The sequence below is a fragment of the Triticum urartu genome, chromosome 4 (genome assembly GCF_003073215.2).
Source record: "Triticum urartu cultivar G1812 chromosome 4, Tu2.1, whole genome shotgun sequence".
NCBI classification, from domain to species: Eukaryota; Viridiplantae; Streptophyta; class Magnoliopsida; order Poales; family Poaceae; genus Triticum; species Triticum urartu.
Window position 1 is genome coordinate 437,817,221 of NC_053025.1, and position 71,863 is coordinate 437,889,083.

The 71,863-nt window shown below is 47.0% G+C and overlaps 2 protein-coding genes across 2 annotated transcripts; both read right to left on the minus strand.

The window, feature by feature from the left end:
* Nucleotides 1–25,292: 25,292 nt before the first annotated feature.
* On the minus strand, nt 25,293–31,756 carry LOC125551919 (acetate--CoA ligase CCL3-like). Its single transcript, XM_048715323.1, has 3 exons — nt 31,340–31,756; nt 28,246–28,836; nt 25,293–26,410 (listed from the first exon to the last, which is right to left on the minus strand). The coding sequence occupies exons 1-3, from the start codon at nt 31,553–31,555 to the stop codon at nt 25,514–25,516; spliced, it is 1,704 nt and encodes a 567-aa protein (XP_048571280.1). The 5' UTR covers nt 31,556–31,756; the 3' UTR covers nt 25,293–25,513.
* Nucleotides 31,757–39,734: 7,978 nt separating this feature from the next.
* LOC125551920 (acetate--CoA ligase CCL3-like) lies at nt 39,735–43,143 on the minus strand. Its single transcript, XM_048715324.1, has 3 exons — nt 42,804–43,143; nt 41,274–41,864; nt 39,735–40,811 (listed from the first exon to the last, which is right to left on the minus strand). The coding sequence occupies exons 1-3, from the start codon at nt 43,053–43,055 to the stop codon at nt 39,915–39,917; spliced, it is 1,740 nt and encodes a 579-aa protein (XP_048571281.1). The 5' UTR covers nt 43,056–43,143; the 3' UTR covers nt 39,735–39,914.
* Between the last annotated feature and the right edge of the window lie 28,720 nt (nt 43,144–71,863).

The following is a 71,863-nucleotide window of genomic DNA, read 5'->3' on the forward strand; positions in this document are numbered from 1 at the left end:
GCGTTCGCAGAAAACACCATGCAGTTTTCCGAAATTAACCAGCGGTCCTATTTTAAGTGAAAAAAAATGTTCGTTGTATTTCAGTGAACCCCATGTTCTTTTGCTTAATCAACCTGTGGTTATATTTTAAATGAGTTTAAAGGCCTTTTAAAAATATCAATATATTTTAAACCCTCACTTCAATTTTGACATGTTATATACACAAATTGATTAGAAAAATGTGTAGAATCCGGATATGATGTTGTTTTACCTGTTAAACATTTTTTTAAAAATCTATTTATGGTGCAATCTTAATCAATAGCGCATGATTTGTCTTTATTTTGTACCGGTGTAGATCCGGATTAGAAGTCAACATCTCAGCAAAATCTCTTTGAAGACGAAAAACTATCTATAATCACGCATGCACGTCTCGACAAAACCTTAAGGTAAAAAAAGCACATTTCTCATCTTATGCGGACCTTAGAATTGACTACATTCAAACACGTTGTGGTCGTGTGAGCATTGAGGCCACCGTTGAAGAGGGTGGGAATGAGGATTAGTGGCAATACAAATGCGATGCACATGGACCTGTTGGGTCTTCAGTCATGGTTATCATGCTAGGGACGTGTTGTATCCTGTCACAAGTTCTTTTGCTAGTGTTACATTAAAGTTTTGAAAGTCATCTTCTCTAGTTTCACCTTCTCCGAGCAATCATGTATACCTTCGGTGCAGAAATCGTTAATGACCACACCTACACAAGCTAGACTAACCTCAAAACTTTTGAAAAGTCGCATGAGCCGTCCACTCCAGCATGTGAGAACCTTAATTCACTGGGTGCACTGTGGTTGGGAACACAACCCTTGTAAGGTAAACAATTGTGTTGCTGCTTCGTCATCGTATTGTCATGGAAGAAGATTGAGAACATGAAAGAGAAAAACTAGAGAATCACCAACCAAACAGAATTGACACCATCATCCTCGTCGTTACCGCCACCACCGAGATAGGCCTAAGCATGGACGAAAAACCAAAAGATCAATTGGGTGATGGTGCACGAGACCAAAACACCACATGCTCTCCAATATTTGTGTCTCCACAGTTCGAGACATTGACGACATGGACACATAAATCTAACACAAAAGAAGCTTAATCTATACTTGAATACGATGATTCGTGGTTCTTTCACCTTCCAATTTTGAATTGGGCACAAGGGCATTTGGGAATACGATGACATCATTAAAGTTCCATGAAATCACTAGAAATGTTAAATGCCCTAAATAAATCATACCCCCAAATTTGACCATGGAACTTTTAATGGTGTATGTTTAATATAGAAAAAGTTTGAAGGAGAAATTATGAAAAAAGTATAGTTTCGTTCAAAGCCAGCAGTTTCCCTTCAAAACACTAATACTTCCCAGGAGACTCTTCAAGTTTTGCATGAAGTGCATCAGAAAATTTCCTTAACTCTCACAATTTTTTACCACACCCTTTATGGGTCATGCCAAGTTTCACCGCTTTGAAAACTTCATTTACATCTACTTTTAATCAAGAAGGATTTTTTTAATAGGTAGAAATTTATTTAATGCCCTAAAAATAGAAAATCAACCCAAAAAGTGACAAAAGCCTCCCTTGACTCTTTTTATGAAGTAACTTCAACTCCCAAAAAAATCGGAACAAAAATCTCCCTGAAACACTAAAACCATAAGATTACAAGAAAAAGTGGCGGGTGCGAGGAAACACTTGCCGCTAGTGACATAATTTTTCAATGTACTCGTAGGAAACACTTGCCGCTAGTTACAGGAAACCTTTGCAACCCCAAAGCAACCATCCGACATGAAGCTCTAGAATATTCTCATAGTCTAAGGTTGTGAGTAAACGTTAACTTATTATATGGATAATACTCACAGCTAAGTGACAATATGATCTCGTAGCATATGTTAAGTGTTGGGTCTATCCAACGCTATTGTTCTGCCAATAATGTGTTCTCATTACTATCGGCATTCTTGTTACTTTAACAATGCACATGACCATCAATAATACATGAGCTAGTCTTAGAGGGAAGACCAGGGATCTATTTGGGATTTATGTTTTCACACATGTAAATGAGTTTTCCTCTGAATCTCTCATTCAAGAACCATTCAATTATATGACAGGAATATAAACTTAATTATAAACATGAAAAAAAATAATAAAATTGTATTCTTGCCTCTAGGTCATATTCCAAACAAAAATGTCGGCACTCCTTGAGCCACTGATACTGATATGAGAAATACCTCCTTGCCTTTCGATGATAGGAGTTTCTCTGTCCATCCTTGTATCTTGTGCCATAACCAACCCTTCAAATATTTAAAGATGCCATTTCTCATCCTACATTAGCAGGCCTTCCATGATACCTATCATTCAAAACTTTTACTCGATCTCCAAAACAGTTTTTATCTCCCCTCTTTCCACCTCAAGACATCCCTTCATAAAATGGGCAGTGGATTTGCTCAAGTTCATTCGTTCCCCTAAGGCATTATGATAGGCTTCCAGAGATCGTTTAACACCTAAAGACCTCCCAATTAGCCTAGTAAGAACAAACCGGAGTATCGTCAGCAAAAAATAAATGTCTCGCATCCCCCGCTGATGGGGTTGTTTAAGTCCTTCCAAATTAGCATCGGGTCCACTTGCTTTAAGCACACACGACAATCATATCACCACAACAAGAAATAAATATGGCGACGGTAGTTGAATATGCCGACAATTCCCGTATTCTTGGCTGATTCTCATGGTGGCTTTAAACTCTTCCAGAGGTTCTCCATTGAAGAGAACAATAAACTTGTAAACTTAACAGAAAAGGCACGCAAAACACAGGTTGACTTGTTGGTTAGCCTAGGAATGAGGTGCTTTGTTGTGACCAGAGTGGGTCATAAATCCTAGCCCAAACAAAAATTCTTCAGTAACTCTCAATAGATAGCCCATTTACATAACCAGGTGGCCACGTGCGGAGTTATCTTTTCTTCTCCCAGGTGTTTCCAACTTCGCATGTAACATGTTAGTTTTCGAGCAAATGGGCACTCGTGTGCGCTACTAGATTGTCCCATACTTTTGGTAAACTTCCGCCCAGCTTTGGGAAGTTCTCAATCATTTTTTTTCTTTGTCAGTTTTCCTTGTCGACTTCATTTTCTTTTATTTATTTATTCTTCTCCTTTTGTTCTTTTCTTACATTTTAATTGCTAAACACCTCTATTAATATTCATGATTTTTACAAAAGTTACAAATATTTTTATAATTTTGATTATTTTTCTATAATTTCCTGAATATATTCTTAAATATGTGAACATCTCTAAAATTTAAGAACTTTTTAAAATTTCATAACATTTTCTTAACTATGCGAGCATTTGAAAAATTCCAGAACATTTTTTTTGAGTTGGTGAATTTTTTTCAAATCCATGAACAATTTTCAAATTCTTGACTAAAATTCATGAACAATTTTCAAACCCATAAATTTTTTTAAAAAGTCATGAACTTTTTTCAACATTAGTGAAATATTAAATCCATGAATATATTTTTGAAATTCAAGAACATTTTTTAAAATTCATGATCATTTAAAATAATTCCTGAACAATTTTTTAGTTTTGCAATATTTTCCATTTCCCAAGAAAGAGATAGATTGACGAAGATTAATCCTCTCTTGTATTGTGTGTTGGTCCTGGCTACGTTTTTGTCAAGCTTCGCAAATCACAAGATGTAGCTCTAATTGTTCATAAACATCCGAGACAATATTACCAAGATAAATATTTTCTAGTCTTCTATTATAGTCCAGTTCACTAATAACTGTGCAGCGATTCGATGCCCAGATGCATTTGTACCTAGACATGAACAGTAAATTCAAATAAAATAGCTAGAAAATAAAAATAAACATAAAATTGCGGCACCAAAGATACTCCAATGTACTAGGTGGGTGCCAAAACTCGTGGTAAATTAATATTCAAGGAGCTCTCGGCAAAATTTCTAGTCTCACAGAAACTTTAAAAAAGAACAATGTGCAGAGTAGTTTTTTGTGTGTGTAGAGCTTCTTGAATGTCATTTCACCCCAAAATTTTGCATGCACCTAGCGCGTTGGAGCATCTTTTATAACAAAAAATCAGCATTTTTGAACTTTTTACTATTTTCTCAATATATTATTCATTAGGTGCAGATGAGCCTGGCTTCAGATGCCAATTACTGAATAACTCTGCGCTTTTTTTGACAGGGTTTATATTTCATTCATCAAATAACCGCAATTTTATTTTCAATAAAAGATAAAATGAAGTCAAGCATGTCATTTTCACATACGGAACAACTTGTTGACACGAAGGCTTCTTTAGCTGAGGAATCTGCCACTTGGTTTGCTTCCCGGTTACATGCAGAGAAATGGAATCGTCCGAATTCTTGTGCAAGTTGTGAGCATGCAGGGATTGTTGCAGCCTGCGGAGCTTCGGAGTGTAGCCAAAGAGATGGCGTCCCAACGGTCATCTTGCTCCCACGCTCCGCCCGCGTCCCGTGTCGCCTCCGGTCCCTGTCGTGCCCACCCCCAGCCCCACCCGCCGGTCCGTCGCTCCGGCGCCCGTCGGCCAGATAACGCTCCTGCCTGCTCGCGTGTTGGTACGGATGGCTCCGCCCATCCGGCCTCCGATGTCCTGTTACCGGGCCGTTCCAGGCCCGCCTAGATGGATCTTGAACCTGACAATGATGGCTGGACGGAGGTGCGCAGCCGTCGCCACTAGCGCCGTCAAGAGAAGTTGCCCACTGTCAGCCGTTCGCCGGGGCCCAAGCTTCGGATTCCTCGGTGGCTGCTAGACAGGTGTTTTAGGTGTCTGGAGTCGGGCACCATAAAAAGGTGTGCACCGGTGAGATCCGTTGCCATAAGTGTCGGATCTCTGGACACATCACCCGTGACTGCCCCCCCCCCCCCTCCCTCCTCGCCTCCCCCCCCCCCCCCCCCCCCCCCCCCCCCCCCCCCCCCCCCCCCCGCCGCCCAGATCCGGTCGGGCTACCCAGTGCGGCGCCGCCCGTTCGCTGGTCCGGTCGCCCCCCTCCGAGTCGTCACCACCGCCCGCCACCGCTGCAGTCCATGGTGCACTACCCTCCGCTGGCCCAGGTGCGCTTCCCAGGGGAGGTCCTCACGCATGGGGACCCAGATCTGCGGCCGGAGCGCGGCGGCGGAATCATCTCCCGCACCCCGGGTATGGATGCGCTGGAGGCGGACTTTCGCAGCCGGGCGCTGCTGGCCACGGTGGGGGGCCGGCAGCCGCCCATCTCTCCGGAGGCCCTGGTCCAATCCCTCGCCCGGATCTGCGGCGTGGAGCGGCGGCATGTCCGGGTGGAGGTCTCTCATCCGGCGGATTTCTTCATCACTTTTGCTTCCACTGCGGACTGTGATAGGGTCTTCCTCGACTCCGGCAAGCTGCGCTGCAAGGGGGCGCCTATCGCGTTCCAGCATTGGCACTGGAGCGCGCTTGCCTCCAGTGGCTCTATGGAGTTCTTTTGCCGGCTGGGGATTGAGGGGCTGCCAGCGAATGCATGGGAGTGCGGCGCCATCAGCCAGCTGCTCAACAATCTCAATGGCCAGCTGGTTGAAATCCTTCCGCCGGATGACCGGTGGCAACTCCAGGTCACTACCTGGTTGAAGAATCCGTCGGCGGTCCCGAAGATCTATGATTTGGAGATTCCGGAGCCGGTGGGCTTACCGGCCTCCTTCAAAGAAGACAACCCGACATCTCCTCCTCTCCCTGCCCCGCCGACTGAGAGGATCACGCTCATCCACCCGCTCACCATCCATGTCATCGATGTGGTGGATCGTACTGTCCCATACTTGGAGCTGCGCCCCAATTTCCAACCAGATGACGACGAGGATCTCACAAGGCGGCACGACTATTTGAGAAGCTGCTACTGGGGCAGGATTGATGGTACCGGAAGGGGCAATGTGCCCAACTCTGGTGGGCATCCGTTCAGCGGGCCTGGTGGCTATGGCATGGCAGGCGACTGGGGAGGTGGTCGCAGGGTCATGGGTGTCCTGGCGCCGGCAGGGGGAATGGCGGTACCCGTGCGCCTCCTTGCTCCGGGGTCTGCTCATCCTCGGGAAGCTCCGGTCCAGGCGACGCGCTCGACGCTGATGGCGGCCCCTGGGAGGCCTGGCTCGTCGTCCTCTTCGGCGGCCGCAGCAGGTGCGCATGCTGGCTTGCCGGCTGGGAATGTGGCTGGGAGTCCAGTCGCCGGGTCGCCCCTGGCCGCCGTGCGCTCTTGTGGTTCTCTGGCATCAACTGCTGTTGGCTCGAGGGCCCTAGCGGACACGCCCTTGCTGCTCAGCTCCGAGGCTTCCACTGCAGTTGGATCTAAGGCACTTGGAAGCACGCCTCCCGTTCGGAATTCCGCGCTCTGGGGCACGCCGCCGCATCGAAGGCTGTCCTTCAGCCCGGCGTCTCAAATGCAGGTGGGGAAAGGCACTCAGGAGATGGCAGGGATGATACACGCTGACCAAGCTGGGGAAGAGGAGGTGGAGGTTCAGGGATGCCTGGGGCACCCACAAGCTCATCAAGAGGACAACACCGACTTGCTCCAGGAGGTGGGCTTATCCGTGCGGGTAGCGCCAACTCGCAGTGCCAGCTCCAGCCCAACCCCCTTCGCCGTTCCTCTGCCTCAGCACATGCTGCTGCCGCCGGCATCGGCTGGGGTTGGAACGGGCACTATGCAGGGGCCTATGACGGCATCGGAGACACTGAGGCTCGGCCTGGTGGCGTCCCCGGCGCCGTCCATTCTTGGCCCCAGGCCGGCGGCGGCGGCCCCTGTCAGGCGCAGGAAGGCCCTCCCGCCCAATTTTACGCCCGGGAGGAGCGCTAGGCTGTGCAAAAATGCACCAGCCCACAACACGGGGCCTGTGCAGCGGGCGCAATCGGTGCTCCTGAAGCGGATGGGGGTGATTCAGGCTGAAGAACAGGTCTCTTCAGAAGCTCTGGACGAGTACCTCAAGTTGTTCGACAAGCTGCTTGCTCCACACCACGTCAAGGCAATCACCGCGATCTTCGCTCCCGGGGAGGTCGACTTCGACGAGCCTCCATAGGCGGGCTTTGATGCCTTCTCCCTGCCGGAGATGGTAGAGCCGTGTGGCGCATAATGCTGCTCTGTTTTATTGGTGGTTCTGCTTTTATCATCATGAGTATGTCTTTAGATGTCATGGTATGGAATGTAAGGGGGATCAATAACCCTGCTCGGAGGAACACAGTTAGGCTTTTCGTGCAATCTCTCGATGTATCCCTAGTTTGCTTTCAAGAGTCCAAGTTGGCACTGGTGAATGACACTGTGGTTCGGGAAACTCTGGGGCCTGCCTTCGATGGTTTTGATTTCCTGCCGGCTGAAGGAACACGTGGTGGCATATTGTTGGCTTGGAAGTCTAATATACTGTGGGTGACTAACATCCAGAAAGAGGAGTTCATGATATCGGCACAAGTTCTTTCTCTAGCAGAGGGCAAAGAGTGGTTGGTTTCTTCGGTGTATGGGCCGCAAGAAGACACAGACAAAGCAAGATTCCTTGAGGCAATTGTGCAGTTTGGAGACCGCGTGAGCTTGCCGTGGATCCTGAATGGAGATTTCAACATTGTGTGCAACCCAGAGGAGCGCAGCACTGGGAGAGTGAACAGGAGGCTGATGAATAAGCTTTGGCACACGATCAACAGGTTGGGGCTCCACGGCATGCCTCTGATTGGGCGTCGCTTCTCTTGGTGCAATCAACAGGAGAACGCCATCTTGGCAAGGCTGGACCGTGTGCTCTTCAACAATGCATGGGAGGACTTGTACCCCATCAATGGTTTGCTTCCGCTTAGCTCCAATATCTCAGATCATACCCCTCTGCTGCTCACCTGTTCATCCATACGACCAAGGGCTTTTCGGTTTCGCTTTGAGAATTATTGGTGCAAGCTGCCTGGCTTTTTGGATGTGGTGAAAGCTGCCTGGGCTCCAGAGGTTCCGGGGAGTGACCCCATGAAAATCCTCAACACTAAACTTCACAGAAGTGCAAAAGCCCTACGCAGCTGGGGTCAAAGGAGCATGAGCCAACTGACGCTTCAGTTCCAGGTGGCCAGCGAGGTGATCTTACACCTTGACAGCGCACAAGAAAGACGTCCTCTTTCCAGTGAGGAAAAGAAGTTGCGTGCTTTTCTCAGGGGGAAGTGCCTGGCGTTCGCATCCCTCGAGCGAGTGCGGCTGCGGCAGAGAGCCAGGGTTCGGGATCTTCGGGAAGGGGATGCCAACTCCAGATACTTTCATATGAAGGCCAATGGGCGATGTCGGAAACACCTCATACCGTATCTCAAACATGGGGATAGAACAGCTAGTGCCATGGAAGACAAATTGAGTATGGCCAGCGAGTTCTTTTGCAGGCCGATGGGCGCACCGGATCAGAACCTTAGGAGAGCCTGCCTGCGCCTGGAAGAATTGGGCTTGAGGATGCTGTCACCAGAGATTGCCAACAGGCTTGAATCGGAGTTCACGATCGATGAGGTGAAGCGTGTGGTCATGGACATGCCCCCTGACAGGGCACCAGGGCCGGACGGTTTTTCAGGGCTCTTCTTCAAATCATGCTGGGACGTCATAGCCACGGATCTGATGGCGGTAATGAAGGCTCTGCACGATGGCCGCTTCTACTCCTTTGGAGGTCCTAACACCTCGATACTCACCCTCCTGCCCAAGAAAGCCAACTCACTGGAGATCGGTGACTTTAGACCCATCAACCTGATACACGGGGTAGCCAAGATATTTGCTAAGGTCCTCGCTACCCGTCTGGCTCCGCTTCTGCCAAGTCTGATTTCGAAAGCTCATAGTGCTTTTGTGACTAGCCGCAATATCCACGAGAACTTCAAGTTTGTGAGGAACAAAGCTAGGTGGCTGCACAGACGGCGCTGCTCCTCGGTGCTAATGAAAATTGACATATCCAAGGCCTTTGATACTCTATCTTGGGAATTTCTTCTGGAGGTGCTGTCTTCTCGGGGATTCGGTCGGAGGTGGCGTTCCTGGATTTGCGGGTTGCTATCCACTGCCTCCACCTCCGTCCTTATCAACAGAGAGCTTGGCCCCCCCTTCGCCATCGGCCAAGGCGTCCGCCAGGGCGACCCTGTTTCCCCGACCTTATTCATTCTGGCTATGGACGCCCTTCACGGCATGTTGGAATGGGCAAGGCAGCGCCATCTTCTCTCTGATCTTGGCTGCGACAGAGGGGTGCCATGTGCATCTGTTTTTGCCGATGACGCGGTTCTGTTCTTCAAGCCAGAGCGTAACGGTCTCCTGCTTATATCAACCCTTCTGCAACTCTTTGGGGAGGCGTCGGGGCTTCGGATCAATATGCACAAGAGCACCATCACTTGCATACGATGTGATGAGGTGCAGGCTGCAGAGGTAGCTGGACACTTCCAGTGCAGGCAACGGGCCTTTCCTATCTTATATCTCGGTATACCTCTATCGATATACAGGCTCAAGCGGCACAAGTTGCTGCCCTTGGTTGATAAGCTCTCGAACAAGATGAAGGGCTGGAAACCGAAGATGTTGGCAGTTGCATGCCGGCTCACGCTCACCTCTTCGGTCCTCATGGCACTGCCCATGCACATCATGGCAGCGCTCCCGCTGCCGGCCTGGGCTATCAAGACTATCAACCGCCGCTGCCGTGGATTTATTTGGAAGGGGGAGGAGGAGACTAGTGGTGGCCATTGCCTTATGCCTTGGAGCAGGGTGTGCATGCCGCGGGAGCTCGGAAGTTTGGGTGTTTTGAATATCAAATGGTTTGGGTTCGCGCTGCGCTACAGATGGCCTTGGTTACGTTGGAGTGCAGAGGAGCGGCCGTGGCATGGCCTGCCTGATACTACGGAGAAGGAGGTCCACGCAATCTTCAATGCAGCCTGCCGCATCACGCTCGGGTCAGGAGAGGTAGCCAAGTTTTGGACTGATAAGTGGTTGGATATCGGCTGCTCAATTGCTCAAACAGCACCGCAACCCTACTCCTTCGTCAAGGACAGGGGGAGATCTGTCAAGGAGGCGCTGACCGGGCAGGCTTTGGTACATGACATTGCGGGTGGGCTCTCCCTCCCTGCCATTGCTCAGTACCTCTTGGTCTGGGATATTGCACACGCCACTATGTTAAATCCTGAGGTGAGAGACACGCCGCGATGGCTCCTGATGGAAAATCAGCAGTTCTCTGTCCAAAGTGCATACCGCCTGTTCTTTCTGGGCAACGTTCGCTTCGACTGTTACAAGCCTATTTGGAAATCCAAGGCGCCCCCCCCCGCGGCAAATTCTTCATGTGGCTCGTGGTGCACCATCGTTGCCTTACATCGGACAATCTGCAGAAAAGAAATTGGCCTTCCAACGAAGTCTGCCCCTTGTGTTTTCAAGCGCCGGAAGACTGCACCCACTTGTTTCTCCACTGCCGTTTTACACAACAAGTTTGGGCACGCTTCAGATCTTGGACTGGCGCCGATTTCCTTATCCCCGATAACACCTTTGCCTCCACTCGGGAGTGGTGGTTGCAGACTAGGGCTGTCATTCCCAAGCACATCCGAAGGAATTTTGACACAGTGGTGATCTTGATGCATTGGAGCATATGGAAAGAGAGAAACTCCAGGATCTTTGACCAAGTGGCAGCTTCGCCGTTCGGCGTTCTGGAGCGGGTAGTAGAAGATGTGGCCATGTGGAGGGCCGCCGGATGCATCGTTGATCTGCCAACTTAGTTGTTGTGCGGGTGTTCATGTTTTGCAAGACCGGCCCTCACCTGGGTGGTCCGAGATCATTGCTGTAGCGGGGGCGCCTCTGTTTTTTGGAGGCCGACCCCTGGCAGGGCTGTTTGTAAACTCTGGGTTCAGTCTAAGTTTCCTAGACTGTCCTTGCTGTACTCTCTTTTCTATCTAATAAAGTTCGGCCAATGGCCTTTCGATTGTTGCAGCCTGCGCCGCAAAGAATCAAGATAGGTCTTTAACAACCTTGAGTAATCAGATTCAGCTTTGATCTTGGAGCGCCCTATATGTGCCACCAAATTCAATCCATTCTAAAGTGTTATCGTTTCTGTTGTAGCAACATCAGAAACATGAGAAATAAACAATGTTGTAGCAGCTATAAATTGCCCCCATTCACCTCTCAGTAGTCTCGCCCTTCGTCAATGGACGACATTGTCATACCAAGAAGCTGCTGAAATTTTGTCTATTTTGGGTCAGTCTAATAGCAGTTTCAAAAAGTCCTAATAAATCCTAGAGGCTTACGCAGCCCATTCATGCAAGGTAAGAGGTGAAACTAAAGTTTAGCCTCACATTGGTAGTTTATTGGGAGTTGGACCTCCTTATAAGGAAGAATGTTTCCCCACATGTATGAGCATGAGAACAAGAGGGACATTCACGTGCGCTCCTCCTCCGCCTCGCCCCGCTCGTGGCGGGAACGCTGGACCCTTCGGCTGCTGCCTGTTCGTTTCATCTTCCTTGTTCCCTTCTAGTGTTTGCTCTAGATATGTTCGTTTCTAGTTCATATATGCAGATGCTATTTACCTTCTAGCTGTCATATTGCATGACTTGTTTTATCTCTGCTACAATAGGCATGTTTTAACTACTATTTCTGTTAGTAAAATCATATGATAAATTGCTCATATTTTCAACAATTCAAAACCCTTATTATAGGCAATTTACCCCGAGTGGTTTTGTTGCGTGAGAGATGGCGCGTGAGAGCAGTCTTATGGTTTAAAACCATGAGTTGCTATGATGCCACTCTCGGCAAACCCGAAAGAGAGTATGATGCTCAACAGGAACAAGCTTTTCAGAAAATGGATATTCTGTTTATGGCTGCTCTCTTGAGTGTTCTTGGTGAGAACATAGTTGATGCTTATGCATTAATTGACAATGGAAAAGATATGTGGGACACACTCGAGGCCAAGTTTGGGGTCTCAGATGCCGGCACTGAGCTGTACATCATGGAACAATCACTACTGCAGGATGCTGCTAACGCGACACTATGATCAGAGACCCTTTGACGAAACTGTGTGCGATGCAATAATCGCAAACAGTGGTGTAAAAGAATCGTCAAAAAAGATGCAAAACGTTTACGATAGTGGAGCCATCAAACACGGTTCATATTTTAATTGTGTGTGCGACGTAGGGCATACGGTTCAGTCCAATGAACTGTTTGCGATGAGGCAGAACAAAAGAAACAGGCAGCCTGATGAAGGCGTGAGCGATATACAACATAAGGTTCACTCGGATGAACTGTTTGTGATTAGGCAACACAAAGAAACAGTCAACCAGACCAAGATGTGTGTGAGTGAGGGAAGATGCTTCAGAAGGATTAACTGTTTGCGATTAGGCAACAGAATAAAAACGGGTCAGCCAGATCAAAATGTCTGCGATTGATGGCATACACTTCACATGGATGAACTGTTTGCGATTAGCCGTAACAAACTGAAACAATTAGATAGATCAACATGTGTGTGCTAGACGGACACACACATTTTAATTAAAAAAGCATGCACGATGATAATAACGAGCACGCACGGTTGTTGGAACAAGACGTGTGCTGACATTGCCTATTGCGGTGCAGACGCCATGTACGCGGCCGAGAAGACGTGCGTGCCCATGTTACGCCTTCCGGGAATAGTCATGCACTTATAACCGTCAGTAACTTTTGAGCATGTGTCCCATCACATTCCAAATTGCAAACCTATTCACACCGATCAAAACCTAAACGGTTTCTCACTTAGGAGCGTATTACTACTCGGTTATAAATACTACTACTACTACTACTACTACTACTACTACTACTACTACTACTACTACTACTACTACTCCAAGATGACTACACATTCCTCATCAACTCCTTATCCACAAAAACAAACAAGTCATTCATCGTCGTTCCCTTGCGTCTGCCATGGCCAGCGTGAGTTCTGGGTCGAGAGATTGCCACCAGGGAGATGCAAGTATGGAAGCGGAAGCACGAGAGATGTTCCGCCTCATCGCGAACGCATCCGGCATGTCCTGCTGCATGGCCGTAGCAGCACAGAGGTCACGCCGCGCCGCCGAAGCAGCACGCAGGTCCCGTCGCGCCGTCGATGCGGCAGACTGGTCCGGCCACGCCGCGGAAGTAGAAAAGATGTCCCGTCGTGTCGCGAATGCAGCAGAGATGTCCTCCCGCACCGCGGCAGCCTGGGAAAATGTCTCGCGGGCAGGCGAGGACACTTACAGGCGCATGCATGCGGTCGTCCATAGCCAGATGGATCAGATCTCGGGCTGGGCGAGGTTGCAGGACGACATGAAAGCCTCTTTTGCCGGTGTCATCCGGAAACTAAATGAGACCAATGCGAAGCTCCGGGCCGAGCGTGACCTGTTGAGGGTGAAGATCGTCGGAAGTGCAGAGCAGTAGGAGGAGACCACTCCCTTGTTGAAGAGGACCAGCGTCTTCGTTGAGAAACTTATGGACGAGAATGTCATGCTGCGCATCGAGCACAGAAGGTTGGTGGAGGAATCTGTGGATGCTCTCAAGCAGCATCTTGAGGACAAGAAAGATCTCATCGCTGCTCACCGTGAAGACTAGTTCCTGCGGCCTGCAGCAACGCATCAAGAAAGTAGAGATCAGCGAGCCAGATCGTTATCTTCCTTCTTCTTTTGCCCTTGTGTATTTCGGGCGTTGCCGCATGTGGCTTTTTTTAATTATGTTTCTAAATATGTAAGACAATTATTATCCACTGACATCGTCCTTATATTCATCATGCTTGCTATAAGTCGCAGTCGATGTTATATAGGTTCGTCAGATCTTACATCAAGATCCATGCAAAACTTTCTTTTCAGATTTTCATTTCCCTCTTTTAAATCTCAGTCCAGTGAGACATATAGCCACGCCGTAGAATAAGGGCTCGGGTGCCATTAATGGAGACGTTGGGAGGAAGGTGCACGGCGGGTAGCGGTCAACGGGCTCTCCTCCCGACGAGCACGCACAAGGGTCTAATCGCATGCCTCCCGTACTTAAATAGCTACCCCGCACGGCACCTCCTAGCCAATAAAAAAAGGGACGCGTGGCGGCACGTAATTGGTAAGTAGAACGCTCACGGTTTCAATAATACTTGTGTTTTCAATTTGTAACGTGACATCACTTGTTCCAAAATGACTTTGTTGATTGCTAATGTGTGCGCCTTCGCAAATCGAAAAGAAAAATTACCACAACACATTGGTGCCATGTCATGACACCATGCCAAGTTTCATAATTTTCAGGCGTATTTTGGATTTACATGAATTAAAAAACCAAGTTTCTCGATCTTCCCGCCCGAGCCACGACGCCCAGAGGTTTGAATTTCATTCTCATTTCTTGGATGGGACCTAGAAATTCACCCAAGGACACACATGCAATTTTTCAAACAACTTTGGTGCACTGGAGTCTGTGCTTATAGTTCAAATTTGAATTATGCACATTAAATGCGTAGAAACTCGATTAATGTATAAAAAGGCTAAACGAACCCAAAATAATTTCAAAATTTAGCACGATACTTCTATTTGGTCTAATCTGCCTGTGTAAAAAATTAAGACGGGGGAAGGCAGTGTACGTATGTCGTTTCACACATGGAGGTGACACGTTCCCTCTCGGAACCACGAGCCTTCTTGAGGGAAGCTTCGGTTTGCAAGAAGCTTACACCAAAGCTTGTCCCAATTCGGCCAAAAAATTACCGCAGCATGTTGGTGCCATGTCATGGCATCATGTCAAGTTTCATGATTTTTAGACGTGTTTTAGATTTACATGAATTAAAAAAATCAAGTTTCTCAATCTTTCCAGCTGAGCCATGACGCCGAGATGTTTGAATTTCATTCTCTTTTCTTGCATGTGACCTATAAATTCACCCAAGGACACACATGTGATTTTTCAACCAACTTTGATGCACTGTAGCATGTGCTTATAGTTCAAATTTGAATTATGCATATTAAATGACCAAAAACTCAATTAATGTATAAAAAATGCCAAACGAAACCCGGAATAATTCCAAAATTTAGCACGAACTTCTATTTGGTCTAATCTGCCAGTGTAAAAAACTTAAGGCAGAAGAAAGCAGTGTACGTATCTCGTTTCACACACGGAAGTGACACATTCCCTTTTGGAATCACAAACCTTTTTGAGGGAAACTCCGATTCGCAAGAAGCTTACACCAAATCTTGTCCCAATTTGGCCAAAAAAATTACCGTAGCATGTTGATGCCATGTCATGACGCCATGCCAGGTTTCATAATTTTCAGGCTTGTTTTAGATTTACAGGAATTAAAAAACTAAGTTTCTCAATCTTTCCGGCCGAGCCACGACGTCCAGATGTTTGAATTTCATTCTTATTTCTTGCATGGGACCTATAAATTCACCCAAGGACACACATGTGATTTTTCAACCAATTTTGATGCACTGAAGCATGTACTTATAGTTTAAATTTGAATTATGCACATTAAATGACCAAAAACTCAATTAATGTATAAAAATGTCAAACGAACCCGGAATAATTCCAAAATTTAGCACGATATTTCTATTTGGTCTAATATGCCAGTGCACAAAAATTAAGACGGGCGAAGGCAGTGTACGTATGTCATTTCGCACACGAAGGTGACACGTTCACTCTCAAAACCATGAGCCTTTTTGAGGGAAACTCCGGTTTGCAAGAAGCTTACACCAAAGTTTGTCCCAGTTCGGCCAAAAAAATTACCGCAACATGTTTGTGCCATGTCATGACACCATGCCAAGTTTCATGATTTTCAGATGTGTTTTCGATTTACAGAAATTAAAAAACCAAGTTTCTCAATCTTTTCGGCCGAGCCACGACGCCCAGATGTTTAAATTTCATTCTCATTTCTTACATGGGACCTATAAATTCACCCAAAGACACACATGTGATTTTTCAACAAACTTTGGTGCATTGGAGCATGTGCTTGTAGTTCAAATTTAAATTATGCACATTAAATACCCAGAAACTCAATTAATGCATAAAAATGTCAAACAAACCCGGAATAATTCCAAATTTAAACACGACACTCATGTACTAGTTGCATGTTCACTCTACGTAAATGTTCTAACAATTCAAACACCATCCTTTCCCTCCGTAACACCATTTTGTCTTTAAAAACATAATGAAAAATCAAGTATATCACAAACAGTTTACTAGAAAAAATTGTGTGGGATGTGATATAAAATATCTTGGCCCACCGTCTTGTCTGGCTTACACAGGAAGCTTCATCATCTACAGTCCACCGCCCTCGCTTGAACCACACTTGCGCGCCAGTTTCTCACGGTACCGAGCGAATTTTTTTGCCACCGCGGAAATATCTATCTCCCCGCCCCCTCCCTCCTGCCAAAAGCCACATTTCCACTGTTCATCCTTGCTTTCCAAATTCAAGCCTTCATTAGTGCTTACTGGCAGCCCAGCCTCCTCGCCGGCGACCCTTCTTCTTGCAGCGCCGCCTCCTCGTCGGCTACCCTTCTTCTTGCAGCGCCGCCTCCTTGCTGACGAGCCTTCTTCTTGCAGCACCGCCTTCTCGCCGGGGACCCTTCTTCTTGATGCGCGGCCTCCTCGCCGCCGGCCCTTCTTCTTATTGCGCGGCCTTGTCGATATGGTCAGGTAATCCACACCCCACCCACACCATCCTCCTCCTTTCCCGTCCCACATGCCCGGACCAACGGTGCGACACCTTCCACCGAAATCACTGCCCCCTCCTCCAATTAAGCGCCGCCCACTGCCATTTTGCATGAAGTATAAATTGGAGCTTAGTAGCATGCGGCCGCACGCGCGCACGAGGTCGCTATGGCTGCCATACGTGTCGACCGCCTGATCTTGGAGGAGCACCTCATCTTCGAGGCCTTCGTTGACACAACCACGTGGTTGTCTACTTTAAAATATAGTTCGTGTTGTTTTCTCGAGGCCACTGCCAGTGCCTTCTAGTGATTTTTTCTCTGTAATGTTAATATGCAATCTGATGTTCAGTTAACAGTTTGGTCCTCTGAAATGTAATGTTCAGTTAACACTTTGGTCCAACAATTGCTACATTTCGTAGTACTGTTCTCAAGCATTCTTTGTTTTGTTAACTGTCTTATCTTCTAGTACATGTTTCTATTCTCCAATGTCGTGCTCAGTTAACTATTTTGGTTCATTTGGTCTGCTGTCCATTTAACTGTTTGGCTCAGTTCTGCAATTTGATTTTCATTTGTTGTGGGTACAATTTTGTATTGTTATGCATGTGACACCAATCAAATTTGGCTGTACTCAATACATATTCTACTGATAGTATGGCAACTCTTAGTTAACCTGATCAAGATCTTCCTTATGTGTGTTGCAGGGAAACAATGGGAGACAGTGCGGTTTACCATCGAGGTTTGTTCAAGCAGGGTCCTTTGGCTAATAGCACATTATTTTGCAGTTGCAGGAATCATTTTAATATTTAGGTTTCTTACAATTTGGTCTTGCACATGTAGGTCCTGCTGTCAGAGGCTTAGACCCACTGTTTGACCCATTTTGCATATGGGGAAATGAGATGTCCATGAATATCAGTCAAGTTAAGAAACTCAGAAAGATTGTTAGGATGAAGAAACTTGTGACGAATAACAGCAAGATCTTTGCTTGCACAATGAAGAAGACATCAGTCAACTATAGGGTGGTACCAACTCTTTTACCTTGTTTTTAACCCTTGCGCTATTTCAAAATTTACAACAGCGATTTATGCATAGCTTTGTTTTCAGTACTTTTCAAAGCAGTTCACCGATGATTACCTCTTAAACCACCCGCATGGTCAAGAGGCGAGGAAGGTATTCATTCAACACCCACGGTACAATATTGAAGTCTTGCTGAAGAGGACGAAGGTTGGGCGGGCAATTATCCATAGCCACTGGCCTAAAGTTGCAAGGACATTCAACATCACTGAAGGCTCAATATTTGCCTTCTGCTTCTACAGTTTCCCAGATGAGATTCATCTGTCTATTTACCATGTATGATGCTACTTTTCAAAGGTTATTGATGTTGCATGTGAAACTTGGTGCTGTTGTGTAATGGCGTAACTGAGTGCCAAAGCTATCTGATGTAATTCGATTATAAAATCCTAGTTGCTTTTATACAGATATGAAATATCTTGCGTGTTTTATAAGAAATATCAGTTTGATTAGTACATGGATTATCAATAATAGGCTAATTACCCTGCTTATTAGGGTTTTCTATTGCAGACGGTTACTCAGACAGCACGTGTGCGATGAACTCAAACAACCCGCACGGTTTCCAGAAAGTAGGCGTGTTCGATCAACTAACAATCACACACGACTTCCGGCAGCGAACTGTTTGCGTTAGGCCACCTTGCACAAACGTCTCCACACAAAGAACTATGAGTAATATACATACCTACGGAAATGTTTTTCTAGGATTCACCGTGTGGGATGTACATACCTACGGAAATGATTTTCTAGGATTCACCGTGTGGGATGTACATACCTACGGAAATGATTTTCTGGGATTCACCGTGTGGGATGTACATACCTATGGAAATGATTGGGTTTTGATGCCTCGCCCGATCGCACACGAGCTCATTTGGTGTCCCAGGAGGGCCTATAACCGACGGCTTCTGGGTCGTGTGGGATGGACCCCCTATCGCCCACACTCACTTGGCGACGGTTCCAAATGTCGTCGCAGAAAAGGGTTAAAAACCGTTTGTATAGCACGTCGTTGTACCGGTGAATTCTATGACTACAGGATGACTGAAGAGCGCTCCGTGGTTGAGCAAGCTCATGAGCTACAATCGTTTGCTGGAGAACGTGAGCACTTCAATTGTATGCTACGTATCGGACAAGTTTGTTGCCGGAGGCATCATCACTAAGCTTCCTCCTTCGTGGAGGAACTTTGCAACCTTACTGGAGCATAAGAGGCAGGAGTTTTCCGTTCCGAATCTCATTGGTACTCTTGATGTGGAAGAAAAGGCGAGAGAAAAAGACGTACGTGCTCGAGGTATTGATGGAGGATCTAGTGCCAATCTGGTACAGAAGAAAAACTTCTAGGCCCACAAGTTCAAGAACAAGAGAAAGTTTGATGGTAAAGCAAAGTTTGATGGGAAGAACAAGGCTGTACAGCACACAAACTTCAAGAAGAAGAATGACAAGAAGAAAGATGTTTGTCATGTGTGTGGAGATCCTGATCACTGGGCTCCTAGTTTCCCTAATCGCTATGACAAGCGTCATCTTGGGAAAGGCGGTATGGTATATTTCCCACTATTCTTTCAGTATGTCATTCTCCTGATTGGTTGATTGACACGAGTGTTAATGTGCATGTATGCGGTGATATTTCCATGTTTTTGCCTTATCAGACCGTAGGGACTTCCACCGTGCTGATGGGTAACAGTTCAAGTGCTTCTGTTCGTGGTGTTGGCACGGTCGATCTGAAGGTTACTTCGGGGAAGATCATGCAGCTGAAGAACGTGCATTATGTCCCCTCCATCAATAAAAATCTTGTTAGCGGATCTCTTCTGTGTACAGATGGTTACAAGCTTGTCTTTGAGTCGAATAAATTTATAATATCCAAGTATGGAACCTTTGTTGGTAAAGGCTATGAGTCAGGAGGCCTGTTTCGTTTATCCTTGTCAGATGTTTGCAATAAATTTGTTAATCATGTTTGCAACAACAGTGAATCAAATGTGTGGCATTCATGTCTTTGTTATGTTAAATTTGGTTGCATGTCGCGACTAGCGAAGTTGAACTTAATCCCTAGTTTCACCACTGTCAAGGGATCTAAGTGTCAAGTGTGTGTGCAAGCTAAGCAACCTCATAAGTTTCATACGACTACGGAAACAAGAAATCTTGCACCACTAGAGCTCACGCATTCTGATCTTTGTGAAATGAATGGTGTATTGATAAAAGGTGAAAAGAAGTATTTTATGACGTTAATTGATGAATCCACTAGATACTGCCATGTGTATCTTCTGAAATCTAAGGATGAGGCTTTGAACTATTTCAAGATCTATAAAGCTGAAGCGAAAAACCAACTTGATCGAAAGATTAAGAGGCTTAGGTCCGATTGTGGTGGAGAGTATTTTTCAAATGAATTTGATTCCTTCTATGAGGAACATGGTATAATCCATGAGAGGACGCCTCCCTACTCATCTCAGTCAAATGCGGTAGCGGAAAGAAAGAACCGTACTCTAACTAATTTGGCTAATGTCATGTTAGACACATCGGGTCTCTCCAAGGCATGGTGGGGGGAGGCGATATTGACTGCATGTCATGTCCTAAACCGAGTTCCCACAAAGAACAAAGAAATAACTCCATTCAAGGAACGGGAGAAGAAAAGGTTAAAACTCTCTTACCTACAAACATGGGGTTGTTTGGCGAAAGTCAATGTGCCAATTCCAAAGAAGCGCAAACTTGGACCAAAAACTATGGATTGTGTTTTCCTGGGATATGCTTTTCATAGCATTGGCTATAGCTTCTTGGTTGTAAAATCTGAGGTATCTGACATGCATGTCGGTACAATCATGGAGTCGAATGATGCGACTTTCTTTGAAGATATCTTTCCCATGAAGGATATGGCGAGCTCATCAAATCAGGAGATGCCTAGTTCCTCGAATCGGTAATTAGTTACAATTACTGAACCTATCATTTCGATGGAACACTTTGAAAATCCTGTGGAGGAGAACAATGAAGTTCCTACTAGGAGCAATAGACAGAGGACTGCAAAGTCTTTTGGTGATGATTTTCTTGTGTATCTCATAGATGACACTCCCAGTTCTATTTCAGAGGCCTGTGCATCTGAGGATACTGACTACTGGAAGGAAGCGGTCCGTAGTGAGATGGATTCCATCTTGGCAAATGAAACTTGGGCGATAACTGATTGTCCTTATGGGTGCAAACCTATAGGGTGCAAATGGGTATTCAAGAAGAAGCTTAGGACTGATGGTACTATTGAGAAGTACAAGGCTCGGCTCGTGGCTAAGGGTTATACCCAAAAGGAAGGTGAAGACTTCTTTGATACTTACTCACCCGTGGCTCGACTGACCACTATTTGAGTACTATTTTCACTAGCTTCCTCACATGGTCTTCTCGTTCATCAGATGGATGTTAAGAGTGCTTTCCTAAATGGAGAGTTGGACGAGGAAATTTATATGGAACAACCAGATGGGTTTGTAGTCGATGGTCAGGAAGGAAAAGTGTGCAAGTTGCTGAAATCTTTGTATGGACTCAAGAAAGCACCGAAGCAGTGGCATGAAAAGTTTAAAAGAACTTTAACAGTTGCGGGCTTTGTTGTAAATGAAGCTGATAAATGTGTGTACTATCACCATGGTGGGGGCAAGGGAGTTATCCTTTGCTTGTATGTTGATGACATGCTGATTTTTGGAACAAATCTGAATGTTATTAAGGAGGTCAAGGATTTCCTATCTCCTTGTTTTGAGATGAAGGATTTAGGAGTGGCTGATGTCATGTTGAACATCAAGTTGTGGAGAGACGATGATGGTGGGATTACATTGCTCCAATCTCACTATGTGGAAAAGATTTTGAGTCGCTTTGGCTACAATGACTGCAAGCCCTCTCCAACACCATATGATGCTAGCATGTTACTTCGAAAGAATCGAAGAATTGCTAGAGATCAATTGAAATATTCTCACATTATTGGCTCGCTTATGTACTTAGCCAGTGCTACAAGACCTGACATCTCTTTTGCTGCTAGCAAACTGAGCCGGTTTGTCTCAAAATCAGGAGATGTGCATTGGAAAGCTCTAGAGAGAGTTATGCATTACTTGAAAGGCACTGCGAGTTATGGAATTCGCTACACTGAGTACCCAAAGGTACAAGAAGGGTATAGTGACTCAAACTAGATCTCAGATGCTGTTGAGATAAATGCCATGAGCAGGTATTTATTCACTCATGGAGGTGGTGCTGTTTCTTGGAAGTCTTGCAAGCAGACCATCTTAACGAGGTCAACAATGGAAGCAGAACTCACAACACTATATACAACTATGGTCGAAGCAGATTGGCTTCATCGGCTCTTGAATATGCCGGTTGTTGAGAAACATGTGCTGGGTATCCTTATGAACTGCGACAATCAAACTGTGATCAAGAAAGTGAGCAGCTCAAAGGATAACATGAAGTCATCAAGACACATTCAGAGAAGGTTAAAGTCTGTCAGAAAAATGAAAAACTCCGAAGTTATTGCATTGGATTATATCCAAACGTCTAAAAATTCGGCAGATCCTTTTACTAAGGGCCTATCACATAATGTGATTGATAATGCATCAAAGGAGATGGTTATGAGACCCATAATGTGAGTTGTTCACAGTGGTAACCTAGTCTATGTGATCAGAGATCCCGTGAATTAGATGTGGAAGACAAGCATTGGTCAACTGACAGGAGAGTATCCTTAGTACTAACAATACCACTCCATGAAGATGCAATACTCTCCTAAACTGCATGGCTGGTTGATGTATATCTTAATGTGTTCTAAGTGGCTCATTAAAGTAGAGATGTCCTGCAAAACATCTTTTGAAGAACACACCTATATGAGTATGATTGTTGAATGTCGCAATCTATGAGAGTAGGATGATCTCTAGTAAACTTGTGAAAGGTCTCGGAGTATGATGCATAAGCTCCACCCACGGGGAAGACCCACGGTAGCCTAGTATCAGTCAACGCTTTGTGTGAAGCTAGATTCGCATAAAACCTGCAGTTCAAGGCCCAGTCCATTATTCAAGTTGCTTACTAGTATATAGGATAGAGTTTTAGACGGAAGTTCAACTTAACTGTCTCCAATGCAATATCAAAAACAGTGTTTTGGAACCAAAGGCAAATTTTGTGTGCCTCTGGGATTTGGTGGGAGATTGCTGTAATTTTGTCTATTTTGGGCCAGCCCAATAGCAGTTTCAGAAAATCCCAATAAATCCTAGAGGCCCACGCAACCCATTCGTGCAAGGCAAGAGGTGGAACTAAAGTTTAGTCCCACATTGCTAGTTTAGTGGGAGTTGGCCCTCCTTATAAGGGAGGATGTTTCCCCACATGTTTGAGTATGAGAACAAGAGGGACACTCATGCGCGCTCCTCCTCCACCGCCCGCCTCGTCACGACGCGCCGCGGGTTGCGGGAATGAGCCGAGCCGATATCTAAATTTTTGCCACGCACTACAGGTATACGAAAGGTCACTCGGGAGCTGGAAAGTTTTTGCTGTAGTGGATATTGAATACGAACGCAGCACCCTTCGGCTGCTGCCTGTATGTTTCGTCTCCCTCGTTCCCTTCAGCTCCCGGCGCAGTCTCTCGCCTCCTTCTCCTGTGCCTATAAAAGGAAGATCGCTCCTCTCCAGAGTGACACACCAGAAGATTCTCTTCCTCTCGCCACCGAGTTCCTGGGCACTGAGCTACTGCCACAATCTTGCCCATATTGGCTTGCGGCGTGCACCGCAGGTCAGGACAGTAGGACTCCGAAACCGCACATCTTTGAGTCCTGTACGGGAGAGGGGTGATAAGGTTTTGGGGAGCGCTCCGCGCGACTACTAACTTCTTCGTCACGGACGACCCGGACTCCGACGACTACTTCCCCGACGACGACTTCTTCCCCGACGTCGACAACCTCTTCAACGACATGGCTGGCAAGGACACTGATCCCAAGACCAGTGCTTCTGCTCTTGTTCCGTACGTTCTCATGCTATTTCTGTTTGAGGTGCTACCTCAGCTTCTTGCTCTAGTGTTTTCTCTAGATATGTTCGTTTCTAATTCATATATGCAGATGCTATTTACCTTCTCTTTGTCAGATTGCATGACTTGTTTTATCTCTGCTACAATAGTCATGTTTTATCTACTATTTCTGACTTTCTGTTAATAAAATCATATGGTAAATTGCTCATGCTACAAGCACAGTAATTAGTAAATCTCCTGGGAGTTTCTTCTCTGCATTGTCAACAAGCAGCCGACTCATGATGAGTGAACCTGGTCTATCTCAACAACTTTGATAACCAACTCCATAAAGCCCAGCTACTTCCAGATTTCCTTGATGCGCTTACACCAGAACAAGCAGTGCTTTATATCCTCAGCCCCCAACCTACAAACCAGACATTGAGCTTGGGTTACCACGTGTCTGTTCATCAAAGTACCCATGCATGACAAGATTCCATGTAGAACTTTCCACATGAAGATCTTGACTTTCCCGAGAACCATCAGTTTCCAAATTCTAGATCAGATAGGGTTCGTGTTTACCTATCTTTGTCCATTCTCCGGGTATAAACAATGACCAAATTTGTGAGCATTCCCTGTGATATGCTGAACAGACTTGTGATATGTTGAACGGATAGAGAAGGTCTCTGATTTAGTGCCATACAACGACGTCATCAATACATTGTACACTAAATGGGATCTTCAATATGCGGCGAGCATCAAATATTCAAATGCATAAAAAGTTTCTTGGATCAGAACTTCATCCCATGCTCCAGTATGTGGATAAATAACCTCTTCTACTTTTGATAGCATTCTGTAACCTCTCGGCGTAATGATCTTTATGTCATTGCTTGAAGGGATCCATGGGTCATTCCATATGTTTATGTTTTGTTCAGTAATTAGTAATCCCCTTTTAAAAGTCTGGACTCCTGCAAATGTACTCTGCCATGTATACGAAGTGGAGGCCTTCAAAATTTCACCATCTAAAAAATATTTTTGCTCTAAGAACACCTGCACTACAAATATTCTAGATTCTGGATTAGTCGCCAACAATGCTTTGCCAACATAGCAAAATTAGAGCTACGAAGGTCCCTAAAAGCCATTTCTCATATCATCTTCAGAATGCACATTTTCCACCACGCCATTCAATGTATTCTTTTCTTCAAATCATCATCCACCAGAATGCTGAGATTTCACTAGTGATTGCCTTACAATTTCCCAAGGGCGCCTTACAAATTCCACACTGACATAGCATAAGATGGGTTTGCTTCTGCCACAACTTTTAACAAGATCTTCCTTCTACCTAGAGATGGCATTTTCTCTTTCCAGCCTTTTAATTTCTGACAAACTCGATCAACGAGATGTTGGAACCAATCACTTCTGAAGGCTATTCTTCCGTGCAACTAAACTGAAATCACTTCTAAAGGCTATTCCTCCATGCAACTAAACTGAAATCGCTTCTGAAGGCTATTCCTCCATGCAACTAAACTGAAGGAATCGCCTATTCTGAACCTCCACAAGAAAGAGCTGTCAGTATTTTCACCATGGTATACAGCACCAATCTCAGAGGGAGAGGGAGGGAGGGAGAGAGAGAGGGAGAGGGAGGGGGGGGGGGGGGGGGGGGGGGGGGGATTAATTTTCACCAACACCATGAGAAATCAGCGCGTCTCTGCGTTGCAGAAGACTTACATCACTGTTATACATCCGTCATACACACGATAAGCAGCCAGTAAGAAACAATTCAGCAAGGGCGTTAATTCGTACAGAAGTTACGTGATACGTATATATATAACAAAATACAGTATGGTGTCCTAAGAATACAGTACACCGACGCCAAACTGACAGCTCTGGACGAGGACACAACGAGTTTTAGCCTAGCTCACATCCTGCTCTTCCGGACCGGGCCCAGTTCCTTGGCCTTAGCTCTCAGCTCATGCTTCTTGATCTTACCTGTCGCCGTCTTGGGCAGCGGCCCGAACACCACGGACTTGGGGACCCAGTAGCCGGGCAGGCGCTCGCGGCAGAACTTGATCACGTTAGCAGCCATTGCTGCCTCGTCGGAGCCGTCCACGCCGTCCTTGAGCGTGACAAAGGCGCATGGCGACTCCCCCCACTGCTCGTCGGCCCGCGCCACGACGGACGCCTCCAGCACCGCCGGGTGCAGGTACACCGCCTTCTCCACCTCCAGGCTGCTGATGTTCTCCCCGCCGGAAATGATGATGTCCTTGGCTCGGTCCTTCACCTCGATGTAGCCGTCCGGGTGTCGAACGCCCAGATCGCCGGAATGGAACCACCCGTTTTCGAATGCCTCGGCGTTGGCCTTGGGGTTCTTCAGGTAACCCTTCATGACGGCGTTGCCTCGCATGACAATCTCACCGAGGGTGGAGCCGTCCGCTGGGACTGGCGCCATGGACTTGGGGTCGACCACGTCGAGCCCCTCCAGGCCTACATAGCGAATGCCCTGGCGAGCTTGGAGGCGGGCACGCTCGTCATCTGGCAGGATGTCCCACTCTGGCTTCCATGCACACACCGTGGATGGCCCATATGTCTCCGAGAGGCCATACGTATGAGAGACACGGAAGCCGAGCTTCGACATTGCCGCAAGGACTGAGGGCGGTGGAGCAGCGCCAGCAGTCATGACATCCACAACGCGAGGCAGCGGGAGAATGGTGTCAGCTGGAGGGGCGTTGATGAGGGTGTTGAGCACAACTGGCGCCCCACAGAAGTGAGTCACTCCTTGGTTGGCTATCGCTGAGAAGATGGCCTTCGCTGTGACCTGTAAATAAATATGGGTCAACACAAGAGAACCATATATGCTTGTGAGACGAGATAGTTAAATTGCTCACAAGAATGAATGATCCAGTGAGTTGTCAACAACATTTACCCTCAAAGTTCAAAATCAATACAAGTGGTTCAAAGTGAACTCATCTAAGTAATTCTTTGTTTCAGCCACAGGGCTGTTGTCAAACTTGTTTTGCTTTCCCTTCTGTTTCTCATTTTGAATATTTCGTATGAACGTTGTGGCTCAGTGTATCCTACTGAGCGGCAAAAGGAAGTTCAGCCAAGCTAAATCCCTTAATTTCCAACCTTACACATTCTAGGCATCGACATCCTTGTATCAAAACAATAATCAAGTATGCCCAACTTGTTTCAAGCAGTTCATGACAAAGCAAGTTCTTGTTACTAGCATCTGGATAACAAATCATTAGCTAAGCGTGCAGTAAAACTAATCGCTATGGTTGAACATCTAGTTGGCAACGAACTGGGTGCATAATCACATGGCATAAACAGCCGCAAGGGTCCAAATTCCATGTTTTCAACCTATCAAATACAACCTCCTCCCGAATTAGTTGTCTCATATTTGTCTAGATACGGATGTATGTAGAGTTATAGACATGTTTTACTGTGAGTTCTAGACACGTTTTACTGTTAGATACATCCATATCTAGACAAATCTAAGTCAACTAATTGAGGATGGAGGGACTGAGGGAGTATATGATATCTTATTCATTCATTTATGTGGCAACTGCATCACATACAAAGGCATCAAGGAGCATTTGTTTAAGTGAACCTCCATCAGAGGCTGCCAGTGGAAAAGAAAGATGATCTATAATTCTCCTCCAATTAAAAAAAATCAAGAGATCAGAAAGTAATCATATTAAATTGCAGACCACGTATTGCACTGATTCTACTACTTGGGCTTGGTTTCGTGCGAGGCATCCTTTGTACCTCCTTTTATATATCTTGGTGGGAGAGGATTTTTGGGACCTGGGTACAGCGGAATCCACTTCATAAAACTTGGCAGAAAATGTATTTCTATGTTTTGGGAAATTCCGAACAAACCATGCAGATAGGTATTTGTTAGAAGCTTACCCATGTAAGTTTTCGTAAAATAATATGCCCATTTGTAGCCTAGATAAAGAAGAGAAAATGATAGTGCTACAATCTATGTTTCGAAACTTAAACTGCAGCAATATCATTTTATCGTTTTCATACAGGTAGCTGATTGTCGTATTATTTTGAGAAATTTTACATGGATAAGTTTCAACTTGATACCTATGTGCGTGATTTTTTTCCAGAATTTTTCGAAAACATAGAAATACGTTTTTCTTTTGCTAAGTTTTGGAGAATGGGTACACCAGAACCCAGGATCATTCTAGTATTTTGCATATCTTGGTGTAATATTTTTTATGATTCAACTGTGTTGCTATTGCAGGTTTAGTGTTCAAAGTAAGGCTGATACAGTGAATCAAGCTAGTTATAATTTGTCTGTGAGTATTCATACTCAATGACTCGATTAATGATTACTTTCAGTAGAGTAGCATCATTTATTGTTAGAATTCATCATGGTATTTACATTTATTGCATCAACCTATGAAATATACTTCTCAACCAGACCATCGTGGTCTCATACTTACTGTTCTATACATAAATAACTTCCATTCATATAGTAACAAATATTCCCTGAAGCATTAGATTTCGTGAGTAGCTCATATGTGTACATTCGAAAATAAATGTTACTACTTAAGTTCTGTGCCAGGGTTTATGTTACAGACATTTCACAGTAAGAAGGTCTCTAATGAAGCATGATTACAAGATAGTGAGGCATACCTGACGAAGACATATGCTTGTTCCACAGATAGCAGCAAGCGTCCATGTATAGCCCCAGCCGTTGCAGTGGAACATCGGCAAAGTCCACAGATAAACCGCGCCATCGTTCATTTTCCATACAAGAGCACCACTGAGTGACATTAGGTAAGCACCCCTGTGATGCAAAACCACACCCTTTGGGCTAGATGTCGTTCCAGAAGTATAACCTAAGGCGATGCTCTTCCATTCATCCTGCGGTGGTTTCCATGCAAATTCAGGGTCTCCAGTTTCCAAGAACTTCTCATATTCGATTGCCCCTGTTCTCAGAGCATCTTGGAGGGCTGAAGGATCACAGGTATGATCACCAATAACTATTACTAGTGGCTTTTTGAAAGAACCTTTCTTTTGATCTGCTATAATCCTCAAAGAATCCTCTGCCAGGGAGAAAAATTCTTGGTCAACCATCACAACTTCAGCTGACGAGTGCTCCAACAGAAATGCAACAGTGGGAGCATTTAATCGAATGTTGACACAGTTGACCACTGCTCCAGCCATGGGGACTCCAAAATGAGCTTCATAAATTGCTGGGATATTTGGAGCTATCACAGCCACCTAACAGATATAAGAGAAGATAATCAATATAAACATAACAGAATATACTCTATACATGCAGTAGTATTAACTAGCACGAAATAGTCAATGAAACTACTATAGTAGCACTTGAAGAGATATTACAGTCTTCAAGGTGATTTCTGCAGTTAATCTTCTATATAACGCAAATCTATTGAACGTTTGAACTTAGAAAACACAAGTTTTGGTGTCGACAAGATGAATAGAGTGATGGGAGTAATAGGTTGTAAATCTTTTGCTCAAATTTTCTGTTGCCAATTGGGGTCTTTTCCCATCAAATACTTGGGTGTTCCACTGCACTATGATAAATTGCGTAGAGAAGATCTACAGCCTATTATTGATAGGATAATTAGAAACATCTCTGGCTGGATGGGTAGGACTCTGTCCTACAGGGGAACGTGTCCCTGCAAACGTTATGGCAATTATTAAATTTCCAAAATGGGTGATAAATGCAATCAACTCCCAGATGGCCCACTTCTTTTGGAGGAATATAGGTGATAATCATAAACATCACCTTTCCAACTGGGGATTGGTGTCCAGAAGGAAAGATTTTTTTTTTGAACTGGGTGTTCCAATTATTAGCAATTTTACTATGGCTCTTCTGGCCTCTTGCGGGGAAAAGATATTTTGATAGTGAGGGGAGGGATTGGAGAATTCTGATTGATCATAAGTACAATACAGAAAACCCTAATGTATTGGTCTAGAAATGGGGTTGGATCTCCATTCTGGAAAGGCATTACATGGGCTTTAAGTGCCTCTAACACTTTTTACAAATGGAATGTAGGGAATTGGAAAAGTGTTAGCTTCTGGCATGACACATGGCTGGGGGATTGTTCCCTTAAAGTTAAATATTGGCCTCTGTTTGAAATTTGTAACCAACCTCTCTGCTCACTAGCCCAAGCCCGGGATGGTGCAAACTTGAAACTAACTGGTTGTGCAGAAACATGGAAATGTTGAAATACATTGTCCACCCTTCTCCATCAGTTCGGACTTTTGGATGAACTGGTTGCTGTATGCCATTCATTCAATAGAAAAGACAACACCATGTGGATACAGCAATACGTGAAACAATATCCTTTATAATTTCACTTTGAGAAGTATGCCACTCCATTTATGTATTCATGTGAACCATCAAATCTCAGCATGTGTTTGTTTAATTGAAATGCACAAGACATGTGTGTTGAAAGGAGAAGCTTTAACATGCATTCCTATCATACGAGAAGTTGAGGGCTGAAGAAGCACAACATTCACCCACCCATCTAATAATAGTCTATCAAATGATGGGACCTCATATCTGTCACAAGAAATCCAGGAGCTGAAAGCTCATTTATGACCACAAATAGCTACGTATATAACCTTTTGAAGGTAGCATAAGGGAATAACGAGAATATATATACTTCTGACTCGCCGAAAATAACGTTTTACTGCTCAAGGCAAATTTGAATGGTCAAATGAAAAGTTTCTATGTTTTGTTTTTGGAAAAAAAATTGAAGGTAGCGTAAGTGAATAACGAGATGCTATCTATTTCTCACTCTCCATAAATAACGTTTTATCACTCAAGGCAAGTTGGAAATTTGAATGGTCGGATGGAAAGTTTCTATGTTTTTTTCTCCGGATAGAATGCGGTATAGCCAGGTGCTTACACTCGTGCGAACTTGAATCTAAACATTTCAGTCGATTATTTGTAAGTAGAGATGGTATGACACCTGAGCTAAATCCCAATTGAAATTTACCATGCGCTCAAAATTGAAATCAACGAGGAACTGTCATATGGAATTCAAACATTTGGTGAAATTTTTACAAGATCTGGCCAATCTGATTAAGCAACTACATGGTCGAACATTGGGTTCAATAGGGTTAAAGTGTCACAGGGTCATTGGTTGATAATCAAAACTGTTTCGGGTCTCTACTGACACACTCAGAAAATAACGTTTTACCTCTCAAGGCAAGTTTGAATGACCGAATGGGAAGTTTCTATGTTTTGTTTTTTCGAATAGAATGCAGTATAGCCAGGTCCTTGCACTTGTGCGAACTTGAATCCACACATTCCAGTCCACTATTTGTAAGCAGATATGGTACAACACTTGAGCTAAATACCAACTGAATTTTATCATGTGCTCACGAGTGAAATCAACGGGGGACTGGTATATGTAACTCGAATATTTGGTGAAATTTTTGCAATATTTGATCGATCTTACTAAGCAACCAGATGGTCAAACTTTGGATTCAATAGGGTTATAGTGTCACAGGATCATTGTCTGACAATCAAAATAACTTCGGGTCTCTACTGACACACTTATAGACTTATAGTACAAGTTCATAGGACCTGATGTGTGAAGTTGATAGGACACGAGCGTGCAAGTCTAGGGAGTTACGGCTACGGCGTATGGTTCACTCAGAAAGTCAGAAGTCAGAACACACCGGACCAGAGGCGCACGTGGGGGAAGGGGGAGAGAGGGAGGAGAAGAGGGATGGCATCCCGTACCGTGCTCCCGTGGCCGACAGAGCGGCGCGCGAGGGCGGAGGCGAGGCGGCGGCAGCGGCGGTAGGTGTCGGCCCAGGTGTAGCGCAGGGCGCCGTGCACGAGGGACGCGCGGGCCGGGTGCGCCAGCGCGGCGCGCTCGAGGAACCAGAGCGGCGTGAGCGCCGTGTAGTTGGCCGCGTTCCGCGGCAGGTCGTCGATGTCCCTCTCCGCCGCCATTTCTCCCCCAACGCCGCGGCCGGCCGCCCCACGCCCTCTCTTTCTCTCTCTCTACCGAGTGGCTCCCTCGCGTGACTTTGACTTGGCACGGAATCGCCGATCAAATGGGAGCGCCGCGCTCGGCTTGGCTTGCGTTTTATATGTGCCATGCCGGTGGAGGATGGGGCGATCGTGCGGAGGGGGGTGAGGAGCGGGTGGTGGGGATCCGCCGCCCCGGCTCGTGGCGCGGGCAGCCGGCCGGGGTGGGTGGGTGGCGTTCTCTTGTTAGTTTATCGGCGACGCCCGTCCGTCCGGTTCCGGTGTAATGTATGGTCGCGTTGCGAGCGGGGAGATCCTGCGACGTCGACTGGCGCCATCACGAATTCGCGGTTCTGTGCCGTAGCGGGGCAGTCGCCATGCGCCGCGCTTGTACGGTAGCGGGAAGGGTCTTGGGATTGGACGTGCCCTGTTGGCGTGCACCAAATCAAGCTCGCGTCTGTCGTTACCGGGACTTGACCACCATTGGTTTTCCCGGTCACACGATCCTTGCCTCAGCACCAAGGGCGAGAAAAACCGAGGTATCGTCCCGCGGCGAACGATTCGCGTCCAACTAATCGCAGCTTCTTTTTGCAGTCGGCAGCAATGCCAACTTATGCTTCCACTCTGTCCAGCCACGACGCTACAAGAAAATGTTGGTGTCAGGCCTGCAGATGCTGCTAATGCATCTGCAGCGGACTAACAAGTGCAGTTCAGTTATCTGAACCTGCAACCCACTGTTGGGCTTGGGTCGAGTGTGTGTGTGGGTTTGTCATTGGGCTGCGGCCTTGTAAGGGTGGCCCAGTGGGGCAGCTACATGTGTACGGCTCATAAGACGAATGAGGCAGCGAGTGTTGATTGAGTCCTCCTTTCCCCCTTCTCCAAGCCTCTCACCTACTCCGCTCTCTCCTCCCTCATCCCCAATTCTAGATCGGGATCCGCCTGGGCATTACAGTGGTACTCAGAGCCTCCACAAATCCTCCAGAAATTTTTCTCCGATCGGCCGCCGCTGCTCGCTAATCCTCCAGATCGAGCGGTAACATCCACCGAGCCAGGTGCGAGCCGCCCCGGCAAGCTCGCTCAAAATCCTACTCGGGGTTTGCCTCGATTCGGAGCACGATCACGGCGCCGTCCAAACCCTCCGCCCAGACACGCCGCGTGCTAGACGCGATGACGGAGACGAAGGACAAGCTTCAGACCCTGCTCGAGTCCGTCATCGGCCGCCTCGACGCCAACCAGAAGACGGCGGACGAGCGTCACCAAGCCCAGGTCGTCTACAACGACCAGGTCTCCAACGAGCTCAAGCATCTGGCCAAGCAGATAGATCTGACGCAAGCTGATGTGAACGAGGCCCGCAAGTCCCCTCCGCCGCTCGACCCAGGCACATCCGTGACGGGAACGACGTCGGCCTCTGGATCCTCCAGTCAAGCGCCGCCCCCTCCACCACCAACGACTCGCCCACCACCACCTCCACCACTCTACATAGAGGGCGCCGCGCAGCTTCCGTTTGCCCGCCTCGTCAACCACGGTCCCCCGCTCCTGCTCCAGCACTCGCCAACCGCGTACGAGCAACATCGCGGGAACGACCACTACACCAAGCCGCCCAAGCATGATTTTCGCCGTTTCGATGGCTATGCGCCACACATCTGGCTCGAGCGGTGCACCTCGTACTTCGAGCTCTACCAAGTGCCACAGCACAATTGGGTCACAACAGCGGGGCTGTACATGGATGGAATCGCAGTGATGTGGCTACAAGCATATCGACAGATACACCCTGCTATGTCATGGACAGCATTCAGAACCGATGTCGAAGCAGAATTTGGCCCCGAAGAGTTTGAGGCGCAGATGCATCATCTCGTTCAACTGCGTTAGACTGGCAGTGTTCAGGAGTACCGTCAGCAATTCGAAACCTCAATGTATCATCTGCTTTCCTTGGATCCAACACTGAGCACCCAATTCTTCATTTCTCAGTTTCTGTTGGGACTAAAGGATGAACTGCGGTTGGGCGTCAGGTTACAAGCCCCAACCAGCATTACCCGAGCTGCTGTGTTTGTACGCATTCAAGAGGAAGAGCTGGAAAAACAAAGAGCACCACGCAGCCGCATCGCTCCTGTGGGGCGACCACCTCCAGCAGCACCTGCAGCAGCTACACAGGCTCGCGCAGCCGCTCAACCTCGTCCAGGAGGCGACGAGTACGCTCGAGAACGGCAGCTCAAAGAATTCAGAAGAGCCAACGGCCCCTGTTTCCGCTGTGGAGACAAGTATTCACGCGAGCATCAGTGCAAGCGCACCGGTCAAATACTGATGATCGAAGTAGGGGATTTTGGAGAGATCCTATCGGACGACACAGTGCATGCTCTGCAACTCTTGGACCCGCCTGTCGCCCACGAGCCTGAATGTTGTGCAATTTCGCAACATGCAGTTTCAGGAGAAGAAGCCCCATCTACCATTCGCCTGCGCACACAAGTGGGAGATCAGTACATGCTGTTGTTAGTGGATTCGGGCAGCTCACACAGTTTCATCAGCGACTCCTTTGTGCAGCGCGTAGCAGCAAAAACAGAGGCCTTACCACCAGTGTCAGTTCAAGTGGCAAATGGGCAGTGGCTACACTACAACAAGATCGTTCGGCAACTGGGATGGCAGGTGCCTGGACACACGTTTCACACGGATTTCAGAGTACTGCAAATGGGAGCATACGATGGAGTCCTCGGCATGGATTGGTTGGCCTCACACAGTCCCATGAATTGCCATTGGCAACTGAAGACGATCACGTTCCAAACTGAAGGGAAGACAGTACACCTTCAGGGCGTCAGAACCGTAGATCTCCCACCAATCACAGAATTGGATGCATATGAACTTCATCGCATGGAAGTGGCTAACGACATCTGGACTGCATCCCTGGTTACAGTTGAGCGGGCAGATAAAGCAGTCCCGGAACCAATTCCACCAAATATTCAGAAAGTGTTGTCTGAATACAAGGATGTGTTCGCCGAACCCACCACGTTACCGCCTCGTCGACAGTATGACCATGGTATTCACCTTGAACCAGGCACTGTTCCTATCAATACAAAGCCATATCGCTACTTACCTGCTCAGAAGGACGAGATTGAGAAGCAGGTGAAGGACATGCTAAAAACTAGCGTCATTGCGCACAGCATGAGCCCCTACGCTGCACCGGTTCTGTTGGTTAAGAAAAAAGACGGTAGCTGGAGATTTTGTGTTGATTTCAGACGACTGAATACTGCAACTGTTAAAACCAAATTTCCTCTGCCGGTCGTGGATGAGCTGCTGGACGAACTGGCCGGTGCCACCTATTTCTCCAAGATCGATCTACATGCTGGATATCATCAGATCCGTATGCGCGAGGAGGATGAAGAGAAGACCGCTTTCAAAACTCACCACGGGCACTATCACTTCAGAGTGATGCCATTTGGTCTGTGCAACGCCCCTGCAACTTTTCAGTGCCTCATGAACACTGTCTTCAGGCGATACGTTCGTAAGTTTATCATCATTCTCGATGATATTCTTGTCTTCAGCACTGACTTGCAGGAACATGAGGAGCACCTGCGGCTCACGTTGCAACTGCTCCGCGAACCCCAGCTTTTCGCCAAGGAATCCAAGTGCTCGTTTGCGCAAACCAGCATCGAGTACTTGGGGCACGTGATCTCCAAGGACGGGGTCGCCACCGACACGACCAAGACGAGCACCATGCAGGCCTGGCCCGTGCCCACGACGACCACCGAGCTCCGCGGCTTCCTCGGCCTGACCGGCTACTACCGCAAATTCGTCCCCCACTACGGCATCATCGCGAAGCCGCTGACCCAGCTCCTGACGAAGAAAGGTTTCGCCTGGAACGACAAGGCGCAACAAGCGTTCGAGCTGCTGAAGCAAGCCATGGTGAGCACGCCCGTGCTGGCACTCCCCGACTTCGCCAATGTAACACCCCGGATATGATTTACCCAATATGTACTCCAACTCTTGCCGTTTCCAGCTTTAAGTTATTTTATTTTCTCGGGTTCGGGTTTTTGTCTCCGTGTGTTGTTGTCGTTGTCATGCATCTCATATCATGTCATCATGTGCATTGCATTTGCATACGTGTTCATCTCATGCATTCGAGCATTTTCCCCGTTGTCCGTTTTGCATTCCGGCGCTTCGTTCTCCTCCGGTGGTCATTTCTGCCTTTCTTTCGTGTGTGGGGATTAAACATTTCCGGATTGGACCGAGACTTGCCAAGCGGCCTTGGTTTACTACCGTAGACCGCCTGTCAAGTTTCGTAACATTTGGACTTCATTTGATACTCCAACGGTTAACCGAGGGACCGAAAAGGCCTCGTGTGTGTTGCAGCCCAAAACCCCTCCAATTTGGCCCAAAACCCACCAAAACCTTCTCCATCTTCTAGAGCGTTCGATCACGATCGCGTGGCCGAAAACCACACCTCATTTGGAATCTCCTAGCTCCCTCCACCTCTATTTAAAGACCCCCCATTCCAAATCTCGGATCCCCTCCCCGAAACCCTAAAAAAATCCCCAGATCCACCGCAACGGACGTGTCCGGCCCGCGCCAGACAACGTTCGCCGGCAACCGCCGCCACTCAGCGCCCGCCACGTGTCGCCGCCATCTCTCCCCCCGCCGCCGGCCCGCTCGGGCCCGAGACCGGCCCCCGCGAGCCCATCGCCTCCGCCGCCGCTCGCCCGAGGCCGCCCGAGCCCTCTCCCTTGCCGCGCCGCCCGCCTCCTCCTCGCCGGCGCCGGCCCCGCCGCCCTGCTCCGGCCTCGCCGGCGACCGCCGCGTCCGCTGCCCGGGGCGCCGCTCCGCCCCGCTCCGCCCTTCGACCACCGCGCCGGCCGCCGCCGACCCGGCCCTGCCGGCAACGCGCCGCCCGCCGCCGACCCGGCCCCGTCGGCAACGCGCCGCCCGGAGCTCGCCGGCCCCGGCTCCGGTCTCCTCTCCAAGTCCGGCGACCCTCCGGCGACCTCGAAGCTCCGGCCGACGAACCTCGTAGAGCGTGCCAGATCTGAGATCTAAAATCAAGAGGGTTGACTTTTTGCCCAAAACCCTAGTTCATATGCTCATGTTCATCGTGCTATAACTTTGCATCCGTAGCTCCGTTTCGCGCATATAGCATATCAAAATGTTCATCTCAGAGTGTACATCATTTCATTCCATTGCATCATTTTCATTTGAGTTCATCTTGATGCCCGAAATTCTGTTAGAAGAGGGCTATTTGAGATAATTGCCAGATCTGCTGCTCCATTTAGCTATTTGTCATATTTTCCATGATTATTGTGTGCATGATATGCCCATGAGCTCTACATATGTTTTGTTAAGGGATTTGCCACCTTTCCAGAGGTGCAACCCATGTATTTTTGTGATGTGTGTGGTGACTAGCAAAAGCTTGCAAAGTGAGGCACTTAGTAAAGCTGATTTCAGGGACTTAGCAGTTCCACCAAGTCCTTGAGCTGTTTATCTCATATGGCCATATGTTCATGTTGTTTCCTAGTGATCCGTGCCTCTTTTGAGGATGATCAGTAAGGATGTTTTGTTAATCTTGTAGTGCTCTATCCATCCATGTCTTTGTTTGCAATTATGGAGCAGCCTAGCTTGAGTCAATCGAGCTCTACTTTTGCTACTTCGTGAATCTGGGCAGATTGTCTACTTGTTAGCGATTTTGCCGGGGATGTTGTAGTTGATCCGTGCTTGCTATGCTATTGTTCTTGCCATGTCTAGCTTGCATTTTGTGTATTCTTGATGGATGTATGCTTAGCTTGTCATGACGCCAAGCCATTCGCGATCGAGACCGATGCGTGCGACACCGGCGTGGGGGCGGTGCTCACACAGAACGGCCACCCCGTCGCATACCTCAGCAAGGCATTGGGCGTCAAGAATCAGAAGCTGTCCACCTACGAGAAGGAGTTCTTGGCGGTGATGATGGCGATTGACAAGTGGCGACCGTACTTGCAGCGCGCTCCGTTCGAGATTGTCGCCGACCACAAGAGCTTGTGTGCGCTTGCAGATTAGCAGCTGGCTATGGACCTCCAGCGGAAAGCCATGTCCAAGCTGGTGGGGCTACAGTTCTCCTTCCGCTACAAGAAAGGCGTCGACAATGGAGCAGCGGACGCGCTGTCCCGCGTGGGCCATCTTCTCGCGCTCAACGCTCTCTCTCTGTGCCAGCCCCAATGGCTCCAAGAGGTGGCCAACTCATACGAAACTGATCCTGACGCGCAAGAGCTGCTGGCCAAGCTCGCGGTCACCACCACCGACGACCAAGGCCGCACATTGCAGAACAGCGTCATCAGGCAGCGCGGCCGGCTCTGGATTGGTGCAAACTCTGCGTTGCAGACCAAACTCATCGCTGCACTCCATCACAGTGCAGTGGGTGGTCACTCCGGTGCCACGGCCACCTACCACCGCGTCCGCAAGCTGTTCGCCTGGCACGGGCTGAAGCGTGCCGTGGAAGATTTCGTCCGGCAGTGTGCCGTGTGCCAACACGCCAAGCACGAGCACACGCACCCTGCCGGCATGCTCCAACCCCTTCTAATTCCCACGGAACCCTGGCAGGAGCTGACCATGGATTTTGTGGAAGGGCTGCCGAAGTCTGAAGGCTCCGACGCAATCATGGTCGTCGTCGATCGGCTGACCAAGTACGCGCACTTCGTGCCGCTTCGTCACCCCTTCACCGACGTTCAGGTCGCTCGCGCCTTCTGGGAGCACATCATCAAGCTCCATGGCGTACCACATTCGATCGTCTCTGACCGCGACAAGATCTTCACGAGCGCAATGTGGCGCGAATTGCTCGCCGCCGCTGGAACCAAACTACTCTACTCCACCGCGTACCATCCCCAGACGGACGGCCAAACCGAGCGCGTCAACCAGTGCCTGGAGATGTACCTGCGGTGTGCAGTCCATGACACGCCGCGGCAATGGCGCAAGTGGCTACTAGCAGCGGAGTTCTGGTACAATTCGGCACATCACGCCTCCCTGAATTGCTCTCCCTTCAAGGCGCTGTACGGCAGAGATCCCAACCTGGGGGGTTTACCACACCTGAGCGCCGCGCTCCCCAGCGACGCGGCATCCAACGACCTGGACTGGACTGCACACACGGACCTGCTGCGCGCAAAGCTGGCGCGTGCCCAAGCTCGCTTCAAGAAATAAGCGGATCGACACCGAGCAGAACGAGCCTTCGACGTTGGTGAACAAGTCCTTCTCAAGCTGCAGCCATATGCACAGTCCTCTGTCGCCAATCGCCCCTGCAAGAAGCTCGCCTACAAGTTCTTCGGTCCCTTCTTGGTGACAGAACGCATTGGCACGCTGGCGTATCGACTGCAACTTCCCCCAAACAGCAGCATCCACCCGGTATTCCACGTCTCTCAATTGAAGCCATTTACTCCTGACTATACTCCGGTGTTCTCTGAACTGCCACGAGTACCGGACCTCGCCGGAGAGCAAACCGAACCAGTGACAATTCTACAACGGCGCATGATGAAGAAAGGGGATGCCCCGGTGGTGCAACTGCAAGTTCAATGGGCAAACATGCCACCATCGGCTACAACCTGGGAAGACTACGACGTCCTTCGTCATCGGTACCCATCCGCTTGCATCTGGGAAGAATCGGCATCGCAAGAGGGAGGCAATGTCACGCCTGCAGATGCTGCTAATGCACCTGCAGCGGACTAACAAGTGCAGTTCAGTTATAACCTGCAACCCACTGTTGGGCTTGGGTCGAGTGCGTGTGTGGGTTTGTGATTAGGCTGCGGCCTTGTAAGGGTGGCCCAGTGGGGCAGCTACATATGTACGGCTCACAAGACGAATGAGGCAGCGAGTGTTGATCGAGTCCTCCTTTCCCCCTTCTCCAAGCCTCTCACCTACTCTGCTCTCTCCTCCCTCATGCTCAATTCTAGATCGGGATCCGCCTGGCATTACAGTTGGTACTCATCACACGATTCAAATCTTCGGCAAAAAAAACAAAACAAAAAACGATTCAAATCGATATACGGTTTCTAGGAAAACGGGGCGCTTGGTGGGACGAAGTCAAGGCAAAAAGGTGAACTGCACGCTCAAGTGACCACAACAACCTTCTCCATTTGGTCTTTGCACATCACACAAGATTAGAAGAGGCTACACAGCGTAAGCCATGAGGTCTTCATCTGAACAACGAAACACAGCGGAGCACATAAGCAGAGTTCGTGTTATATCTCCCTCTTGTTCGTGTTCGTGCTCTATCGAGTGCTTGAATTTCTTATACAGACAAGTCTTCACTAAGGAATTTCCCGAGAGCATAACCTTTATTCACGATGGCGCTAGCGTCCACGGTCCACTATACGTATATGTATCTCAGCAACGGAGCTCACATCCTGCTCTTCTTCACAGGGCCAAGCTCCTTTGCCTTGGCCCTCAGCTCGTGCTTCTTGATCTTCCCCGTCGCCGTCTTGGGCAACGGCCCGAAGACGACCGACTTCGGGACCCAGTAGCCCGGCATCCTTTCCCGGCAGAACCTCATGATATCGTTCGCCAGCGCCACCTCGTCGGAGCCACCGGCCCCTTCCTTGAGGGTCACGAACGCACAGGGCGACTCCCCCCAGCGCTCGTCGGCCCTGGCGACCACCGAGGCCTCCAGGACCGCCGGGTGCATGTACACCACCTTCTCCACCTCCAGGGTGCTGATGTTCTCCCCGCCGGAGATGATGATGTCCTTCATCCGGTCCTTGACTTCGATGTACCCGTCGGGGTGCTTCACGCCGAGGTCGCCGGAGTGGTACCAGCCGTGCGCGAACGCCTCGGCGTTGGCCTTGGGGTTCTTCAGGTACCCCTTCATCACGGCGTTGCCCCTCATCACGATCTCCCCGTAGGACTTGCCGTCGGCCGGGACGGGGACCATCGTCTTCGGATCAACCACGTCCAGGCCTTCCAGCGCGGTGTACCTGATGCCCTGCCGGCAGTGCAGACGGGAGCGCTCCTCCAGCGGCAGGTCGTCCCACTCGGGCTTCCACGCGCACACCGTCGACGGGCCATAGGTTTCAGACAGACCGTAAGTGTGGGTGACACGGAAACCTCGGATAGAGAGCGCCGCAAGAAGCGATGGCGTCGGGGCGGCTCCGGCCAGCATTACATTGACCACACGGGGGAGTGGCAGGAAGGTCTCGCTTGCAGGAGCGTTGATGAGGTTGTTCATGACGACCGGCGCAGCGCAGAAATGTGTCACTCCTTGTTTTGCAATACCAGTGTATATAGCCTTTGTGCTCACCTGCATAATGAATGGGTCTTACATTAACACATAGCATCAGAGGAATGCCAGTATTGAACAGTTGTTTTATCTTTTCCTTTTATTACTCTTGGAAGTGATATTCCAAGTTAGCATTAGAAGACTAAAATAGACTTTGCATAATTGGTTTTAACACATTTGCTACCAGAAATACATTCTAGAACAGTCTAAAATATGAACGGATGAGAGATCATTCTTGCTACCTATTCCTCCCAGAAGGTTGATTTTTTGGGGGTGTTTGACTGTATGCACTTTTGTATCTGTGCAACTTGGCAGTTCTACCATAACTTGCATTTAATAACTGGCAGAAGTGAGTAAGTACTGCATTCCAAGAACATAACCTCTATGATTCATTTGTCCTCATCATCAAAATTAGCTCAATTTGCAGACATTACAAAGCTAAATTTAAGCAGCTGCCAATGATAAGACAGATCTTTAACATACCTGGCGAAGACATATGCTGGTTCCGCAGAAGGCAGCCAACGCCCAGGTATAACACCAACCATTACAATGGAACATAGGCAAAGTCCACAGGTAAACAGCCCCTTCAGGCATTCCCCACACCATAGCAACACTGAGCGCCATGAGGTAGGCGCCACGGTGATGCAACACGACACCTTTTGGGCTTGAAGTAGTCCCAGAAGTGTAACCTAAGGCAATGCTCTGCCATTCATCCTTCGGTGGCTTCCAATTGAATTCTGGGTCACCGGTTTTCAGGAACTCCTCATACTCAATGGCCCCTTGTCCTAGAGCGTATTGTAGAGACTTAGGTTCACATGTTGGATCACCGATAACAATTAGGATTGGAGGCCGAAAATTCTGTTTCTTCTTCGCTGATACTATCTTCAGGGATTCTTCGGCTAGGGTGAAGAATTCTTGGTCCACCATCACAACTTCTGCCACGGAATGATCAAGAAGGAACGCGATCGTCTCAGCATTTAACCGGATGTTTACACAGTTCACCACAGCTCCAGACATTGGAACACCGAAGTGAGCTTCGTACACTGCCGGAACATTTGGAGCTATCACAGCAACCTAATCAAGCAAGTAGAAAAACAAATAATTACTGTCTAATCCTAAAATCTTAAAAAGCCACTGCAATATGCAGCGAAGCTATGAACCATACAAAATCACAATACAGTTAAAAAATAGTAGCAGGCATTGGTACAAATTATGACTTGGCAAACAAAAAATAAACCATCATTCCACATGCTTCTTTGGCGCTTGCAGGAAAGATACGTCAGTATAACCCTCATAGTCTGAACAGACTTACAAATAATATCTTGGACAGAGACGCTCAACACAAGAAAGAGATAAGCTTATCCTATTTGACCAGAAACAGTGACGGTTCCGTGTTTTCTTTGATGAGCAGAGCTACTGAACTAGTGTTTGGTAAGGAGCACCCTTCTTTTGGCAACATATTAGGAGCAACTTGTGGAGGTATGATCATATGTTTCCATTAAATTGGAAACAGCGACAGTGCCGTCTTATGCTTGTTCCTTTCCTTTAGTTTCTTTTCCAAACTATGGACATCCCATATTTCCATGCTGCTGGAAATGAAAGGTCAACTTATTGCAGTTCTGAGTGCCCCGCCAAAGTAGAATAAAAGCTCACATTATTAAGTGGATCATATCTCCCAATATATAGAAAAAAGAAAAGTGGCATGGCTCCAAGTATAAATATGGCAAGAAATTCAGTATTCTTCTTCCCTTTAAGCGCCCCACAATTTACTACTCGCTCGGATCCATATTATTTGTGGCTGATTTAGTACAAAGTAGGGAGTAACTGAATTCATTTAACCTCAAGGTTTTAATTTCACAGGCAGACAAGCAGGGCCAAATTCTCTGAAATATACTACTTACTAGGTAGAACTCAAACACTCTAGGTCTGAATGGAGGTCATACAACACAGAATCTACCCCGACTATGATTAGCTCTTCAGGAAGGAACTAGGAAGCAGGGGAGAGAAATTTACAGTGCTGCCGTGGCCGACAGATCGGCGCGCCAGTGCAGAGGCGAGGCGGCGGCACCGGCGGTAGGTCTCGGCCCAGGTGTACCGGACCGGGCCGTGCACGACGGACGCCCTGTCCGGCTGGGCCAGGGCGGCCCGCTCGAGGAACCAGAGCGGCGTCAGCGCCGTGTAGTTGGCGTCGTTCCGCGGGAGACCGTCGATGTCCCGCTCCGCCGCCCCGGATCCGAACCCATGCCCCGGCCCCTCCGACCCCATCCTCTCTTGGTCTGCTCTCCTTCTGTTAGGAAGAAGACGAAGGCGACGAATCGGGAGTGTGTCGAAAGCGTGGGACGAGAGTGTAGGTGTGAGTGACAGCACGAGCCGCCCAGTGCCATTTATAGTTCGAGAAAGTGTCCAGGTGGGTACGATCGGCGAACGGCTTGCACGCCGCGACGCCCGTCCGATCAAGGGCGGACGCTGAGGATCGAACGCGTGTGGTAGGCGAGAGACTTTAATTTGGACTTCGCCACCTTCATGGAATGGGCTAAACAGAATCACTGAACACTGAACACGCAGTGCCCACGGCCCACGGGCCGTACTTCCTAGACTCGTCACTCCGTCAGTCAGTGCGTAGGTTGATGCGAGAATTCTCAAAAAAAAAAAAACTTCCGAGGATGCGGATGAGATGGAAGGTATGGTCACAGCCTTTTATCAGAAACTTTTCTTGTTTGAGGGCACATGCAATATGATGAACAACAAGCTCACCAAGGCACCAAGGAATAAATTAAAGTTGCGGTATTTCAAATGGCGCCAAGCTCCGGGCTCGGATGGTTATGGTTACCAAGCAGACTTCATCCAAAGGCATTGGGATTTGTGCAGGGGGAGATCACTACACTCATATTACGTGTTCTGAGGGGAGAAGAGGATGTTGAAGGGTTGAATGAAGCTATTTTAGTCCTGGTCCCTAAGGTAACTGATCCCACGAACTTGCCACAGTTTCACCTGATTAGTCTATGCAATGTTCTTTACAAAATCGCGTCGAAAGTTATGACCCAATTAGTCTTTCTTCCTAAGATAATCTCTGAGGAACAATCAGCCTTTGTTGTGAGACGTCTCATCATTGACAATATCATCTCCGCCTTCATTTTATGAGACATCACAAATCTAAAAAAGAATATTTTTTTGTGCCTTGAAACTTGATATGATGAAGGCTTATGGCCGACTGGAGTGGAGTTATCTCCAAGCTATAATGACCAAGATAGGTTTTGTACCAGCTTGGATCAGTTCAACTATGATGATAGTGGGCTTGGTTATATTTTCAGTACTATTCAATGGAAAAAAAGCTCAAGCAATTTAAACCTACGAGGGGAATTCATCGAGGAGGGGGGTGACGGTGTCCTGGACTAGGGGGTACTCACCACATCGTCTCCCGATTAGTTGGATTGGGCCGAGGACCCCCATGGCCGTTTACTCATGGGCCAGTTTGGACAGCCGAAGACATATACGAGGAAGATTCTACAAGACTTGGTGATCAAGACAAGGACTCCTCTCCACCGACGTATTCGACTAGGACTCTTGTTATCCTAGGCCTCTGGTATGTTATATAAGCCGAGGCCAGGCTAGTCAATAGATTATTATGACATTACTCATCATACCTGTAGGGTTTAGACCACAGCATACGATCTCGAGGTAGATCAACTCTTGTAACCCCTATACTCATCAAAGTCGATCAAGCAGGAAGTAGGGTATTACCTCCATCAAGAGGGCCCGAACCTGGGTAAACATCGTGTCCCCTGTCTCCTGTTACCATCGATCTTTAGACGCACAGTTTGGGACCCCCTACCCGAGATCTGTCGGTTTTGACACCGACAATGGTGCTTTCATTGAGAGTTCCGCTGTGTGTTCAGCAAAAAATCGATGGCTCGCCTGCAGATCAACTGCGACTTCGGCATCTTCGTCACCAGCTCGATTGGTTACCTTGGTTCGACCAAGAACTGTGCCCCGTGTTCGGATCATCATGTTCGGACGAGGGCCTTCATCAAACATCAACTTCGATCTCTATCAAGATCATGGAGGAATCATCCATGGAGCTTGGGGGCTCAACGTCAATATTGTCCTCGAGCGACTGTGCTGTTTTTCTGGACAAAGAACTCGTATCTGCCGCCACCGCCTCCTCGAGTATCGCTTCGACGATTGCTTCAGTGGGACTGTGCGGAATTGAGTCTACAACAACCATGCAAAAATTTATCGAGTTCCGATGGAGGAACCTCTGGCAATCTATGATATACCGGAGCCATTTCAAATCTGAACGGGAATCTGGACGAGTTTGGAGCATAGCGTCCAGCATCTAGCTCGGACGTCCTTTGGAAGATCCAACCGTTGATCGGCTGCGGAATTCCTATATCTACCACCACTCAAAAGTTAGCTCAATCCGACCGTTCATACTCCCGGAAACCTTCGATGAGCGCAACGATTTTCGGATCCGTTTTCTGCGCGAATACGAATCCGACCCGAGTTCATGTTTCTTGATGAACGGGATATCGGACACCCTTTTTGAAGGATTTTTTTAGTGTATTGTGCGTTGTTTTTAAACACGTACCCATAAAATTTTAAGCCTCCTCTGAGGTAATCTTCACCATCACGCTGGTGTCAAACCAGTCCGGCAGTATTACTCCACAGCTGCCGACCTGCGCTAGACACATGGCTGCTTTATTGAGCCGAGCTCAACTCCTTCGATCATGATCTCGGCAAGCTGAACAAGAGTTCGGCATCGCGAAGGATAATTCATCATCAACGTCGCTGCCCCACGGATTATACGGAGCGGGCACACCGGCATCACCATGCGGTAGCTTCATCAAGCTAGCGTCGATCGCGTCACAAGTCTTGACCTGTGTCGGCATCACCATGCTGCCTCTTCTTCAAATCATCATCAAACACGCCGACCTGTTTTGACACATCGGCTGACAGGTAGACTTCGGCATCTCTTCGCCGAGCCGCTCCAACACCTCGGCTAGACCGGAGGCTTCATCATCTCTTCATCAACCTACTCCGGTGACTTTGGCGTCACCAGCCGACCAGCTTCGTCACGATTAGCTGGACCGAGGGCTTTGTCTCGGCAAGCCGACCTTTGCCAGCATCGCCATGCCAGCGCTTTATCACCCATCAGGTAATGGGTGTGTGGATCGAGTCCTAATGTTGGGAGTCACCTTTCTTCGGATTGCTACAATAAATAAACCAGGTGCTATTTATTCCAGTAATTTTTGCTTGTTTGGATCTATTCTCCCCCAAAGAATTATTACTCTGGTTTGTTCCTTCATCTTTACGCAGGCCTGTCAAATGGCGGCCGCATTATCGACGGTCACGCGGTGGTACGGTCAGTTTCCGTATATAGTCCGGCAAACACCGAATCCAGAACTCGGACTGGCATGTGAATTCGGGCTTTTGCCATGCCTTCATCGCGTCACGCCGACGCTCTGCATCAACATTGACTTCGGCGCCAGGCCCCATCTCTTTAAATAAATTATTTTTGCGGAAAACAATTATGCAAGGATTTTTATATATATTTATATTATTCTTTTTGGACCACACTATTTTATGCGTGTAGGTGATCGACTTCGACTGCGTTACGCGGTCGCTTCTGCAAGCCAACGTCGCTGTCTCAAATTGGCATAAATCGGCTTGCGTGATCACCTTGTTTGTCGTGTTGCCATACCGACATGTTCGGTTGCCTCGGGGACTTCGGCATCGCCGAGAGAGCTCTACCTCACCGAGTGTTCGGCGCACAGGCCATACTTCTTTTATTACTGACTTTGCATAAATTATTTATGAGAGGCGAATTTATGTGCATGGTGGTAGCTGTGCACCGGGGGGTGGCAGCTACGCATGCAGCAGCTGCCGTTCGATTCGCCCCATCGTGCATTGCACTTTTTGGCAGAGTCCTGCCTGCGCCTGTGATTGCCAGGCTATCATATTCCTGCCACAACCTAGCTACTAGCTGACCTGTAAAGTTCCCCTTGGGCTTGAACATGATGGTGGGCTGGTAGTTGGGCTTGTGGGCTTTTGGTATGCATTTGTTGCTGGACAGCGATGCACATATGGCTGGTAGTTTATTCAGTCTACCCATCCCTAGCCCTATATAACCTCCCCAATCCACACACTCTTCCATTCACTCTTTGCACTCCTTCTCTTCTTTGCAGGCACAGATGGCCCCTCCCTCTAGAGCAGCTTTGAAGGTTTGCTTCCTTCGTGTGTGCGAACACTTTATTTTCACCCCGCCAAACAAAAAATCGTTTACTTAATTTTGTTCCTTGTTTTTTCGTTGCTCCAGCGCCCCATGGACAGCGATGAAGACAATGTTGTTCTCACCAGGTTTGTCCTTACTACCATTGGAGATGTTTTTCACGCAACCTTTTTTTGCTAACTTTATAGTTTGTCACTAATGCAGGTCGGCTAGAGCTAAGAAGGCAAGGAACTCGTCAACTCCTTCAACGCCTGCCCCCCTGCCGCTCCTACGTCACCCTCACCCACCTGCGGACGATGATGTCGTTGTCGATGCAGCCAAAGCATTGCGCATCTTCTTCAACGTCGTTGATTCTGTCCCAGCTCAGAATCTCCTAAGGCTCCACTTCACTTCTGAGACAGCTATTTGTGGCAAGCTCTTCATGGCTACGACTGCTCTCATGGCTTTGCTCGGCCACAAGCGCTACGACATATCAGAGAGCCCCGCCGGTGTTATGTATGTTTCTACTAGAAGCATCGAGGACGCCGTGATGCTCGAATCGCAAGTGCATGCTGCGTTCGGTGTCATACTGTCCTTCCATCGCGTGTCTACGGTCGACCGCGAGTTTCGTTATGCACGCGGCGATGCTGCTGCGTTCAAGCTGTATGAGCACGACCGTTTCTGATGTGCGCCTGCTGATGTGGCTTGTGGGTTCGGCATTTTGTATCCTGTTTCTGTTTCTGAAGTGTGCCTGCTGATGTGGCTTCGGCAATCTGTATCGTGTTTTTATTTACATGTTATGTTTCGATGAGCTTGTCTCTAAAAATAATATTATCTCGTGTTCTATCTCATTACCTTGTCTGTTATGGCTTGTATATTGTATTGACTGTTGCAAGAAATGTGTTGCTGAAATTAGCGTTGCAAGTAGTGCGTCTTTTCGCACAGTCCTTCGGTTTTTTTATGTTTTAAGATAGTACCTTTCTGCGCCTATGAAAAAATCATCTGCTTTCTCGCCTAGTCTGTGCCGCCTAGCCCATTTTCTCTTCGACGGTGTTGGCTGTTGCGTGCGTACTATCTGTTTTTCTTTGCTAAACGCTACTGTCTCCGTCGTAATAGATTAGATGGGGCAGTGTATCATTCTTTTGGGTCGTGCCAGCTGCCACTTGTCAAAGCGGTATTTGTCATTTTTCGTATCGTAACATCTGCCTTTGCCCAATGTTTCCGGATGGCCTATCTTATTTCTCTATGTAGCTTCCTATAGCTGCATGGCCAAATGGTGCGTGTCGATTCTTCGGTGGTCCGCATGTCATGCGTCTCCCCTTTATATTTTAATATAAGCGCGTTCGAATCTCTGGCTTGTCCGTGCACACCCCTAGGCACTAGGCACGTACTCTGCATGGGCTACGCATGCCTAGTAAAAAATGTAGGCTGCATGCCTACTGCCACTTGTCGACACATCATTGGCGTGCCCCCCTCCTTATGGGTTTCCATACGTATCGTAGCGCTAGCTTCATGGCTATTGCCATGTGGCGAAACTTTATTGGCCTGCATGTCCAATTCATATATTTTATACAGACCATGTTGCCACCAGCTTTCTTCATTGGCTGCATGGGTCCCATACATTATCTTGTCTCGTTTCCTGGTAGTCTTGTCGTCCTTTCTTCTCTCCCCAGCAACCACCTCATTTGCATTACGTATGTGTTCTTCGACCTCCCTTCGCGCCAAGTAGTAATGTGCGCGCCTTTATTGCGCGGGAGCGACGTTTCCGGCCAACTCTTCCCACCAAGTTCGGTTTTCCCTCCCCCTATATAATCGCCACCTTTGTATGCTAGCTCGAATCATCCATTGCTAGCTCAGCGCCTGCATCCAAGTCCCAAACTCGAGATCGCCCCCATGGTTCCTCCTGTATCCGATCCTAGTGGTGCCTTTCAGTCCAGGAGCATCCCCGACAGGTATTTTTTTTGCTCCCTGGGCAACTGTGATTGTTATTTTAGCGGATAGCATTGTTTTTATCTCTACCTAGATAACGTTTAGTATTTTTTTAATTGTCCCTCTAGGCGCGTAGTTGGTCCTCGCTTACCCACAACTTGGAACTATGGTGCCGTCGAATGCGCATTGCGTGAAGCTTCTGGTCGTGGCGAGCGTTGCATATTCGAGCCTACTGAGGGGTTCGTATTTGAGTCTGCTGAAGAAGCGTACGAGTTCTACAACATGTTTTCCTGGGAGCAGGGCTTCGGGATACGGTACGGACGAAGTCGATGCGGCAAGTCTGGCCGCAAAACAAGACAGGACATCGTATGCGCTTGCGAGGTTTTTTCCAACTGCTGTGCGATTTGCTTTAGTTTGTTTAACATATTTTTGTTATGTCTAGCCTTTTCATTTCTTTCACATTTTGTGTTGAACCAGGGTCGGGACTCTAGCGATTGTTCACGTACCGCTCGTACTGGGTGCTTGTCGCGCTTGACCTTGTTGCGCGCGGATGATGATTCTTGGTATGTCCGTAAGTTTATTGACGACCACAACCATCCTCTTTCTGTTAGTTGCGGTGAGAAAAGACAGTGGAACTCCCATAGTCACATAGATCAGATGACTAGAGAGCTAGTGCGCCATCTTAGACTTAACAATGTCCAAATATCTCATGTTTGTTCCATTGTTGGTTCCATGCACGGCGATACTGGATATGTTCCATTTAGCAGACAGTATGTTAGATCTTTATGCGGCCGTTTGGCGCAAGAATCTATAGTCGAAGATATGTCTAAAATTTTGGAGATCTTCGCTAACATGAAGAATAGCGACCCTGGGCTTGTTATTGAGATGGACTTGGATGAGCAGGGGCGTATAAAGTCTTTGTTTTGGGTGCACGGGTCTAGCCGTGCTGATTACGAAGCTTTTGGCGATGTTGTAACTTTCGACACCACTTATCGCACCAATTTGTACAATCTTCCATTCGGACTTTTTGTGGGAGTCAATAACCATTTCCAAAGTATTATGTTTGGGGCTGTTCTTCTCACCGAAGAGACCATAGAAGCTTTCTGTTGGTGCTTCAGGGTTTTTGCTCACTCTATGGGTGGGAAGAAACCTGTTACTGTGCTTACAGGTATTTTGTCTTTTTTTTAATATTTTTATCTAATTTATATATTTTGTTGCCCTGTGTTTGATCATTTTTTGTACACTTTTTTAGATCAATGCCATCAGATGAGGGTTGCCATTGAGCAAGAGTACCCCGACACCCGGCACCGCTGGTGCAAGTGGCACGTCCTTAAGAAGGCCAAGGAGTCTTTGGGCCCTGTGTACACCAAGGATAATGCATTCAAGGCTCAGCTCCATCGCCTGCTCAATGAGATTGTTTCTGTTGAAGAGTTTGAGATGCGTTGGGCTGAACTTATATCCTCTTATTCCTTGACTGATAATGAGTTCCTCCAGCGAGCTTATGATAATAGGGAAATGTGGGCAAAGCCATACTTCACCGAGACTTTTTGTGCTGGGATGACTAGCACACAGCGTAGCGAAAGCGCTAACCATCTTCTGAAGACGTATATTGCTCCTTCGTCCCCAATGCACCACTTTGTTTCGCAGTACAATAGGCTCATCGCGGACCGTGTCGCCGACGAGGCAAAAGAATCACATGCGACTAAGCAGGTATCAACCTGAAAACCATTATGTTTGCTATTTTTGGTATATTAATTAGAATCTGAAGAAGTTTTTTCCTCTTTCAGACCTTGCGCCACCTGAACGTTGGTGTCCCCCTAGAAAGGCATGCTGCTAAGATATACACTCGTGCCCTTTTTTCCCAGTTTGATCGGGATCTATACCGGGCTGGCTCGTTTGTGTGTCGTCGTGACGATGAGAAGAATGGCATATTTTCTGCTGTTCTCCTTAGTCATCCAGGTTATTCAGATGGTGGGACAACAGAATTCCAGGTCACTCGTAGTGAATCTGGTGAAACTTATTTTTGTGCATGCAAAGCATTCAGGCATGCCTTGTCGTCACATCCTCGCTGTGCGTTTCTCTGCCCGCGTGTAATTCTTTTTTTATTTTTTAAGACTTCATATTTGTTGCCTAATTTTGTGTACTTCACCCATCGTAGGTTCTTGTTGGCCTTGGAGTCGTTCAACTCCCATCTCGTTTGGTGCTGAAGAGGTGGACCAGGGAAGCTCGAGACAGCATACCCATCGGGTCTGATGCTTATGTTCAGGCCCACGGTGATTCGTCAGACAAAGCTGCTATGCATTGCTTTATATATGCTTCTGCCATGGAGTTGGTTGCCATCGCCACCAAATCTCGTCCAGCTTTTGAGCTTGCAGTCGATTATGTTAATCGTGCAAAGCTGGCCGTTTCTGCGATGACTGTTGTACCTTCAACCATTGCTGATCAGGACGCACATGACGATGCTCCAGCTCTGGAAGCATTTCCTGATTTGGCTATTGGTGTTGTACTCGCGCCTCCACGTGTTCGTTCCCGTGGGCGTCCCAAGAAAACAAGATTCAAGTCGCCCATCGAGAGCCCTGGGGCTCGCAAGAAGCGCAAGCCAACAAAGCCGCTGGCCGGTGCTCCTCCTCCCCGCAGATCGCGCAGGAATCCCGGGACACAACCTGTTTCTAACGCTGCTCCTAAGTGTCGTACTTGCGATTCTTTGGAGCACTACGCTAATAGATGCCCTCTGAACAACAATGCTCAGCCTCGTGGATCGTCAGCGCGCAAGTGCACCAGCTGCGGCTGCACCGGACACAACAGGAGTACGTGTGGGCGTAAGTCATCCTACGGTCGGGTTCACCCTTGAAATGGTGCCCTGCGTGGCCTATCACCGCCCCACCCCCCGGCGCACGTTTTAGACTGGCAGTTGTCGTAATCTCTTTTTTATAAGTTGATCAGTTGTTGTTGTGCTTCCTATCAGTTTGTCGATGTACTTTCCTCTAGGGCGAGTGGGTGTTTTAATAAAATAAAGTTAAGCTTGTATTGGTATGTTGCCTATCACTTCCTCTGTTTTTACAGGCGCATGTGTAACTTCCCTACTCGCCATGTGTTGCATGCCCATCAGTACACAAACATCCCTTTATCCTGCGTTCCGTTCCAATTTTTGTGCTTTGTCCTTCGGGTAATGTCCATTTGTTTTGTCCACCATGTTAAAAGAATCTCTTACAGCTGTCTCCCTCTTGTTTCAAATTTTGAATTGTTCTGTACACTCCCGCCCGCCAACTACCAATTCCTCGGCTCGGCAAAAGCCCATCCTCTCTGGCTTTGCCTTTAAATATGGCACTATGCTCCTGTAGGTTGTTCACACTTCATCTCTTGGCTCTATCTTATCCTTCTCGGCTTGGTACTTAGTCTCTTGACTCTTTTCTCCATGTCTCAGTCTTCTTGTGCCTGGCGTTCAAAGTCTAAGCATTCTGCTCGTGATCTCTCCGTCCCAAATATTACTACTCATTTGCTTTCCGAAGATGTTCGATATCCTTCAATATCTGGTTTCAACTCTCTTGTATCTCATTTTTCGGACGAACATAGGGATGTTATCGCTTCTTGTGGATTTGGTTCTTTCTTGTGCGGCATAGATATTCTTGCGGTTGATAATTCTTTTACCCTGTGGGTTGTTTCCAAGCTGGACGTGATGCAACGTTCTCTCAAATTGTCTACCGATGTTCGTATTTCTCTGTTCCCCGAGTACGTTAACACTGTTTTTGGTCTTCCATGTTCTGGTAAAGAAGTTCGGGACTCGTCCTTGGACAAATCTCAGTCCGCTTATGATCGTCTGGGGCAAGATTTGTCTTTCAGGGCAGGGGCCGAAAACCCGGCAGATGCTGCCGGTCGTGTCATGGAGTCCATTATTACGGATTCCGATGGGAAACCCTTCGATCCAGACACTTTCATAAAATGCTTTATCGTTTATCTCATGGCTTTGTTGGTTGAGATTGATTCCTCGTCTATTCCTCATTCTACTAACTTTTGGCCAGCTCTTGCGAGCAGCGAACCCATCTCTGTTTTCAACTGGGGGTCCTATTTTTTGGAGTCTGTTGTATCTGCTTGCATTGATGCCAGGCGTGCAATCAGAGCCAAGCAAGACGTGCAGGTTCCTGTTGGTGTTGCTATATTCCTACAGGTAAAACGATCTAATCCATCACCGCTAACTTAGTTTGTTTATTGGCTTTTTACTGATATATTCAAAAAAATTCAGATACTTTACCTTGACAGCATGGACTTCCTCGATAGTTCTCCTTGTCAAGATGTCCGACCACGAATTGCTATTTATGATGGTCCTTTAATTTCCAAGCTAATAATGGCTGACACTGTTGGTTTGAGAGGGTCCACCCCTACTCGCATCTTTGGCGCCGCAAAGGTTAACAAAAATGCGTTTCATTTTATGTTAATTCTCTTGTTAAATTTCTCTTTTTAATTTTAACACACTTTCTCTCTCTTTTGTCCGCTTTTTTATAGCCTCGCCTGTTGGAATTGTCTGTATTTAAGAGGGAAACACCTTCCTGGCTCCTTACCCTTGGCAAGACTCAACAGAAAAACATACGTCAAGAACTGGAGCCAAAGACAAACAATCTGAGAACGTCATCGGCCCATCTAGTTCTGGCAAACATCCTTCTACTATTCTCGAAAGCAAAGCCCACGCGGTAGGCCCGTCTGTCCCTCCAGACACATTGGTAGCTGCACCCTCGACCGTTTTACCCGATTTTTCTGTCTCCCCGGACGGAAATTCGATCGTAAAGCTGTGTGCCGTTTATGTTGCCGGGTCAGCAAAATCTTCCTTCTCTCCCGCGTCCTCTCCATCTGTCTGTGTCTCCCAAGCTCACTCTCTCGGAAGCTGTCATCAACTAAATTATGATGATGTTAAGGTGTGGGTCTACGTGTTTAATAATATTCATTTTTATTTTGTACGATGTTTTGGTTTATTTTTTTAGTGTGTATTTGTTGTTGCAGCTTGATGTCCTGCTGGCTGCTAAGAGGCATAGAGCTCGTTGCTTGAAAATTCTAACTTCAGCTCGGCTCCAAATTGAAGCTGAAACCAATATTCTTATGAGAGCAATGATTGGTTCGAGCTCTTCCCCTGTTACCGACTCTCTGTCGACCACGCCAGTTTCCGGTCATTGTCCTTACTCATCCATTCTTTAAAAAAAACGTGTCTATATTTTCCTAGTGTTCTTTTGCTCTTATTTTGTATTTAAAAAACTCATATATTCCTGCAGGCACAGGAAGTGAATCTGATACTATTGATAGCTCACCGTCCTTCGAACTTACCCCTGATTGGCCTTCTCAACCCAACTTTGTTCCTCCTAAAAAAACTACTGATTCTGCCCCTTCGCGCATTTGCACCCCTATTCAGCTTAAGTCGTCTCGTTTGTCTCCCACACCTTTTGTTAATGCTAAGCGTGCTATTGAATCTATTGATCTCAATCTAGATGCTTCCCCACATGGCAATGTTATTCCCCCACCATCCAAACGTAAATATCGTCGTGCCAAGTTTTGTGACGATCCTTGGGTCCTTGGAATTCAGAAATACTCCCACGACATTTCCATTGCTATGGCATTCTATCGATGGGTCACTTGCTCTTCTTCTGTTTTAGTCGGGTTAGTTTTGCTCTCTTATACTCTGGTAATTTTTGTTTGCTTTCTGTGATGCATTGTCACTTATCATCATTAAAAGAACCATCTTTTTTGTAGGTGCTGGGTCTGCCACGACCTCCCTACCAGGCTTGAGGTTAACGGCGATGTGTTGCGTGTGCAGTTCTCGTCATACGGAGAACTGGGAGATATTGTATGTGACTTGTTGTATCGTGCTTTCGGCCTTTTAGACTCTAGGTTGTACGTCAGTTTGTCAGCTTTTCGTTGGCGTCATTTTATTGGCTCTGCTTTCGCTGTGAGTGAAAATTTATTTTTTTGCCATATTATCCCGTTCTCTTTTTCTCCCTTGCTTCCGACTTAACTTTTTTATATAATTTATTTTCTCCTTCAGATCAAAGTTCTCACGGACGAGAACTACATTAAATCATCTTCCCTCCGCGAGCAATTCGTAGGCCCTCATATAAAATATGATGTCAGCCGCTGTCAGATGGTAAATCTCATGTAAAAAGTTAGGTTGTTTCGTTAAATTTCCTGTACTGTTTCTACTTTACTAAATGTGTTTTTTTATCTGCTAGTTTATTTGCGCTGCTCATGTTTCTCAAAACATGACGGCCTTCGCTTGGGATATGAAGCGTAAACAAATCACAATTTACGGAGTACCTTCGATGGCCTCCTGCTCGGATCCTTGGTCGTGCCATGCAAAGGTTGCCCAAGTTCTTCACTTGGCTCTGGTTCAATGCTCTTCTACTTTTTTTGAAGATTGGCTTGTTGATGTTGACGGTTGGTCCTATGTTTACATTGATGCCGGTTGTAGGCGATCTTTCCCATCTTCAGCCACTAACAAGTGGTTCGTTCTGCTTTTTTCCTCTCCTTCTTTTGTACAAATATTTCCTCCGTGTATTTCCCTTACCTAAACTTTGTTTCTTAATTTTCAGGTCGGAGTCGAGTGTGCAGGCCATGGAGTTCTCGCGTACTTGGGACGGGGTGAAGCATGGTGCTTTGGCTGTTGACCCTGAGCACCACACTAAGCTCAGGGCGTCCCTTTTGTACGTGTTGATGCATATAGCTGAAAACCGTGGGAGCCCGCCGAAGGAATTCGTTCAAGACATTGACTACTAGTCTTTTAAGAGTTGAGCAAAATTTGTATCTGGTAACTAGTTGTTTTCCTTGTAGATGAATAAAATTTTGCAGTGGGAAACCATGTATCCATTGATAATAACAAATTCAGTACATCCTTAGAGGGAAAAAAAGCTATGGACATTCTCTTTTCTTATTGATTGGGCTAAACTACAGAGAATGAATCGTTTGCTCTAGCAACTTCCACTGCTTGCTCGTCTACACTAGCGTATTCGCTTGCAAGGCTCGTGTGTGTGTACACTGTGTACCCTGCCGCTAGTGAAGCTATTCCATAACAACAAACCCATAGACCTTCCCCTACTTTTGCTTCCATGTACAGCTGTGTCCAGAATAGAGTCGTCGTCGCCATGAACAAACTGCAGGCCACCCTGCGATGCCGACGTCTTGCTTCGAATGTGTTCTTCGGTTCCCTTGCTTCCATTATGTACCACATCTGTAGGCAAGCTGAAGATGTCATGGACCCCAAGAGGAGTGCCATTGTAGCGCTTGTTCCCACAGATCTTGCCGTCAGCGTTGCTGCCGCTGTAAGTAGCATGGCTGCTGCTGGCATCATTCCTGCTCCTATCTTCTTCCCTGACATATGTATAAACTAACATTTCATCCTGCTTTTGGGATGTTTCCATGAAAAAAAAACGAGCTGAAATCCTTACCTTTTCTCAAGATCAGCCCGCCTTCTTCCCCCTTCGCTACTTGTTATTGACTAAGCTTGACTTTTGGTTGAAGTTTCTTTCTGTGGTTTCCTTGCTCCTTGCTATCTCTCTCAGCCCCCTTTGCTATTCCCTTTGTTCTCATATATAGACAGCATCAGCCGTTTTTACTTATAAGCCCCCCTCCTCTAGTCTAGATTTCCATTTTCCTATATAGTAGTGGTGTATGAGGATATGACCACATGCTTTTAGCCAGTAACACCCCTTCCCCCAGCACGCATGCGCGCATTGCTCTAGATTTTCCCCCTTCATCCCTTTTGGGATCCAGCCCCCACCCCGACTCCACCTACTCTCTCTCTCTGTCTCCCATGGCTTCTTCTTCTTCTTGCAATGACCCACCGTTTTGTTCCAAGCTTGGAGATGTAGCACCCGTGATAAACCCCCAGACTGCCGTCCAGGTATCTGCTACGCTTCAATCGTTTTCTGAATGTTAAGCTTTACACTAGTTCTTTTTTGTTCTTTTGTAACTTCCCTCCTGTTATTAGGTTTCCTATCGGATTCACCCGCTTGTTCGAGACGACATAGCTCCGAGGCAGTCCTCTAGCCTCATGCCTCTTACTGTTAAGATGATATATGATGGTCTTTCTCTCGACCATCATTTGGGTTTGGTCGTCAACAACACTGTCATCTCCAATGTGTGTTTTTATTATTCCCTAAGTAACAACACACACAAAATCGTCGGCCGTTTGTATAGGAAGTCTAACAATGTTGAACTTAACGCTTACTCCTGCAGGTTGGTAGGCAACCACTCGTATTCTTTTATGTTTTTCTTTACTCGATGCTCACTCTTCCCCTTTTAGAAAAAGTTTATTGAACAACAAAAAGAAGTCCCCTTTAACGGAGCTGGTAGATATTTTATAAAACTATTCTTCTCGTCCTATTCGCAGGCGGATTACTGACTTCAACGAGATAACTTTGCACTTCCTAAGTGCTATAAGGGCACATGTTGATCTGATGGGCCTAAAGGTATTAAATAAGTGCGCATCTTGTTAATCCTAATTTTATAACTGTTTCCCCTAATTTTTCTATAAAAATATAGTTCTTATGATTTTCTTGTTCATGAAAAAAAATGTTCAGGTTTCTGTTCCGAACAATGTTGTTTCTGCTAAAAATGTGCCTCCTGAAACTCTTATCACCAACAAGGTGGCCAACTTGGATCCTGTTCCAATTGCCGTCGCACGGCCAAGCGGATTTGTTTACCCATATGCCCCGGATTCACCCTCGCCATCTCCTGTACGTCCCTTTTCTAAATTATGCTTGTTTTCATTTTTCAGTTCATAAAAAAGGTCTTGTTAATGTTTGTTTCTTAATTTTTTGGCATGATTTGCAAGCCTGTGTCGCTGGGTACTCCTATATCATGAGCCGTGCTTGACACTCTTCGTGGGTTGTCCAGCAGGTGTGAATTGAAAACTGTTGTCACCATTCTTGTTATTGAAAAAGTTACATTCTAGTGTTAATTTCTGTGTTGTTCTATCCTCGCAGCTCTGGCCATGTCGGAACCCATATAAATGATATATGTTCGTTGCTTGTTACCAGTCCAGAGGCCATAAGGTGATTTTCTTTTTGTTTTGATATGCTTCCATCAAATTTTGTTATTTCAAAATTCGGTTTGTATAGACTCGTTCCATTGATCTTTTTTTGTGCATACCCTTTTTGATGGACCTGGCAAGCGTTGGCGAGGTTTACATGACTATTGACAGCAACCATTTCAAGGAAACTTGACACCTCTACCCCCCTTGTTTACTTCATCAACGCGCGGCGTGCGTTAGTCGTTAATGTGGATTTCCTCTTTTAATGCTAAGGCTTCCTTTGGTTCATAGGATTGAAAAATCATAGGAATAGGAAAATCATAGGAAATGAGATGACATGCATCTCAAATCCTATGCATAGGAATAGAAAATGAGATGCCCTTTGATTCACATCATAGGATTTTTTCCATTGAGTCTAGGCTAATGTTTATTTTCCTATGAAATGTGGAGGATAGGAAGAATTCCTCCATAGGAATAGGATTTCATTCCTACAAACCAAAGAGCTCTGAAGGAATTTTTCCTATAGAAATCCTATCCTATGAAAATCCTACAAAATTCCTCCAAACCAAAGGAGGCCTAAGTATTGTTTTCGGGACGACTTTGTCATTTGCAGTACTCCTTGTATTGTGTGCTTTATCTTCTTTTGTGTAGGTGTGTATCCTAGTATCTTCTGTGCCGCAAAAATGGTATGGGTCGAAAAAACCCTAATATTGTAGTCGCGAGTCGCCCACTATAACCCCACCCCCTACCCCTCGCTCGTGGCCTCCCTACCACAGGAATGATCTCGCCCACCTGCCACCTTCGACCCTTACCATAACTTTATACCGTCCATTGCGTAGCCCCAGTCGATATTTGACTTTGATTCTCTTTAGTGTCCGTCTCCAATGAGCCTTGTTGTAACTGTATGTCGTCCCGTTGCACCGCCCTCGCCGTTCTTGTCACAATGACCTTGCTATCACTATATGTCATCCCCCTCCCCCACCCCCCCTCCCCCCCCGATCGCTCTGCCCGCACCCCCCCATTGTCGTCCCGTTGAGCCTTGATTCAACTATATGTCGTCCCATTGCGCAACCCTCGTCAATATTCTGACAACGACCTTGCTATCACGATATGTCGTCCCCCCCACCCCCCAAAGTCGTTTATTGTTCTCTCGTCTTGTTTGCAGGCTAATTTTTCTTCGGTGTAGGTGTGGCACAAAAATGGTAGTGGTCAAAAAACCTGCTATTATAGTCGTGGATCGGCCACTATAAACCCACCCCCCTCCGATCGTTCTGGCCGCGCCCTCCCTCCTACCCTTGCCGTCCGGTACGCCGTCTGGCCGCGCCCTCCCTCCTACCCTTTTCTGTGAGCAACCATCCCCTTCCCGCCCGGCCACCATTCGACGATTGTCGCCTTCGTAGTAGTTTCTTCCGGTGCATAAAAAAAGCAATCATTTTCCTTTTTTTTGGAAGTTAACCGCAAAAGATGTGATGTACGTAAGCACTATTTTTTTCCTTCCTCTCGTTTGGAATACAATGTTGATGCATTGAAGAAAATATACTCGTATATATATATTTTGCTGCTCTCTGATTGGCTTGTTTAAGCCTGCCTGCTATCGTTGCGTGATAGTTCCCTACGAGGCCTATTTGTCCTTTCCCATGTTATATAAATATATATCTTCATTTCATCTCTCTAGTTGCCTACACTGTGGCCTGCTAGCTCCTTTTACTGCCGCTACTAACCTAGATGGTACTATTTCACATTTCTTATTAGCTGTTGCATGTCGCGTGAGTCTTGCTTTGGCCAATGTCTTTTAGGCCGTATCTCGCGTGGTCGTCTGGTTTAAAAATAGTCAGCTGCCTGTATCGTCGTGGCTGGTATGGGCTTCCGTCTGCAGGAGCTTCTTATTGGCTGGTCTCTCTTCGCGCGACCAGTAGTAGTCTGCTTGGCCGCCCAATTGCTCCCCGACCTGCTCCAAAAGCATCAGTCAAATCGCTGCTGTCATTCATCCCTTGCTATCATTTTCCTTTGAAAAAGAGTGGCCGGTTGTACCGGTGCCGGAGAGTTCCTTCTAGCCCGTTTGCCTCTGAGTTCACCTTTCTGTGGGTCCTTGCTTGAAAGTCTCATCCTCCCCTTTCTTCTCTGTCCCCGCTTTCTTCTTCTCTGCTTGCTTCCAAATATCCACTTTACTCATCATCCGCATCCCTCCGCCTCCTCATAGCTCCCTCCTAGTTTGCATGCTCCGTTTCGTTCTCCATTCTCACTCCCCCTAGCTCTCATCATGGAAACCGCTCCCCTTGCCGATACTAGCGCCCTTGCTCCATTGCCATCCACAGTTGGAGACTGCTCTTTCGGCACCATGTTTGGCAATGTGAATGTCGGCTGTCTTCTTGGCGATGTTGTCAATCGCGCCGCCATCGCTCATGCAGTAAGTTCTCTTGTCTCTGAGCATTTATTTCTCGTTAGACCTCATTTAATTCTTGTCCTTGCTTGAACTGCTAGTTCTTGTTCTTCACATTTAGTTCACATTCTCCCTCCCCCCCGGCTGGTGACCTCTCTGTAACAGTGCATTCATTTTTTGGCAGACTGCCGGCGCAGGCGATGCACCTGCTTCCTGGGAACACTATGGAATGGACTCTAGTTCTTTCCAGGTTTCTTTCTCCTCCACTTCTTTTGGTTGTTTTTCTCGTGCTACTACTGTTCATTCATTTTTTGGTTCTGGCGGTCTGTCCATGTTGAAAGCCTGAACTGTTTTGCTTTGTTTTACTCAAATAGGCCTTGGAGAATCTCATAGAATGTGTGAACGTTGGTCCTGTCTCTGTTGGTAGCAGCACCGATATGAATGTCCCTTTGGAGCAGGTACTAGCTGTTGTTCTATGCTCCTGTGTTGGCTACCTCTATTTTGCATGTGCAAAAAAAATGTTCTAAAAAGAAAAAAAATGTTGACCCTAAAAAATACTTTTATCCTTGTGGCCCCCAGAGGTGTAGCTTGAAGTAATTTTGTCCAGACTTGTTTTTTGTGTATGCCAGAAAACTGTTGGTTCTCTGACTTGCAGGTCGTAATGTTGCCTTTATCAAAAAAATAAAAAAAATAAAAAAACGACCCCCTGGTAGGGTGGTGGTGGTGGGGGGGTGGCTCCATTATTAAAAGGCATCCCCGTCCTACCCCCCATCATCCTCCCCCCGGCTCTCCCCCCTCCCCCGGCTCTTCTTCCTTGCTCTCCCTCTCTCTCTCTCATCGCCTTCTCGTGAAAAAAAATGGTATCCGATTTGAACCGTGCTGGATCTCCCTTAGCTACCGTTAGCGGTACTGGTAGCGAGCACATTGAGGTCTTTTTCTCTTCTTTTTCATCCCTTTTACTGATTTTTCGTCGCTCCCTAGCTATTAGCAATGACGTTTTTATCTGTTGCTTCTTTTAGTATCACTTCTTTATCTGGCAAAAACTGATATTTTTACTATTTGTAGGGAGACCCTGTCGATGCTGTTGTTCCACCTCTACGTGAGTCTGCGCCTGAAATCGTTGCTGCTAAGGGTTCTGAAGGTGTCAACGAGATTGCTATCTTAGAGATCCGTGGCGACATTGCTGATATCCGTGCCACCATGTCGAGACTGAGCAGTGACATTGCCGAGATTGCTAAGCTGCTGAAGGGTGGCTCTGCTCCGCCTGCAAACTTTCTTAGGTCGTGCATGGAAGCAAAAGCCGCGTGTTCTGTTGCGCGTGGTGTCGTCAAGCTCCCTATCACTAGGTGTGTGTTTTCACCTTGAAAAATTAGGTTGTTCCTCCCTGCCTTCTTATTCTTATTGAAAACTGACATTTTTTGTTACTTATATCTACATTTTTGAGGGCTTTGAGGCTGCGCTTGATGCTGCTATCTTGGCTGGTAGGGCGCCCGTGCAGTCGTTCCAACCCAACCAAGTCAATCATCAGCTATCTTCTGGGCCAGGCTCGTCTTTGCCTATTTTCCGTGCTAATTCCAAACGTAGCGCTGTTGAGATTTCTGCCTTTGAGCGTCCTGGCTTCTCTCTTGATGGTCATATGTCTACTACGGCTAACATCACTGTTGCGTGGCTTGTGAATGACGTGCCCAAAACCTTGCTGTCAACGTAAAAATCTATGCACGAATATTTATTCTTCATTTTTTTCATTCTTATTTATGTGACATGTTTCGGTTTAGTTGGTAAAAAATGTTAAGAGAAATATTTAAAAAATGCATATATGGCATGCTTTTAATCACGTCGTCTTTAACAAAAAATGTAGGTATTGGGTTGAGATGAAAGGTCATCCTGTTGTCCGTATTTCTGGGACAGCCTTGAGTGATTTTTGTATGCTTGAAGTTGACCTTGATAAGAATATTTGTGACGGAGTGACTCGTTCCCTTAATCAAGCCGAAGCCGTTAGGGTGGAAACTCATCGTTCGCCGCGCCATTACTTATCAGCCTCGTTTGTGGTATGATGACATTGTTAGATTTCCTATCCATTGCTTCATTTCTTCTTACGTTTTTGGTTCATTGTTCTCACCTTGTTTGTTTCTTGTTTAACTCAGCTTGCTTGCCTTGGGAAAAACACCTCTGTTGCTTCTTTGGTTGAGATGCTTTCGACTGCAAATGTTGGGTATGACGTCCGCGAAAGCCATGAGGTGTGTTTTTCCGCAGAAATGGTGTGTGCCATTGTGTTCTTTCTCTTGAAAAAAACACTTATATATCTCTCTATCTTTTTTTACTTTGTTGCTGTGGTGCCAGTCAACAACTCTTGGGCATGCTATTCTTGGGATTTCTATAAGACGCATTTTACCATTGCTGATCCAGTGGAGTATGGTAGTAGTGTCCAGCGCATAGAGGACAAGCACAAAAATCCCTCTTTTGCCATAAACTCACATCTCAGGGACGCTCTTTGCCAGATACACAATAATAAGTTATATGGCTTTGGCCATTGGACTACCTTGGCGCATGATTGCCTCGGGATCAACATCCAAGGGTGTGTTTTCCTCATTGTTTTTTACAAAAATCTTCTTATATCCTAGTATTTGAGTGATGTTTACTAGCAGGGCTGATGATTTTTTTGGTTTGTGTCTTAGGAACTCGAGCGGAGTCTACTCACTTACTTGCGCTCGCGTGGTTGATTGCGCGTCAGGGTCAACTGCTCCCAACTCTTTCTGCATGTACCAGACCGCCAAGGATCTCGTTTACAAGGTTCTCACTAGCCCACTGAACATTGGCTACTACAAGGCTTGTGTCGATGCATCCAATGCCAAGAAGAGGTGCAGGGCCATCGCTCCCAAGCCCCAGTGATTGCTGCCGCGTGGAAACGACGGATGTCACGCTGTTGCTTACCTATCTGTCTTTAGCTTGCGTGACCTGTTGGTGTTTACTTTTGGGTTGCTATCGGTATTTTTCTATTTGTGGCCAACACTATTAATGTGCAGTGTGTTGCTCCTTGAACTATTCTCTTGTATCGTGATGCTTGACTTTAGCTGCTTATGTAATCCCCCCTATCATGGTTGCACTTTGGGGTGATCTTTCTTTTGCTGTTGTGCGATCACGCATCACCGCCCCCCTCCCGCCCCGGTTCCCTGTTTGGTCTTCCTCGGCTTTCTTGGACACCAAGTCTAGCGTGTTAAAAACGGGTTTCAAACTACTTGGCATACTGTGTTCAGTTATTGTCTCTTGTTGGTTTGCATTGTAGTAGGTTTCTATCCTAGAACCGGCACGTCGGGCGACGGGGTTTGTGTCGTTCATGCGCGAGGGGGGGGGGTTCTATCCTACTTGGATGTATTTTGCCATGGCCCGTGTGGCCGTCGTGGTTGTCGTTGATCGGCGAGAGAGGGGGGTTTCGGTTGCGTTTCCCCCTCCTCCTAGTCGTTCGTCCCGGTTTTACATTTCTGAGCTTTCCGCACGCGTGCCGACTCCATGGTAGGGTAGGCGAAATAGCCATCCTCATTTTGCGGGCACGTAGATATGGTCCGATGTGGAGGTTTGGGGTGGGGGTGGCGCCTCCGACATATGGTAACCGACCACCATTCCGGATTCGCCTGGGACATGGGCTTGTTTTTGGTGTGTGTGTGGGGGGGGGGGAGGGGGCATTGTACCCTGCATTTAGATTGATTTAAAGGTTCCGACATATGGTTGTTTCAGATGCAGATGGTTAGTGTTCTCTATCTGGCTTGGTACATGGCGGCTGTGGCTGGAGGCCGCGCGCATCGTTCCCCTTCATGAAAATGGTGTGCCGCTAAAAATGGTTCCCCTTTGTGAAAAGTTATGTCACAACGGCGGGCTGGCGGGCTAGGGTTTACAAACTCCCCTCCCAGCACCACCAGATAGTCATCCCCCTCCCCCCCCCCGATGGGGGGCTGATCCTCTCCAGCTGCCGCTTTTGCGGCGTTTGCGATTAGGAGAATGTCAGGTGCACCTTCTCTGGCTTATAGATTAGATGTGGTGTCAATTACTTAAGATCGATTTAAGGTTCAACGATGACGATCGATTGCGTCTCCAAGGGTGCTGGTCCTTGACAGGGCATGCACGGAGACTTCTCAACTGTCAGCGAGATTGTGTCTCCAAGGGTGCTGGTCCTTCACAGGGCGTGCACGGGGACTTCTCAACTGTCAGCGAGAAAAATCAGGCGGGCTCCGGTAAAGAGAAGGAACAGTACGATAGTGGCGTGTCCACCGCACGATTTAAATTTTTATGTATGCTTGTGATGCTTTGCACTTCAGGTGAACTTGGGTGTAGAACGTTCTGTTTGGTTTTTTCGCAAAAAAGTTGTGTGTTCGTGTATTCCTCATCGGTTTGAGACTTGTTCTTTTTGTGTAATCCTTGGCTTTTTGAAAGCGCTCGAAAGTACATGTGGTGTAAAAAATATAATATTGGTTATGTCGAAAAAGATAATGTGGAAATTCTGGTATTGCCATGCTAATTAAGCTCGTGAAGAAAAACATTCTATTTTTATGAAGAATAAAAATTCTACTTATGAAATAAGATGCAAAAATGATACATGTTTCCGCTGAGGGGAACAGAAAATGAATGCTTTCCCACAAGACTCTTATTTATTCGTGCAATGTCGTTCATTCCTAGTCTTCTCCCATGGTGAACCTGCCGATTTCGATTCCTAGTAGAGATGCCCTGAGGTCTGCATCAGAAAGCTTGTTCACTTCAAAAACATCCTTGGCGAACTGGTCTATAACCTCCGCCAACACCCACACATCACATGCCAAGTGCTGGGAAAAATGTTTTTCAGTGGATAACAATTAGTATAAAACGTCATAGAAAAGAAAGCCACTATAAAAACTGTTGAATGGGTTAGGGGAAAATGAAACATTACTCTTTCCCAGCTTGGATCCTCCGTGTCGGTGTCCAAGTCGGTTATGCTGTTCTCCACATAGCCAACGTCGCAAATAGAACTGCTTCCCTTCATGTTTCCCCGAGCAAGACACCCTCTTCGCCGCTGGCATGCCGCATGCGCACTTGAACACCGGGGTCACCAAGGCAAGGTCGTTTAGGCCGACCTCGATGTTCAGTATCACTCCCATTTTTTTCGCAAACGAAAAAAGGTTGATTCACGTAAGAGTGTGTGTGCTGTTGTGTGTGCTTGGCTGCTTGCTTCCTGCTTCCGAATGGTGGTTATAACATGTCCTGAGCGCTTGCGTGCGTGTCCGCGACAGCCTGTATAAAAGATTGTCTAGATTTATTATTTACTTTTCTTGGATTCCTTTCTTCTTGTGTTGCTTATCAGTTTGTGTTGGTTTTCAGTTCCTCTAGTCTCGTCATGTCTCTCTCGCGTGCGACCATTGGTTCTTGGGATGGCCTCCTTTCCATTGGTCGACCTGGTTTTGTACAATGGATACTCCGAGGCACCTGCCTATAGTATAGCTGTTGGCAGCATAGGATGGCGCCTAGGGTATAGCTATATGGATGGGGCAAAATGGACAGTTCGGCAGGTTCGTATTTTCTACCCCGCATAGAAAATGTTAGATTCTCCTTTCCCATCGTGCTGAGCAGCTTTGTAACCCAGCCAATGGGGGGGTGTTAGTACGATCAACTTCTTCTTCCCGTATCTCCCGTACGATCAGCCAATGGGGGGTGGGTGTGTTAGTACTATCTTTTTTCCTTGCTAAAAGCTACTGTCTCCGTCGTAATAGATGAGACGGGGCAGTGTATCATTCGTTTGGGTCGTGGCAGCTGCCACTTGTCAAAGCGGTATTTGTCATTTTCGTATCGTAACATCTGCCTTTGCCCATTGTTTCCCGGATGGCCTATCTTATTTCTCTACATAGCTTCCTATAGCTGCATGGCCAAATGGTGCGTGTCGATTCCTCAGTGGTCTGCGTGTCATGCGTCTCCCCTTTATATTTTTATATAACGAGCGTTTCAATCTCTGGCTTGTCCGTGCTTCCCATTGATCGACCTGACCCTAGGCAGCTACTAACAATTGTATATGGACTCTACATGGGCTACGCGTGCCTAATAAAACTGTAGGCTGCATGTCTACTGCATGAGTGACTTCACAAAACAAAAGCAAAAAAAAGGGACGTGGTTGTGCGTCCCATCTATATAGCTGTTGCAGCGTTGTAAAAAACAAATCGGCCAATGGGTGCAGCTTTGTAACCCAGCCAATGGGAGTGGGGTGTTAGTACGATCGGCTTCTTTTTCCCATGTCTCGCGTGCTACCCGTTACTAGTCAGCTGGTTTGCGAGATGGGTCTGATGTGTGCTTTAAAAAAGCAACGGTTTGTTCGTGAAAAATACCCCACTCCTCCGGTCCTCCCCCTCCTCCCCTAGCCTCCATCAACAACGTACCAAGCCTCTCGCCTCCATGTCGAAGAGCGTTTTGAGCGTTGTCATGGCGCTCACGGCGGATGACACTGACGGCCATGTGTGCTTGTCGGAGGAGGCGGTTGGGGGGTCCGAGCTTCAGAGGAAGCTGGATGGAGGAGGTGTGGATGATGCTATGGCGGATTCATCTGCAGCTGCCAGCTGGGTGGCCACCGATAGTGACGAGGAGCGTTGGGAAGTGCAAGAGAAGGAGTGGGAGGCGGTGTTCGCCGAGGCAAGGGAACAGCTGGACGGCGAGGCTAAAGCAGCGAGAGAGCTGCTCGCGGGCGGGGCTAAAGTCGCTGGAGAGCTGCTCGCGGGCGATGCTAAAGCTGTTGGAGAGCTACTGGCGGGCGAGGCTAAAGATGCGGAGGAGCTTCTCACCGGCGAGCCTAAGCAGGCGAGGGAGATGCTCACCGGCGGGGCCAAGCTCGATGGGGCGGTGCTGCCGATGGTGGGCGGTGGTGGAAAGGTCAACGGCGTCTCCGGTGAGCCAACGGTGGCCTGCCTACCACCGTGTGCCTCCAACGCGCCGGGATCCGGAGAGATTCCAGTAATCTACCTGTCATCCGATGAGGAATGAGATTCCTGCACGGATTTACCTTGAACTTGGCTAGTTCTTTGTTGTTGGTTTTATGTTGAGCTAAACTAGTGACTAGACGTGTAGTCGCATGCCTTTACGTTTCCAATGTCTGTGTGTTTCATGTTTTTCAAGTTGAAATAAAAAAAATGGTCTAGCCGTGTGAAAATGAGAGATTTAGTAGAAAGATATGATTTGTGTGTCCGTACGTCGTTCTTGGCCAATCCTTGCCCGGACATTCCATGCATGTGTTATAGCTTGTGTTGATCCTTGCGCTTTGACGTTTAGGCTGCACCGTGTGGTTTGCTGCTGTTCATGAGTGCTAAAACAAACAAAAAAGGGGCGAACACAAAAATTAAAAATAAGAGTGCCTCGGTGCCCTTTTTATTCCAAAGAAGTTGCTAAACATCATGATCTGTTCGGGGTTACAAGTCAGATAGGAGATAGGGCTAGCCTAGCTACAACTAGGAACATAAAAAATGCACAAAACATCCTTATTTTCCGGATGCTTTTCTTTGCTTCATTTATACGGTGTGCCATAGTGGCGCTGGACTCTTCAAGTGACGCTATTTTGTTCCTGGCCTCTATGAGCTCGATCTGTGTCAAGGCCAACTCTTCCTCTACTCTGCACTGTCGTCGCTCCATGGCTTCTGCAGCCTCTCTTTGCTGTATTGCCTGCTGTTTGCTCTTGTAAGCCACCATTGAGCTGGCATACTTCTCGAGTAGATCCTGCCAGATCCAGAGGAAGCAACCCTGTGTTTGGAGTGGGATTATATGCCGTAATAGGTGGGAAAATTGGAGAGATTTTTAGCGAGCAAGATAAATGCGCAATTGAACCCCCCTGTAGCATTGGCATCTGACCGTCTGCCTCGATGGGTTTCCGCATCTGAGGAAGCGACGAGCACGGTTGTTCGGCGTGTTTGCGGTGAAGACAGTAGCCGGCAGACTACACGCGCACAACAGCGTGGGTGGGGCTTCGCTCCACTGCTCCGGCGAGCTCTGTGTGGCGAATGATGCCGGGCTTGTCAAGGCGGTGGTGGAGCTGAAGCTTTGGTTGCTACTCTTCAGCTGGCTGTTTGTAGCCATTGTGTTCTTGGTGTGCTAGGTTTTTCCTTTCCTATTTTGAGGAATGGTGTGCTAGGTATGGCTTACGTCTTGGGGTCACATGCTTATTTATAGCATCAGCCTCTCAGATGTTGGGTGCTTGTTTGATTAATGGGCCTGGCCTATTAAGATGATGGGTTTGAGTATCCTGGATGGGAGATGGTTTGGGCCTTGCGTCTAGCTGGGCTTGTGGGCTCAATTTATTACTCCTGGTTCCTAGGCTGTACCCGTTCTGACATATCTATGACACACTGTACTTTGTGTCAATAGCCACCAGGTAAGTGCATGTGTGTCAGGGCCATGTGTCGGCCGTTGCATGCATGCGTAGCTACCACCATGGGTAGCAAATTATTTTCGATTATTTATTATGCAACAATTTTATTCATCATTATTACCATTATCTCTGGTTTGCACTATTTTTAGTGCACAGGTAAATGAATCGAGTTGGGCAGTGCTGTCTCCTCGGCTGGACGGGAGGTTTCGTCAACACCTCATTAACCCGCACCGGGGGCTTCGGCGTCACTCTACCGGCCCGCTTTGGCCGTGCTATGCCACCACTTCGGAGTGTGATACGTCTCCAACGTATCTGTAATTTTTGATTGCTCCATGCTATATTATCTACTGTTTTGGACATTATTGGGCTTTATTATCCACTTTTATATTATTTTTGGGACTAACCTATTAACCGGAGGCCCAACCCAGAATTGTTGTTTTTTTTGCCTATTTCAGTGTTTCAGAGAAACAGAATATCAAACGGAATGAAATTTTCAGAAACGTGATTTTCTCATCAGATAAGACCCAGGAGACTTGGACCCTCCGTCAAGAAAGCCACGAGGCGGTCACGAGGGTGGAGGGCGCACCCCCTGCCTCGTGGGCCCCTCGAAGCTCCACCGACGTACTCCTTCCTCCTATATATACCTACGTACCCCCAAACGATCGGGGACGGAGTCTGTATCCACGAGATCCCATCTTGGGGCCTGTTTCGGAGCTCCGCCGGAAGGGGTATCGATCATGGAGGGCTTCTACATCATCATCCAAGTCCCTCCGATGAAGTGTGAGTAGTTTACTTCAGACCTACGGGTCCATAGTTAGTAGCTAGATGGCTTCTTCTCTCTTTTTGGATCTCAATACAATGTTCTCCCCCTCTTTTGTGGAGATCTATTCGATGTAATCTTCTTTTTGCGGTGTGTTTGTTGAGACCGATGAATTGTGGGTTTATGATCCAGTTTATCTATGAATAATATTTGAATCTTCTCTGAATTCTTTTATGTATGATTGGTTATCTTTGCAAGTCTCTTCGAATTATCAGTTTGGTTTGGCCTACTAGATTGGTTGTTCTTGCCGTGGGAGAAGTGCTTAGCTTTGGGTTCGATCTTGCGGTGTCCTTTCCCAGTGACAGAAGGGGCAGCAAGGCACGTATTGTATTGTTGCCATCGAGGATAACAAGATGGGTTTTTTATCATATTGCATGAAACTATCCCTCTACATCATGTCATCTTGCTTAAGGCATTACTCTGTTTTTAACTTAATACTCTAGATGCATGCTGGATAGCGGTCGATGAGTGGAGTAATAGCAGTAGATGCAGGCAGGAGTCGGTCTACTTGTCTCGGACGTGATGCCTATATACATGATCATACCTAGATATTCTCATAACTATGCTCAATTCTGCCAATTGCTCAACAGTAATTTGTTCACCCACCGTAGAATACTTATGCTCTTGAGAGAAGCCACTAGTGAAACCTATGGCCCCCGGGTCTCTTTATCATCATATCAATCTCCATCACTTTATTATTGCTTTGCTTTTACTTTGCCTTTGACTTTTCACTTTGCATCTCTATACCAAAATACCAAAAATATTATTTATCATCTCTATCAGATCTCACTTTCGTAAGTGATCGTGAAGGGATTGACAACCCCTCAGCGTGTTGGTTACGTTGAGCTATTGTTTTTGTGTAGGTACGAGGGACTCACGCGTAGCCTCCTACTGGATTGATACCTTGGTTTTCAAAAACTGAGGGAAATACTTACGCTACTTTGCTGCATCATCCTCTCCTCTTCGGGGAAATCCAACGCAGTGCTCAAGAGGTAGCAAGAAGAATTTCTGACGCCATTGTCGGGGAGTCTGCACAAAATTCAACATACCAAGTACCCATCACAATCTCTATCTCCTGCATTACATTATTTGCCATTTGCCTCTCGTTTTCCTCTCCCCCACTTCACCCTTGCCGTTTTATTCGCCCTCTCTCTCTATCTTCCCTCTCTTTCTCTATTTGCCTCTTTTTGCTCGTTTGCTTTTTGTTTGCTCGTGTGTTGGATTGCTTGTTTGTCGCGACGGCTCAAGATAATACTAAATTGTGTGACTTCACCAATACCAACAATAATGATTTCCTTAGCACTCCGATTGCTCCTCTTACCGATGCTGAATCTTGTGAAATTAATGCTGCTTTGCTGAATCTTGTCATGAAAGATCCGTTTTCCGGCCTTCCTAGTGAAGATGCCGCTACCCATCTTAATAGCTTCGTTGATTTGTGTGACATGCAAAAGAAGAAAGATGTCGATAATGATATTGTTAAATTGAAGCTATTTCCTTTTTCGCTTAGAGATCGTGCTAAAGCTTGGTTTTCATTTTGCCTAAAAATAGTATTGATTCATGGAACAAGTGCAAAGATGCTTTTATCTCTAAGTATTTTCCTCCCGCTAAGATCATCTCTCTTAGAAACGATATTATGAATTTTAAGCAACTTGATCATGAACATGTTGCACAAGCTTGGGAGAGAATGAAATTAATGATACGTAATTGCCCTACTCATGGTTTGAATTTGTTGATGATTATACAAAAAAATTATGCCAGATTGAATTTTGCTTCTAGAAATGTTTTAGATTCAGCCGCGGGAGGCACTTTTATGGAAATCACCTTAGGAGAAGCTACTAAACTCCTAGATAATATTATGGTTAATTATTCTCAATGGCACACTGAAAGATCCACTAATAAAAAAGTGCATGGATAGAAGAAATTAATGTTTTGAGTGGAAAGATGGATGAACTTATGAAATTAGCTACTAAGAGTGTTTCATCTGATCCTAATGATATGCCTTTGTCTACTTTGATTAAGAATAATAATGAATCTATGGATGTGAATTTTGTTGGTAGGAACAATTTTGGTAACAACATGTATAGAGGAAATTATCCTAGTAATCCCTCTAATAATTATGGTAATTCCTAGAACAATTCTTATGGAAATTATAATAATATGCCCTCTGATTTTGAATCTAATATTAAAGAATTTATTTCTTCGCAAAAGAATTTTAATGCTATGATTGAAGAAAAATTGCTTAAGATTGATGATTTGGGTAGGAACGTTGATAGAATTTCTCTTGATGTTGATTCTTTAAAGCTTAGATCTATTCCTCCTAAGCATGATATCAATGAGTCTCTCAAAGCCATGAGAATTTCCATTGAT

What these genes read in the sequence shown, in the direction of transcription:
- LOC125551919 (XM_048715323.1), bottom strand. Translation starts at nt 31,555, where the DNA reads ATGGCGGCGGAGAGGGACATCGACGACCTGCCGCGGAACGCGGCCAAC. An exon ending in CTGTCGGCCACGGGAGCACG is followed by an intron (nt 28,837 to 31,339) that starts GTACGGGATGCC and finishes TATATCTGTTAG; the next exon opens with GTGGCTGTGATAGCTCCAAA. An exon ending in CAAGCATATGTCTTCGTCAG is followed by an intron (nt 26,411 to 28,245) that starts GTATGCCTCACT and finishes ATTTATTTACAG; the next exon opens with GTCACAGCGAAGGCCATCTT.
- LOC125551920 (XM_048715324.1), bottom strand. Translation starts at nt 43,055, where the DNA reads ATGGGGTCGGAGGGGCCGGGGCATGGGTTCGGATCCGGGGCGGCGGAG. An exon ending in CTGTCGGCCACGGCAGCACT is followed by an intron (nt 41,865 to 42,803) that starts GTAAATTTCTCT and finishes TTGCTTGATTAG; the next exon opens with GTTGCTGTGATAGCTCCAAA. An exon ending in CCAGCATATGTCTTCGCCAG is followed by an intron (nt 40,812 to 41,273) that starts GTATGTTAAAGA and finishes TTCATTATGCAG; the next exon opens with GTGAGCACAAAGGCTATATA.